This window comes from Dermacentor andersoni, chromosome 4 (assembly GCF_023375885.2).
Source record: "Dermacentor andersoni chromosome 4, qqDerAnde1_hic_scaffold, whole genome shotgun sequence".
NCBI lineage: Eukaryota > Metazoa > Arthropoda > Arachnida > Ixodida > Ixodidae > Dermacentor > Dermacentor andersoni.
The window spans coordinates 147,353,556-147,425,644 of NC_092817.1; the positions used below are offsets into that span (position 1 = coordinate 147,353,556).

General features: G+C 48.2%; 1 protein-coding gene and 4 non-coding genes across 5 annotated transcripts; 4 read left to right on the forward strand and 1 right to left on the reverse strand.

Moving 5' to 3' along the window:
* Nucleotides 1-7,055: 7,055 nt before the first annotated feature.
* Nucleotides 7,056-7,126, forward strand: TRNAG-GCC (transfer RNA glycine (anticodon GCC)). The gene has a single exon. It is a non-coding gene; the product is annotated as a tRNA-Gly (tRNA).
* Nucleotides 7,127-11,088: 3,962 nt separating this feature from the next.
* TRNAG-GCC (transfer RNA glycine (anticodon GCC)) lies at nucleotides 11,089-11,159 on the forward strand. Its single transcript has one exon. It is a non-coding gene; the product is annotated as a tRNA-Gly (tRNA).
* Nucleotides 11,160-24,630: 13,471 nt separating this feature from the next.
* Nucleotides 24,631-24,701, forward strand: TRNAG-GCC (transfer RNA glycine (anticodon GCC)). The gene has a single exon. It is a non-coding gene; the product is annotated as a tRNA-Gly (tRNA).
* Nucleotides 24,702-25,246: 545 nt separating this feature from the next.
* Nucleotides 25,247-25,317, reverse strand: TRNAG-GCC (transfer RNA glycine (anticodon GCC)). The gene has a single exon. It is a non-coding gene; the product is annotated as a tRNA-Gly (tRNA).
* A 14,654-nt stretch (nucleotides 25,318-39,971) lies between these two features.
* Nucleotides 39,972-41,482, forward strand: LOC126537745 (uncharacterized). The gene has a single exon (XM_072287540.1). The coding sequence runs from the start codon at nucleotides 39,992-39,994 to the stop codon at nucleotides 41,291-41,293; it is 1,302 nt and encodes a 433-aa protein (XP_072143641.1). The 5' UTR covers nucleotides 39,972-39,991; the 3' UTR covers nucleotides 41,294-41,482.
* Nucleotides 41,483-72,089: the final 30,607 nt, after the last annotated feature.

Here is a 72,089-nt window from a genome sequence, read left to right on the forward strand (position 1 = left end):
AGAACTGATATGGTCATGCAATGGAGGATTTGTGTGTTGTCCCATGTAATAGTGCAGGGCTTGAACAGCTGGACAACCTTAAAGCCTGAGATGACATAACGACCGCCGCTGATTGACTAATTCATCTAACGTGTTGAGGCCATGCTTCCTCCTGAAGAATACGCCCGAGTCTACCTCGTACAAGTGGGAGAAGACCCTACGAAGCCCGCTCCTACAGGACCAGCAATGGGATGTCCAGCAGGCTCGCGCAGCGGCCGCCAGGTATGCTCCCTGTCGGTCCCTGCGTGGGAGACGCCCACTGCGCGCTGACGTGTGTCCTGCAGGACCTTTATTAAAGTTTGTCCAATCAAATCCAATGGATGAGGCGTGGAAAACAGGTGATGGGTTCACATTGCCTCTCTATTTGAAGCCTCTAACCGGTCCCTGTCCTCGATCGTGATATGTTGAAACTGGATTTTAAAAAATCCCTGGCTGCCATATGCCACGGACAAACAAAACAGTTGGGCTACATCTAAGTTCTAGCCTCGGCGGCATTTGAAGAGATGGGCCTAACGAGACGCAGCAGCTGGGTTGAGCGACGGCGCGCTTCTCTCACCCAAGGCTCAGCCGGGCCAGAGGCCGCAATGTCGAAGCCTAAAACGCGAGCAGACTCCACGTGCGGAACCGGACGACCGTAAAGGGTAAGTGAAAGAGGAACGCTCTGCAGCCGTTGGCGGTCCCGATGATTCGTAACTGAGCTCAGGGTCGTCTTATCCAGCGAGAGCTCCAGGCTGATGGCTGTGAAGTTTGCAGCAATAATCAATCGCAACGCCCTCGAGCTTGTATGCGAAACTAATCGCGTGCAGGTCCCCCAGCTGAATTCAAAGACGACAACGACGATGGCATGATGGACTCAAAAAACTCACTTTCAAGTTCTGGACTAATAATAATAATAATAATAATAATAATAATAATAATAATAATAATAATAATAATAATAATAATAATAATAATAATATATTTTATTCACTTCAATTCCGCTTCAATTCATTGCAATGGCCGCAGTAAAGAAGGCAAAAAAAAGAATGCATCGTTTTCTTTGCTTGTCTTCTTTAGCTGAAAACTTACTGCACATTTTACCGAGTGTCTTGTTGCGCCCAATCGTTGCTCATCGATAAAGGCGCGTTGATGCTAAATGCAAATGTTAAATGCGAATGAGTGAGAGAAAGTAAGAGAGTGAGTGTGTGTGTGTGCGGTGTGTCATTTCTATTTATTTATATGTCAATCAAATGTTTTAGAAAAGTCGGTGATGAACTTTGGAAATATTTACGATATTATAAGTTAAGTAAATCAAGAATGGTGTACACAATGTGACGCTAAATATGGAAGTGGCAAAGCGAAATAGACGTCAAACGCGAACAAATATCTTGCATCTGCACTTACAAATCAGTTGAAACTCTATTTAACGAAGTGATGACCACGCTAGAATTATTTCGTTAAATCGGAAAGTTCGGGAAACCCAGTAACGAATTTTTCGGTCCTTCGATATCTAAAATTGTAACGCAGCGACATCCAAATAGTACCGCGGCATTGTATTTGCCGTTAACCCACGCCTGCGGGTGTAAATAGCCTGCGAGAGTCGCCAAATACCGCCGCCCCTAGCGCCATCTTGTACATATGAATGCTAGCGGCTGCTGAGTCCATTGTTCCGTGCATGGGCGCGGCGTGCCGCCTCGTCAAAATAAAGCTTGGGAAGTGACTATAGGGTGCCTAGATGTTTTAACACGATAGCGTTAGCGCGCACGCTCGAAGAAAAATCCGTTCGTGTTAGAACCAGAAAGAAATCACCGCTTTTTTCACTCATTTATTTCTGCGAAAACTTCGTTAAATCAGGTTTAAAGCAAGCTAGTTTCGTTAATTCGGTTCGATGACAACATTGAACCTTATGGCTACTTGCCGGGGAATGGAAATTTCTTCGCTAGATTGGGAACTTAGTAATGTCGGGTTTCGTTAGATCGAGTTTTAACTGTATAACGTAATCCACCGAAGAATTAGAAAACCGATGACATATGCGAGTGAGAAAGACAATACAAAGAAAAGGGAGACGCGGCTACGGTGTGTGCCTTTGTGTAACGGCCAGCAGCGTTGTAACTCGTAACCGGACATTTCAGGGAGAGGCCGTCATCGTGCAGTGAACTCAGTGATGACGATTTCACCGCAGCGCCTCGGTACAGACGACGTTGCCGTAATGCTGCCGTCCTGGATACGTAGTTGTCACCGTAGGGATTTCTAAAATCAGAATACTGAAACTAGCGTTTCGTGACTGCCTGAAGATTCCTCACCTCACTGCGTGAGTTAAAAGTAATGTTAGTTCTTTTCATTCGATGCGCGTGTTTGTTTTTACGCACAGTATTAATTTACCTCCGTCCTTCTACACTGTCCCCTATCGTGCTTCGATAATTGCGGCACCTAACTGCGGCGCATTCCGATATCACACATGTGTCAAGAGACGGACACGTGGCAAAAACCGCGTTTATACGTATAGCTGATTTCCCCGTTAAGCGATGCAAGGGACCGGATCCACTCGTTCCATCTGAATTCGAGGTAAGCGTACCGTTATTTCTTTCTGCTTACTTTTCCGCTACCCCACATTCATAGCAGCAGTTATTCGTTTTATGCTCCTATACACTGCAAATACAGGCTTTCCGAAGCTTTCGAGCATGGTAAAAAAATGTCACCGAGGACGACGGTGACTGTGTCATGCTGCGGCGCTAATCTTTCTGAGTGGTCGAGGTCGATTAGTTGTGCTGTCAACTTAGAGAGAGAGCGATAGAGAGAGAGAGATAAAAGGAAGGCAGAGATGTCAACCAGTCAAGAGTTCGTTTCACTACCCTGCGCTGGGGGAAGAGAGAGGGGAATAGAAAGAAGGGGGTGAAAGAGAGAGATGGGGGTAGAGAGACGGGGTCCACGAACTACACTACAGAGTCAAAGGCGCTCGCACATGTCACACGTTCTCAGAAAGCACAAAAGTGCCTTTAGTGCCTTCTTAGCCGATGATCGGTGGGGGCGGTGTTCTAGTACTGCCTATTCACTCAGATGACGATCATCTAGTTTCCTGAATGCGTTCGTCGTTAGAGTGTCCTTGTGCTTCAAACTGAGGACAGTGGCCCAATAGGTGGTCAGTTGTTCTCCTCGCAGTCGCAGAATGCGTTCGTCGTTAGAGTGTCCTTGTGCTTCAAACTGAGGACAGTGGCCCAATAGGTGGTCAGTTGTTCTCCTCGCAGTCGCAGAGATCACGTGCAGGACTGTCAGCCATTCCAATTACTGCTGCATAAGCTTTCGTGAAGGCAACTCCCAGCCACAACTGACACAGAAGGGGCGCTTTGCGTCGGTGCAGTCTGGTCGGAGGTCTGAGTTGCAGCCAAGGGTTGAGTCTGTGCAGACTGGTGCACCTTGTATGTGCGGTGTTCCACTCAGCTAATGAGGGTGACCGTGATAGAAGGAAAGGCTGTCTCGCAGCGTCTGTCCTTGAGAGAGGACAGTCAACCTAAACAACTGATGGCCGCATGTAGACTCGGTTAGCATGCCGAAAGTGAAAGTTATACGCATTTGTCGTGTACATGTGTCGCACCATAGGCGTCGACTAGGGGGGAGGGGTGCTAAGGGGTCCACCCCCCTCCGACTCTGCTCCCCCCCCCCCCCGGCAATGCCACCCCCGCCCCTAAAGAGTAATTACTAGAGTGCTGTTACCCACATCATTTGCTCTACCTTTTCACTTAACATTGTGTTATGGCTAAAAGCTTGCTACATCACTGATGGCGCGGATTTGTGCGGTTTTCAATTCATACATTCGCTTTATTTCTGCAAATCCTGACAATATGAGGACAAGCGCAGTAGAAGCACTAGTGGCGGCTACCTCATCCGTATTTTCTCGCTTCTACATTTTTTTTTATATTTCCACTATACAGACACAATATATTTAAATATATGCACAGGACAAATTGTAATAATTTTTTAAAGAGAAGGAAGTAGCCAACCAACAATTATTTCTAATGGTATGGATTGCCTATTGCTAGAGAATGTTGCTGTATTTTCACCTCGCTTGAATTTTTTTTTTTTTTTTTGCGCGCTTTTCTGACCCTGAAAAAAACCTGCGGACTTCAGTGACCCCTTCGGCAGAATCTTTTATCAACGGGGTGTGTATTGTTTCCTTTTGCAGTAGGCATTGCTAAGGACACAGGAAGAAAGAACACCCTTCTAATAATTTACAACATTTATTAGGGATGGAAGCATCGCCACTTGCATGCAAAGGTCAAAAATATATATAATTCGATCAGTAACCGAAATGAGGCCAGGCCGGATTCACTCGAAATCATAATCAATATCAGGCATGCGCTGCAGCGCTTATATGGGACTACTGTTTACAAAAAAGAAAGAAAGAGAGAGGGAGAGTGTGGGGGTGCAGTATCGCCGGAAACGCGAAGCGGTGTAATGATAGCGATGTATAAAACAACGACACAGAGGAAGAGTACACCACCGAGAGATGCCAGTCTCTTGGTGGCGCGAGGAGGCTCTGGCTGTGAAAGTGAACAGTCTCCTACTACGTGGTCTTGCAAAGTTTGAGGCCAACACCTCCTGATCGCCTATATAGACGAAGCACTCCATAATTCGATTCTGCAGCTCGTGCCCTTCATGCTTTTCCTTCTCCTTCTCGTCCACGCCTATCGGCATACATCTTCAACAATGCCTTGATAATCACAAAGTTGTGTGTGTAAAGCAAACAGCCCGGTCTGCCTAGGTCTGCCTAGCACGTGCTGCACCGCGAGAGCTTCGGTAGGCATCCGGAGGTTCGGACAGCTTTAGGCGTTGCTGTACAGTGTTCGGGTAGGACAAGCCCTCCGGGGCGGTTGCGGGAGAGGACTCATTGCTCACAAATGTCCTGGTTAACGGTCCTGCTGTCTATGAAACTGCGCAACAAAGCAACAAGCGCTACTGAACTGCCCTACCTGCAACAATTGCGCGGCAGACACTGACAATCAATCACTATGCGCTGGCAATCGTCGTCGGTTATGTTCGAACAATATTTCCTTTTTTTATATATAAATACTAAGTTGTCCTGTTGCCCGTGTTTATCTTCAGCAGCCCTTTCATTAGCACGTCGTGTTTGACGTTATCGAACGCACTTTTTCACGGGAAGGCCCACTATATATAGTGCTCTTAACTGCATGGCTTGTGCTGTCTTCTTTGTAGACTTCGTTGTATATCGTTTGTATTAATTACCGCAGCGTCTTGCGTGCTCGTGCGTGGTTTGATGACGTGAGTGGTGTGCGTACGCACGCTATTAGCCCACCAGGGTGCTTGCTGAGCTGCTGTGTGTATGCTCTGGTCTGAGCAGTAAAGAAGGTGGCGTTATCAGTATGTTTCTGGGCGCACCGACTAACGCAGATGGTTTTCCGTCGATTTCATCATAGGCGCCAGACAGAGAGAGAGAGAGAAAGAGAGAGAGAAGAAACAAGAAAAATACATCACTGCCCTCGGTCGGATGCGTGGCGCCGCTTGCTGCGTTGCTTCAGTGCTAGGCCAATAAAAGTTAGCAGGTAACCGTTCGTTGTTAAGGGAGGTTGTGGTGGTCGACCCCTCGGCAGAATAGATGGGTCGCAGGGATGAGGGTTTGGTTGAGAAGTACAACCCATGTCTAAATACATTTAAGCGTTCAATACATCTTGTCCCCTAGTAGCACGTAAACATTCTGGATGATTGGCCCAAGAAAGGAGAAGAATGGCCCAAGAATGCGGTAGCCCCAATGTAAGGAATTCAAAGAACATTAAGGGAGCCGTTGAATATCACGCGCCATTCCACTAAGATTTCTGTGCCTTGAGAGATACCTATGAGCCAACATCAGAAGTACAAGCGTTATGTTGTTAATCATGAGGTTTGTTACGCAGAACGGAGGTGAGCTTGTCGGCACTACATTGTCGGTAAACGTTCAGCGTTACAAGCCGGAGCATTTTACTTATACAGGGTGTTTCTCATTTTAGAAATTGAACGTTTCTTATAAAAATTAATGAGTGCAGCGAACGTGGTGTTTTTTACAGGCGAGTTTCGAGGCGATGCGGGCACACTTTGCCGCCTATAGCGCGAGCTTCGCAATAATAATTAACGAAACGTTATTGACAAATTTTTCCATTGGTGCCTAAGGGGCATGCGTTTAAATGGCGAATTTGGAGGCAGTCACATTTTCATGCTCCCTCATTTTTTTTTTTTAACGTCTTAAAGCCTCGTCCCATTCGAGATGCTTATCATCGACTTTCAACGGTAATTCCAGACAATCGCAAAACCGAGCGCCGCGGCAGCTAGCAAAAGGCCGCCCTGCTATCTTATCAGGCCGAAACGCCCCGTGACGACAAGCTCGAGGAAGTTTGAAACCGAGCGTCTCGGGGTCAGTCGCGTCAGCTATACTGATACGGCACGCTTTGCATGTCAAGCGTGCGCAACTGTGTGTCGGGCCGGGATTTGCCGCGGCATGTGCTATCATTCAAATCTCAGCGCGCACTTCTTTGACGTCACGCCGTCTGATGCGAAGCGGGACGCGCTCAGTCTAGATACCCCTTCGATTGAGCTTTGGAATTTGATGCACGAAAATGTCCCTCCCTCCAACTTTGCCATTTCGGCAACTGTTCCCGAGCCACTAATAAAAAGCTAATGAATGAAGATTTGTCAATTATTCTTCTGAACCTCGTGCTAGTAGCGGAACAGTGTGTCCGCCACGCCCAGGGACTTGTCTGCAAGAACGTCACCTTTGCTGCGCTCGCCACTTATAATGGAAACGTCGCAGACGCTCGTAGTAGGCAGGAATAGGTAATAGAAATTGTCCCTCTTTTTTTTTTTACCACTTTATCAAGCTGCGTTTTTTCGTGCGAGTATAGAAGCCTTTGTTTGTCCAGTGTAGCTCCCAGCCGACTGCGAGACATGTGTCCGCGTAGACGCGCTCGCCTGCACAATGACCTACATACTGAACTGTACAATGGGCTAGATCCACCCTACTCCAGGAAAGTATCTGCCTCCGGAGCGTGTCGGCGTCGGTGGTTCAGTGGTAGAATACTCGCCTGCCACGCGGGTGGCCCGGGTTCGATTCCCGGCCGACGCATTTGCTTTTTTTTTTTTTTTAATTTGAGACTACTTAAACAGCCTGTTTGTAATTGTGTACATTAGTTAGCGGCAAAATAAAAATAATCAAGACGGAAAATATAAAGTTATATGTATTTGAGAATATATATAAATATATATATATATATATATATATATATATATATATATATATATATTATCTTTCCTCCGTGTTTCTCATCTACTCCCCTCTTGATTGCCCGCAGTATGGCAAATCTAGTGTTGTCTTCTAGACACTTCCCATTATCCGCTGCTCCTTTTCCACGTCGCATGAGATAAAGTAGAAGGACATTTCCTGTTGTACTGTCCTCAGTTTTGCCCCTATTTCTTCGTACTATTGTGTCTGGAGAACGCCTTGTTTCACCGCCTTAATGGCTGCGGATATAAGTACCAATAATGGGTGATTTGGAGCCTTTGAGCCTCTCTAGTTCTGTAACTTGCCCTGGCTCAACATCGCAAACTTTGGCACGGTGTCTGGCATCAAAACTGCTCTTCATCGATCGCTTGTATTCGTGTCATTGCTGTTAAATATTCGGTGTTTTGTGAATCAATATTTCATCAGCTATGTCAAAATGATGACGCCGCCCGTAGCCACGGAGTGTTTCCGTGTGCAGCAAAGTGGGGAGCGCAGCCATGATCATTTGTGTACATGCGATCGTGGCGCTTTACAGCTGCCTCCAGGGCACATTTCCAGCTGCGCGGAAAGTTCGAGTACGTGCTTATCTACACCCGGCCACAAAAGTTTACGGGCCACGGGATCTCAGAAACCTTCAATTCCCGAGCAGCATGTAGCAGTAGCCAGTAAAACTGCATACGACAATGTTGTTAGCACATTCTAGTCGAGGCCGCGGAAATGCATATACCAGGCTTCGGAGATATTCTGCTTTTTCTCAGATTTGATGGCCCCTAATATTTTGTGGCTGGCTGTACATCCTTACATCGCGGATAACACGCTCAGCTAAGGCATTGTCTTTGGGAGGGTACAGCGTCATCCTTTCTCTTCAGCCCAATCTCTTAAATTCTCACTCCTAAAAGATTCCAGCGAACAATCGCAGTAGATTTTCGCTTAAAGGGCGTCTCGATCACCGATGCCGCAGGTGGGTAGTCTCCGATGCAAATTAAGTCCGTATAAGCGGTCGGGACACCTTCTGACGTCTTCACGACACGAATAGGCCTGTCCTTTGTATCAAGCGCTGCAATGGTCGCGGAATCGAGCGTGAGCTCGTTGTTCCCGCAGATGTTAACTTTCAGGCGTTTCACGTCCACTCTTGACAATTTGAAACTGAATTCAATGTACGTGATGACTGCAGCATCAATGTCAAGTTTAACGCCATCAAACCCTATTGCAACGGTTATCGAATCCTGGAGAAATATGTAGGCCTACCAACGTAGCTGGACACTTCGATGACTTTTGCTCTGTGAACCTTACGTTGAATTCCAATGGTAGATCCGGATCAAGCTTTTCTGCTCTGTATGGAGCAATCCTATTCCAATGGCAGAATGAGAGCGTGAGTTGTTTGTTCCAATGGCAGATTGGGACCAGTCATCAATTCCGGATTGCTCTGGGGAGCAAAAATATTTGGTCCGCCGAAATCGGTAGACTTGACCGGAAGTCTGCGTGACGCATTTACTTCACCCAAAAACTGGTACTGCGCAACACATAAAGGAAGAAACAAGCCGAGTCGGCCAAATAAAGAACAGAGCGCTGGCCGCCTCGGCTTGTTTCTTCCTTTCTATGTTGCGCTGTATACCTGTTTTAGAATGCAATACCAACTAGCCCAATCCTCAACCCTAGCGTACTACACCCGCCTCAGCTTCCTGTCACGGTTGCCTGATTCCGGTCGCGGGCAGCTACGGACGACATGGAAAACATGGACGCTACGTCACGCCGTGCGTTTTTGTTCCTGCTCCTGGATAGTGACAGCTCCGATTCAGGCGCTATAAGTTCACAAGTCCAGTGACGATCCTTGCGACACGAAAGAAAAACTAGCGCACGGAGTGCTGGGATGATCCAAATGGTGGTTGTGATGGTGATGAGGCCTACCCGATGCACCTCTTGTCTAGCGCCCTCTCACCTGACTTCCCCTGTACTAAGTGCCCCCGCGGGGAGCACACTCATTCCATTCGCAGATTTGACGAGAGCAATCTCAGTCGCACCAACGCCCTCCGTTCGTGATCCAGCCGAGCGCTCGAGATCTGCCATTGGAATTCAACATTACCTTCTCTTAGAAAACGCGACATTATGAGGCTTTATTCTGCCGTGTCAAGTAAGACATCCACATCATTTCCATTGACCACTTTTACGTGTAGAATGTTAGGTTTCACATGATGAACAACTGCAAATGGATTTTGCGGAGTCGAACGTTGGGTCCTTGAGCTAGTCCATGCTGCCGTATCATAAGGGCTGTAGAAGCACCTGGTCCAGATCTTACATCAAGTGGGCTTGAGGAGCGTTGCTATGACAGCCTTTGAAATGAAGCTTTCTCGCTGGCCCTCAGGTAGAGCCTGGTTTATGGCGATTTATTTCAAGCTGGAAAGAATTCCTTCAGCCTCTGACACTGTCTCTGACAATGCGTGCTCCAAGCATGCATTGTGCTTGGAGTACAATGGAACACAGGAGCACAGGCACAAGGGCCGTCTCCGGAAGTTTTGGGTCAGCCAAGTGAAGCAACCTCCGTTTCTCAAGAAAATAACCGAGAAGGTTGCTTCCGCGGTATTTATATGAGATTACTTTCTCTCAATGTTCAACGGGGTTTAAGTTGAAAGTCGAAATAACACTTTGTCTTCAATTGCTCCAACTCTCGGTGACTGGGTCATAAATGCGGAGATCATACTATTTCTTAGCGTTTCCGGAAATAAACAGGAGCAAGTTACGAACATTTTCTTTGTTATATTCTACTGATCACGTTCACAAGCGTACTCATCAAACCCATCAAAAATACTCCGCCTTGCAGTTTCTCATGGACTGCGTTCCTTGTTTTGCATTAATTGATAATGGGCGGTTATCAGCTGCGACTATTGTTCTTGTATCTTGTTCTGCACACCAAGGGGATGAGTGACTGTCGGCGTCAAGATTACTCGACCTTTCTTTTTTGGCCCGTCGCTTTGATGACCGGCACAGCACCCTTCCGAGCTGACGTCGATGCTCACAGTATCTTGCTCGAGCACCATTGATTATCGTATCTTTGCTTTCGAAGCGGCTCTGCCGAGCAGCTCCGTCGTACGGTAGTCAGCCTCCGACTTGACAAGCTGTCCATCGACGCGTTGGTAGGCTTGCACGTAACGACGTTGACATTCGCGTCATCTAGTGGTCACTTTAATACACGACTCTCTCGGGTTTGAAGCGGCTGCGACAAAGAACGGGAGATACAATTGCCCGGTTTCGTTTGGTGCTACGGTTCCACCATTCTGTTCTTCTCACTGGTCCCAAATGGCATCTTGCCGTGCGGCGATTCAGACTGTCTTCTCCTGCACACTTCGAAGGCGCTAGTTGCAAGCAGGAATACGCGCCGCGGTGGCTTATAGTGTCTATCTTCCAGCGTTCCTAGCGGCCGCATTTCGATGGAGGTGAAATACAAGAACGCCAGTGTCCCGTGCAATGGGAGCACGTTAACGAACCCCTGATGGTCAAGATTAATCCGGAGTCCCTCTCTACGGTGTGCCTCATTATCAAATCGTGCTTTAGGCGCGTAAAACCTCAGAATTCAAATTAAAGTAGTAATGCATAATATAAATTGTCTTGCAATGTGCGGACAAGCGATGTCATATGCATGAGCTCTATTCATTTTTTCAACAATTGCTCAAACTACGTTTCGCGCGACCAAACAAGCCTTTGTTTTTCTAGCGAACACGCGCTCGCCGGCTCAGTGACCTACAATGAGCCGAACGATGGGCAGCGCCCCCACGCTACGCCAGGAAAGCATCAGGGTGAGTAAATTGTGGGCGTCGGTGGTTCAGTGGTAGAATACTCGCCTGCCACGCGGGTGGCCCGGGTTCGATTCCCGGCCGACGCAATTTTTTTCTTTTTCCTTTTTTTTTAAATAGGGCTACAAAAATGAAGTCAGCTTGTCAAATAGGGCTACAAAAATGAAGTCAGCTTGTCCACTTTCTTTAGGGGCATCAAAAAACAACCAAGGAAATCTTAGATTTATATGCGTTTAACAATTAAGATATACACACACCCTAAAGATAAAAACAACAGCCTTGCTGTGAGCGTTAGGTTAGAGACGATGACACTGTAGCAACGTTTTATTCCTTTTCCTCCTCTTTTCTCATCTTCTACTCCCGCCTTGGTTGTCTGGACACTTCACATTATCCGCTGCTCCTCTTTCTCATCGCCTCGGGTAAAATCGAAGGACATTTCCTCAATTGTTTCCCTATTTCTTCGTAATATTATTGGTCGTGTACATTAAGATCAGTAAATGGGAATTTGGAGCCATTTAGCCGCTCTCGCGCTGGAACAACTTTCTCTGATTCAACCTTGGGAACTCTGGCACAATGTCGATTATCAAAACTTTTTTTCATCCATCCCTTGTATTTGTCTTGTTGCTGTTGAATATTCGGTGTCTCGTGAGTGAATATTTCATCAGCTATTGCAAAATGATGATATGCCGGTAGCAACGGACTGTTTCTGTATGAAACAAAGTCTGGAGTGTAACTAAGGCCGATCGGGGCATGCGCGATCGTGGCGCTTTACAGCTGCCTACGGGGCACATTTTCAGCTGCCCTGGAAGTTCGAGTACGTGCTTATCTACATGTTCACATCACAGATAAGTCGCTCTGGTAAGGCATTGCCTTCGGGATCGTACGGCGTGGCAAAACTCGGTGTGATCCTTTCTCTTCCACCCAAGCTCTTGTATTCTCACTCCTGAAAGCTGGTTCGTTATCTCAGACTATTACTTTTGAGTGCTTGAAGGTATATCGCTGCATCATTGAAATAACCGCATTGGCATCTTTTCCTGGCTTTGCGGTGGCCATTCTGATGCACTCGTCGATTGCAACTAGAAAACCTTAAGTTTTTCGTACTTTCTCCACTTTCTTTTATTCTTTCTCGAAGTCGAGATGCAGCACTTCAAAAGAAATGTTTGAGGAACAGTGATCTGTTTTCCTCTTACTCAATGTTTAGCTTTTGAGAAAAGTTGACACTGATGACATGTCTTAGCATAAATGTAGATAGACTTCTTCTTTTCTGGCAGAACACTGGATAGTATTTATGTCCACTTTCAGACACCCGTTCGTGTCCTGAAGATTCAGGGCTGGGATGGTAAATGTAGATATTCCGGTGGCTTGTTTCTGGTACTAGACGCTTTGCATCCTTCAATTTAATTTCTCCTGCACCTTACCATATGCTCGTCACTTGCATCCTCTCATTTATGTCGTTTCTTGGGATGTGTTCTTATATGGGCAAAGCACCAACGTCAGGTAGTTTGTCCCCTGGCCCATGTGCCACACCGATGGCGAACTGCCGTATTTCATCGGCCCATCTTCCAATCCTTCCTTTTGACTGAGCGAAATTAAGAAGGTGAGTAATTGCCTGGTGGCCGGTGAATAGTTTATGTCGACCGTCAAGGTAGCAGCGAAAGTATATACCTTAGTGCCACCACGACTCCCAGTGGTTCTTGCTCTGTCACGTTATAATTTTCCTCGGCTTTGCTGAACATATATGGGTAATATCCTATTACAATTAGTTTACGGCCGCGTGTTTTAGATTAATCTAGCTGGTAGAAAAGTGCACCTGCGCCACTGAGTGATACGTCACTGCAAAGCTCAAATGCGCTACTGAAGCCTGACAACACTAATATACGTTCACTAGAAATAGCTTTGACAAGTTCTTGGTACGGACGTTTGCAGTCAATTCACTCCATATAAATGGAACGTCTTAATTACTGCGTAAGCGAAGTCAAACACCTTGTTGTAGACGCGAAATGCTCAGTAAATGGCCTGAAATGTCTTGCAATGCCGAGAAACAATTTCAGAGTGTGCAAGTTGTGCGGCTTAGTCAGATATGAAGTTCTCTTGAGCGATTCCTTTTTAGCGCTCTCCGTGGTGACCGTCGAACGTTCTTCCTGAGAAAATGGCACTCTTCTGAAAGAACTCGCTCTTTGAGTTGACCTTCAGCTTCGCCTTACCTAATGCATCCAGTACTTGCAGATGAACTTCACGTTCTTCAGCGAGAGCGTGCACAATCATATTATCAATATACATCATCACGCACTAATCCAGTGTTTCATTATTCGATAGATAACGCCATGTTTTGTAATAGATAGCCCGTCGTACAAATATCTTGGCGTCCACATTACGCCTGATCTTTCCTGGGCTACGCCTGTAGCATGCATTTCTTCAAAAGCTTCCAAGTATCCTGGTTGTCTGCGTAGAAACTTGCAGAACACGCCTTCCTATGAGCGCAAATTGGCATTTCTAACCTATGTTGGTCTGAAACTATAATTCGCTTCATCCAGGTGGTCCCCATATCAAGAGTACCTTATCAGCACGTTGGAAGCTTTCCAGGATAGAGCAGCCAGATTCATCTCGAGTAAATAAGACCATCTTTCTACCACTACCCGAATAAAAAAGACATTTAACTTCAGTCATTAGAAACTCGCCGCGTGAACTCTCTTCTGTGTTTCTTTCACAGGTAAATTTACATGAATAAAGTTGTCAGTATCCTTACGTGATTTGCATGCGAAAGCATCCGAATTTGTTTAAGTTATCACGTTAAATTAAAGCTCCACTTTAATCCACCTTGCTCTAATCGTTATCAAACTTAAACCACCCTTATTAAAAAATTATGGGGTTTTACGTGCCAAAACCACTTTCTGATTATGAGGCACGCCGTAGTGGAGGACTCCGGGAATTTCGACCGCCTGGGGTTCTTTAACGTGCACCTAAATCTAAGTACACGGGTGTTTTCGCATTTCGCCCCCATCGAAATGCGGCCGCCGTGGCCGGGATTCGATCCCGCGACCTTGTGCTCAGCAGCTCAACACCATAGCCACTGAGCAACCACGGCGGGTAAACCACCCTTATCCACCTTCCTCTAATTTGTACCAACCTTAAACGACTTTAACCCGCCTTATACCAATTTTTGGGAGTGGGCCACGGTGCCGTCCGACGCCGTGGCTGTTCACCGTGGGGTTTCGCAGAGCGAGCCACAGCAAGACCAGCGCCGGGAATGGGACGTCATCACTTGGTAACATGGGTTTTCTTGTCATCCGATGTTAACGCCGGACGCTCGGCGGATTTCCCGCTCCATGGGTCATATAAGGTTTTCGCATTAAAATCTCACCCTCTGCCGATTCATGCACTTGTGCGCACACCACGACCCCTTCACAACACGCTCAGTTTCATGCGCATACACGGTGTTGGGGTCTCGGTGCTGGCGCCCGTTATTGCGAATGGGTCGCAAGCCCCAAGGGTAGCGTTGGCCTGGCGGCCTGGGGCACTGGAAGCATCCGAAGGTCCCGGCAAAGCATGAGAAGACTGGTAACAGAACAACTTGTTTATTCTAACGTAGCAAAAGAGCGGCCGGTCAGGTCGACCGAAGTGGAGAGACGGGAGAGCACGTAACTCAACAGTACAAATCGGAGCCTCTCTCCTGGCGTCCGGGGGCAGCTGCTCTTATACTCTCGGCGTCGCGGGCCAGAAGGAAGGTCACGGGATGAGCCCACGCGACGGCGGAGCATGAGCCCACGCGACGGCGCGCACGGTCGAGCCGAGAGACATGTTGAGCCGAGTGTAGTGACGCATCGCCAACCCGCCGACGGACAGACCTCCTGGCACCTCACTTGGGGAGCTCCGCTCCCCGGCTGCCGCGCTTTGACAAGCGTGGGCACACACACACACACACACGCACGAAGACACGTGGCACTGAAACACGCCTGGACACGCTTGGCGGGGAGGCGTTGCGGCGGCGTCGAACGGGCCAAAATGTCCGCCGCTTTGAACGAAGCCCCGGCGTCCGTTGCATCCTCGCCGGCATTACCGCGCGTTGTAGGCGAAACGTAACAGACCGCCCCGCCGGGGGAAGGAGATCCCGATGGTCAGGGGACTGCATCCGCTGTCCGGAGGGATGTCGCTCGATGATGCTCATAACCGAAGTCGGGCGTCCTTTGGCGTTTCTTGAGCGCAGCGCACAGAGAAGGCCTCGTTCTCACGTTCAGGTGCACACAGGACACTGCAAAGTGACTTCGGGAGAGTTGACATTTTTGTTCTCGTTTCCGGCAAGCGTTAGAACTACGCCGAAAGTCAACCGCTCAGTCAGCAAGCACGGCACAACCCTCACTAAGCCCTGCCAGGCTCTTTCCCCTTTTATACTGCTGCCTAGTTCCTTACAGTAGTTTAGCAGCACTCAGAACGCGTCCACAAATCGGAAAATTGCACTAGAAAGCACATCATCACTTTGAAACACTACACGAAAGCAATAGGTTAAAAATCCTGCCTCAGGAAGAAAAACATCAGTAACAAGCAATTTTGAGGCTGATTCCCACGTTAGGGGCTTCGACTTAAGCCATCGGCGTTACCGTTGAGACTCCCCTTTTTGTAACGCACCTCAAAGGAATATTGTTGCAAAGCGAGGCTCCAGCGCAGGAGGCGGCCATTTTTGGGAGAGATGGTCTGCAGCCATTGGAGAGGGCAGTGATCCGTCTCAATGATAAACCTCGAGCCAGCTAGGTAACATGACAATTTCTGAACGGCCCACACGATACACGCACACTCTTTCTCGGTGGCGCTATACGCCTGCTCACGACTCGTCAGCTTACGACTAGCATACAGGACGGGGTGTTCTACTTCTCCATTTTCCCGTTGGCACAGTACAACGCCCATGCCTCGCTCACTAGCATCACACTGAACAACGAACCCTTTTGAGTAGTCGGGCGATCGTAGCACAGGCTGGCTTGTTAGGGCGCTCTTTAGGGCGCTAAAAGCTCTTTCCTTTGTCTCATCCCAGACGACTGTTTGCGGCTCTGTCTTTCTTAGAGCATCCGTTAGGGGAGACGCGATATCAGAGTACCTGGGGATGTACCTATGATAGTAGCCGGCGACACCTAAGAACGACCGAATATCGGTCTTCGTGCGCGGTTGCGGGAAGTCTCGCACAGCGGCCACCTTTATTTCAGAGGGGCGGCGACGACCCCGACCAATCACGTGTCCGAGGTAGACAACCTCGGCCTGTGCTAACTGGCACTTGGGAGCCTTGACTGTCAAGCCCGCATCGCGCAGGCGGGTTAGCACTGCCCGCAAGTGCGCCATATGCTCAGGCCAGGATGCGGAGAATATCGCTACGTCGTCTAGATACGGTAAAGCGAATTCTTGCTGTCCCCGCAACACTTTATCCATGAGGCTTGAAAAGCAGTATGGCGCGTTCTTCAAACCAAAACTCAAAACTTTAGGACGGAATGTCCCCATTGGTGAAATGAACGCCGCATACCTACTAGCCTCTTCTGTAAGTGGAACCTGCCAATAACCCCTGACAAGATCTAGGGTGGAAATAAACTGAGCGCTACTCACTCTCTCAAGGCGCTCCTCGATGTTAGGGATCGGATAAATTTGATCCTTAGTGATGGAATTAAGCCTGCGGTAGTCGACGCAAGGACGAGGTTCCTTGCCCGGTACCTCAACTAAAATCAAAGGGGAGGTATAATCACTCTCACCCGCCTCAATAACACCGAGCTGTAGCATTTTCTTTACCTCAGCCTCCATAATATCGCTCTGGCGGGGTGACACCCGGTACGCCTTGGATCGTACTGGCTCTGGGGAGGTAAGTTCTATGTCATGAGTAAGGACAGAAGTCCTACCAGGCCTCTCAGAGAACAGACCTTGAAACTCTTGTAAGAGCTGGTGTAGTTCGGTTTTCTGCTCAGGCGACAGCGATGCTTTACTTATTAAGTCACTAATGACTTGATCGGTGTCTTTCCTGTTCGTCACTGAGCCTAGTCCCGGAAGCTCTTCTAACTTTCCCGCATCGGGAATTTCCTCTCCAGTATCTGGTGCCTTTAACGCTACAGGCTCAATTTTATCCCGTTCGGGCGTGCTCTGAATACCAGCTTGCTGCGCCTCTGACCCTTTTTCATCGTTCAACAACGTCGACCCCGCAACCACCGCCTTTGCGGCGAGCTCCCGAACCTTCGATCTGGTTAAGGCCTGAACGCTAGCCTCACCAAACAAAAGCCCCTTCTCGCGCAGGAGGTGATCGGACCTGTTCGAAAATAGGTACGGGTACTGGGGGGGCAGCATAGATGACACTGCGGCCTCCGTCTCAAGTGCTCCGAAAGGTCCTTCAATAAGCACTTTTGCTACCGGCAGACACACGCTATGAGCTTCCACTGCTTGCTTGATCCATGCGCACTCGCCCGTGAACATATCGGGTTCTACGTAAGAGGGGTGAACGACATCCATCGTAGCTGCGGTATCGCGAAGCACTCTTTCCCGTTCAAGAGGAGGTCTCGCATGTAAGGCTCGAGAAGCTTGATGTTCTCGTCAGTGCTGCATAATGACAAAAACACGACTTTTGGTTTTGTTTCTGGACACTGCGCCGAAAAGTGACCCGGCTTCTGGCACGTATAACAAACGCGCGCTTGCCTCGTCTCGAACCGCTTTCTGCGTTCGGCTTCGGTTGCCGCCGTCTCCTCACGTTCGGTCGGACACTGCGCCGAAAAGTGACCCGGCTTCTGGCACGTATAACACACGCGCGCTCGCCTCGTCTCGAACCGCTTTCTCATGGGCGTGAACTTCGGCCTCTCAAACTTGGAGCCAAATTCACCCTTTTGACCGTCCTTAGCTCCGCGAGCCCGACGCGTCACAAACTCCTCGGCTAACTCAGCGGCTCTAGCCACCGTACTAACGTCTGGCCTATCCAAGACCCAGTACCGCACGTTCTCAGGTAACCGACTATAAAACTGTTCTAGCCCGAAACACTGCAGAACTTTCTCGTGGTCACCAAACGCTTTCTCTTCTTTGAGCCACTCCTGCATGTTTGACATAAGCCTGTAGGCAAACTCTGTATATGACTCACTTTTGCCTTTCTCATTTTCCCGAAACTTCCGACGGAACGCCTCCGCTGACAGCCTGTACTTTTTTAGCAGACTCGATTTCACTTTGTCGAAATCCTCTGCCTCCTCTCTCTCCAAGCGAGCGACTACGTCGGCCGCCTCGCCGGGTAGCAAAGTGAGCAAGCGCTGTGGCCACGTTTCCCGAGAGAACCCCTGCTTCTCGCACGTTCGCTCAAAGTTAACCAGGAACAAACCCATGTCCTCTCCAAGCTTAAACGGCCGCATCAGGTCAGTCATTTTGAACAATACTCGTTCTCCTGCACCGTGTGCCTGACTTCCATTACGAGCGCGTTCCATCTCTAACTCGAGACGCTTCATTTCCAAAGCGTGTTGACGGTCGCGCTCTCTTTCTTTCTCTTGTTGCTCTCGTTCTATCTGTTCTTTACGTTCGCGTTCATCTTTCTCTTTCTGTTCTTTAAGTTCACGCTCCTGTCTTTTTGCCGTCTCCCTCTCCTCAATGGTCTCAAGGCATTCCGACAGCTCGTCATCCTCAGCTTCTAACTCAAGAATAGCCCTTAGCAGTTCTGGTTTTCTGAGTTTGTCTGAGACATCCAGACCCAACTCTCTCGCAAGCTCCAACAATTTCGGTTTGCGCAACGACTTCAAATCCATGGCTGCTCTGAATGCTGCTTTCTCTACTGCCTACTATTGTCTTGCCGCAAACTAACCCGGCAGCAACGACAACCACAATTACCAGCTCTGTTTCTAACACTAACAAAAGCCTGGCAAAACTCAGAAGAAGAAAGTCCCGCACTCACCAAACCTCGCAGCCAAGAATTCAGCGCAGTCGTTCCGCTGCAGGCAACCAGTCATCACACAGGGCTCGTTGCACTGCTCCCGGATGGTCGTTGTGCTGCTCAGCATACATTCAACCGCATCTCTTCGCTGCTGGCCTCCGTTGTCGCGATCTCACCGCTGGCAACCAGTTGTTGGGGTCTCGGTGCTGGCGCCCGTTATTGCGAATGGGTCGCAAGCCCCAAGGGTAGCGTTGGCCTGGCGGCCTGGGGCACTGGAAGCATCCGAAGGTCCCGGCAAAGCATGAGAAGACTGGTAACAGAACAACTTGTTTATTCTAACATAGCAAAAGAGCGGCCGGTCAGGTCGACCGAAGTGGAGAGACGGGAGAGCACGTAACTCAACAGTACAAATCGGAGCCTCTCTCCTGGCGTCCGGGGGCAGCTGCTCTTATACTCTCGGCGTCGCGGGCCAGAAGGAAGGTCACGGGATGAGCCCACGCGACGGCGGAGCATGAGCCCACGCGACGGCGCGCACGGTCGAGCCGAGAGACATGTTGAGCCGAGTGTAGTGACGCATCGCCAACCCGCCGACGGACAGACCTCCTGGCACCTCACTTGGGGAGCTCCGCTCCCCGGCTGCCGCGCTTTGACAAGCGTGGGCACACACACACACACGCACGCACGAAGACACGTGGCACTGAAACACGCCTGGACACGCTTGGCGGGGAGGCGTTGCGGCGGCGTCGAACGGGCCAAAATGTCCGCCGCTTTGAACGAAGCCCCGGCGTCCGTTGCATCCGCGCCGGCATTACCGCGCGTTGTAGGCGAAACGTAACAACGGGTCAAACGCAGACATTTAAATCATCCTCACTGCCTAGAGCTATTGCACATTGGAACAATCTTCCGAACCACATCGCATCCATGTCAAACCGCAAAACTTTTCCTCCTAACCTATACGCTCTTAGATAACACTGATAAGCATATTTTACTATACTCTCTGTAACCTCTTCTTTGTTACCTTTTTCCTCTTTTATGTTCTGCAGGAACTGTTACCTCGCTTACTAAGTGCACGCCAGTGGGCCTGTAAGGTATTATGAATAACTAAATAGATAAATAAATAAATAAAATATAGACATTGTAATCATCACGAGGCAAATGTTCGAAGACTTCATTCATTTTTTTCTGAAAACACGCTCCAGAATTCTTCCACAAAATGGTAGCCTCTTGTGTGCATACACGTCGAAGGGCGGGACATAAGCCGTGTATTGCTTGCATTCCTCTTGAATAGGTATCTGGCAGTATCCTTTGTACAGATAAATTCTCGAAAACCATTGCAGCCTTCCCCTTTGTTGATAATGTCATCAATTCACTACAGTGGAAAGGCAAAACGATCCTTTTAATAAGCCGATAGTCAGTGCAAAGTATAAACGTGCCTTCTTCCTTCCGGGCTGCTTTAATGGCAGAGGCGAATGCCTTCTTTGGCGACATTATTATTCCAGCGCTCAGCATTTGCTGAAGGTCATTTTCAGCCATATTTTATTTCCTGAGAAAGGCTATTGGGTGTGATAGAAAGGTCCGTGGGCCCAGGGGCTCGACACAATGAGGAGAGCGTGGAGCACAGACATTGTCTGTATCGCGTTCAGGTTATGATAACATATGACACTTAGACTCACAACAAAACGATGTATAGAACACTTAAGCATATAAAGAGAAGGCTCCGTTAGCCTATCCAAACCGTCCGTGCATACGCGGTATACTTGGCTATCCTACGTGTCCGTTTTCACTTGATAGCCGACTATCACATGCGCAGTCTCGTGGCGGCTCACTCACGGTACGTAGACTTTATACGGGTACGTCGGCCGTCCCCGCTCTGGCACCGAGTAGGCACGACTTCCCCTCTGATGGCTCGAGGAGCGTGTCAGGCGAAAAGCTCCCCTGCCTTCAGCCAGCGCAATTGCGCCGAAGGTTGTGCGGGCGGCCACTCAAGCTGCAGCGCTCTGAGGTTGCGGCTTCGGCCCTCAGGCGGGACCACAGGCACGGCCAACAGGGCGGACCGTCAGCCGCCGGCGCCCTTCTCTGGGCCCGATGGTACCCGGACGGCTGCCTGAACGGACCGTTAGCGGCTTGTGTCTGGGCTGCGACCCGGCTGTGTCCATGAACAGGCAGGCGCCAAGGCGGGCGCCGGCAGCCCTCTCAATCATCCTGGGACACATTCTATCAGGTTTTCGCCGATCCGAGCTCCTTCTCCCGAGCCGTCCACAATCGAATTTCGGCACGCGCTGTCCTCGCGTGCCACGCCACCGCGCACCACCACGCACACTTATCTTGCTTCATCACGCTGCTGCCACGGATTGTAAATTATTCGAGTCCATTCGTCACGTAGGTTTCCTGAGAACAACCGGGGTGCACGTCTTAGCTTAAAGGGCACCTCGATCCCCGATGTTGCAGATAGGTAGGCTCCGATGCAAATAAGGCTTGCATAGGCGGTTGGATAATCTTCTGACGTTTTGACTACACGGAGGGGTTTGTCGTTTGCAACAAGGGCTTGTTGTGCTGTCGAATCGAGCTCGTCCCTCCAAGAGATGTTGAACCTTCAGGCTCTTCGCGTGTGGTCTTGAGAGTTTTAAAGTGAATTCAACGTCCTTGATGACTACAGTATTGATGTCAAGTTTCAGGTCCCTAAAGTTGTAACCAATAAACCATTACAATGGTTTATTGAATCCTGCAGAAATCTAGTCTTGCAACCGTAGCTGTGCACTTCGATTACTGTCTCTGCGAACCTTACCTTCTGGTAGCAAATGTGACTTTATGCGGCTCTATGCTCCCGCGCCATCTAAGACGTCCACATCATTCCCATTGACCATCTTTGCGTGTGGAACGTTACATTTAACAATATAAACAACTGCATGTGGATATTGCAGGATGGAGCGTTGGGCCCTTGAGCTAGTCCATGCTGCCGTATCATAAGGACTAGAAGCACCTGGTCCAGATCGTACATCAAATGTGCGTGCGTAGCATTGCTATGACAGCCTTTGAAATGAAGCTTTTATGCTGGCCCTCATATACAGGCTGCTATATGACGATGCATTTGAAGCTGTGACGAATTTCTTTAGCGCAGCTTACCTGTCTAGCTCGGAACTGCCTCCGACAATGCGTGCTCATTCCCAGCATGAAGACAAGCCCATTTAACGACTCCGGAAGTTTTGGGTCAGCCAACTGAAACAACTTGCGTTCCTCAAGAAAAAAATTGACATTCCCTTTAGCGTACGCTAAAGAGGATGAAGGCGAATGCCTTCATCCTCTTTGAATGGGCATGAATGAATGTCACGAGACATTCATTCAATTACTTGACATTCTCATTCGAATGCGTTGTTACTTCCTAGTGTTTTCTGCCACCAGAGGTCCTGGGTTCGAGTGTCTTAATTATCTCTATGTTAACTAAATGTTCATTAAATGATTTGCCTTAATTAACACCAAAGGTCGCGGGTTTGACTCCCACCTATGATCGTGGTTTTGACCATCAATTCTGGCACCATCAATGTTCGTGCCATTGAATTTGGGTGCCACCGAAGGTTGAGGGTTTGAGTCCCGCAATAGGTGGTGGGTTCGAGTCCTTAATTAACTTTGACCTAATTAAAACCAGAGGTCGTTAAACCAGAGGTAATTAAAACCAGGTGCCGGACAACGCATTTTTCGACCCGTGAGGCACTTGAAGCTACGCCTTAATAATTGAGAAGGCTGCTTCCATGGTGCTTATAATATTTATTTATTTATTTTTACGAGTACTGCCAGCCTTGTTACCAGGCCTTAGGCAGGAATGGGCATTTGGAACAAAACACAAGTATTAAATAAGATAAAAAAAGATAGCAGACACTGAACAAGAATCTGCATAACAAACAGCGTAAGAGAAACGTTTTCACAATCATGATTTGACGGGTAGAGACGAGGGATGAACGCTATGGTTTATTCACAAAGTGCAAAAAGAAAGGATGTAACCGTTGGACAATCAGCAGTTGTGGCAGGCAGTGCGTTCTATTCAAAAATCGTGCGCGGGAAAAAAGGAACTTTTAAATGAGTAGGTCCTGCAGGAAAAATCTTTAACTTTTTTGTTGTGATAAGAGGGCGTGCAGCGGTGGCTAGCCGGTAGAATATATAATGTTCTATCTATTCCCGATTGACTGTTATAGAGTAAGTAGAAAAATTTCATTCTGTCTCGGTAACGCTTTATTGCAAGGTTTTCCAGCTCTGCAGCTTCTAGAAGAGATGATGGGGATGTGTGCGATCTGTACGAATTGAAAATAAACATTGCTGGTTTTCTTTGCACTTTCTCATTTTTAGTGACGTTGATTTGTGTGGGCGGATACCAAACAATCGCAGCGTATTCTAGAATATGTCGGGTGAATGTTTTATATGCTAAAAGTTTTATTTCAGGTGAAGCGTTTCCTATTGATCGCCTTAAAAAGCATAGTTTCTTCGTTGCTTTATTATAAATGTATGTTACATGTTCATTCCACCTAAGATCTGATGTTATCACTACTCCCAAATATTTGTACGTACACACGACTGATAGAGTCTGGTTGTTAATGTTATGAGTAGGGGTTAAGGTTATATGAGATCACTTTCTCCCTATGTTCAACGGGGTTTAAGTTGAACATCGACAAAAATCTTTGGCTCCACTTGTTCCAACACTCGGTGACGTACTCGATCTAAGTTGCGGGAGATCGTGCCATTCTTTAGCGTTTCTGGAAAGAAACAGGCGCAAGTTATGAACCTTTTTCGGTGTGACTATTCCAATAATTACGTTCGCAAGCCTGCTCATAATACAATCACGTCCTTTGAGCTCTTGTCGACCCGTTAAAAGTACTCCGCCTTGGAGTTTCACTTGGACGGCGTTCCTTGTTTTGCATTAGCTGTTAAATGGCGGCTATCAGCTGCGACTGTTGTTCTTGTTGCTTGTTTTGTACATGGAGGGAGATGAGTGACTGTCGGTGTCAAAGTTACTCGGCCCTCCTATTCCGCGTCGCTTTAGTGAACGGCACGAAAGTATTTAAAGCAGTCCACCGAGCTGACGTCAATGCTCACAGTACCTCCCTCGAGCACCATCGCTTCTCGTATCTTTGCTTTCGAAGCGGCCCTGCCGAGCAGCCACGCCGTATTGTAGTCAGCATCGAACTTTACAAGCTCTCCATCGTCGCGTTGGTAGTCTTGCACGTAACGGCGTTGGTCTTCGCGTCTTCCGATGGTCACTTTAAACCACGTCTCCCTCGGGTTGAAGCGGCTGCCTCAAAAAACGGGAGAAATACAATAGTTTTGTTTCGTTTGGTGCTACTGTTCCACCATTCTGTTCTTCTTCTCAACGGTCCCCAATTGGAATACCGCAGTGCGGCGATTCCAGCTTTCTCCTGTACACTTCGCAGGCGCTCGTCGTAAGCAGTAACACATAACATGAAATTGCCTTGAAATGTGCGGACGAGCGATACGGTGTGCGTGAGCTCTATTCTTGTTGAACAATTCCTCAAGCTGCGTTTTGGCGCGACCAGAGAAGCCTTTGTTCCTCCAGTGTCGCTCCCTGCCCCCCGGCGAGGCATGCGTTCGCGAACACGCACTCGCCGGCTCAGTGACCTACATATATATTGAGCCGGACGATGGGCAGCGCCCCCGTGCTACTCCGGGAAAGCATCTGCGTCTGTAAGCCGTCGGCGTCGGTGGTTCAGTGGTAGAATACTCGCCTGCCACGCGGGTGGCCCGGGTTCGATTCCCGGCCGACGCAAAGTTTTTTTTTTTTTTTTGTAAGAAAAATTAAATCTGAAGAAAATAAAAAGCTTCACTGTTGTGTATTTGACGACTAAAATTGACCAGAAAGTAAAACAAAATAAAAGTCCGACGATTACGATACGTCCTAATTCAAAACTTGAGCGCAACTGAATACGTGTTTTCATTTCGCGATATACCGCGGCAAATAATTTCAGACCGAGATCACCGCACCGACTGGCAGTGGGCCAGTGCCGTCAGCGCCTTCGTATAGGGAGGGTGCAGTGTGAGAACGCTGGCATGATGAGCGGCATCGGAGCCAGCTGTGGAAGGAGATGAAGACGAAGGCGCGAGCAGTTTCGGTCTCAAATTATTTGCCTCGGTATATCGTGAAATGAAAACACGCGCTCAGCTGCGCTCATGTTTTGAATTAGAACGTATCGTAATCGTGCGACTTTTATTTTGTTTTACTTTCTGGTCAATCTTAATCGTCAAATACACAACAGCGAAGCTTTTTATTTCCTTTGTTATTTTAATTTTCATTTAGCAAAACAGAAAAAAACCTGCGTCGGCCGGGAATCGAACCCGGGCCACCCGCGTGGCAGGCGAGTATTCTACCACTGAACCACCGACGCCGACGCGTTACTAACGCAGATGCTTTCCCGGAGTAGTACGGGGGCGCTGCCCATCGTCCGGGTCAATACATATAAAGGCACGCGTCGGCGAGCTTCGGCATGCGCCAATGCGTCGGTCGGGAACAGGGCGAAGCGTGACGACGCGCACAGATTTTGTCGACTGCCGATGCTAGAAGTTCGCCGACGCATGGCGGCGCTGCGCCGGCGTGCACCAATCAGAAACTGCGATGCGTCGCCGGCATCAACCAATCGGAGTCTGCAAGGCCTCCGGCTGCTATGCCTATGATGGCCGCCCATGCGAAGTCGCCGACACCAACGATCGTCGGAGTTCTTTGGACGCACGACGCGCGTGACACTGTTCCTGAAAGACAGTGTTGTGGTAGTAGGCCGACAACGACACGACCGACGACCGTGGATTGCGGCAGTGCGACGCGGATCCGAACCGACTTCCAACGCCGCCGACAAGTCCAACCTGCCCACTGAGTTCCAGCGGTCTCAATGCGATCGTCTTCTAAAACATCCAACCGAATCCCGATTGCCGCAACGTCTGTGCTTGGTGTATGTGTATTTTGTCGCGCTCGAAACGAATAGAATCATGCTTCCGAACTCTGCAGTCTGGATAATAAGCACTCGCCTACTGCCAATGTTAACTGGCGAGTGAACGAGCCCAGCTGAAAAACTCTGTCGAAGGAAATGAATTTTCAGTTCCGTTTGGCGCAGCAGCGATTTAAAATATGGCACTCCTGACTTCGTGTGTTGTGTGCTTTGGTGAATGAACCGTGTGGAACTTCGGGTGCTGAACCGCGGCGCGTTTCGTGCGGTCTCAGGTGACTCAAGTTCAACGTGCGAGCTCTGTGCTGTTTCCAGTGGCAAACATAACTTTCGAAAGCGAAAGACACTAGTAGCCGAACCATGGGAAGTACGTGCTTCATCAGCCACGCCGTCCGTTTCAGCTGGCAGTGTGCTATTCTATTCAGCATGTGAATCCAGTTCAGTACAAATTCACAGTATTCATAAGTGCAGGCATCTTATGGGCTAGTTGGGGATAAATCGCTCGTGCAGCACTCAAGAACGCTGACGCACTGAAGGAAACATGACACAGCTCAGTCATTTTTGAGTCAGTGTGTCCTTATACTTGAGCACTGCAAAAAAAATGTTTGCAATATGTGCACCCCAATAATGCATAGGACATGTATCATGCAAGACCAATGCATGCAGCCGCGTATACCAGGATTGTTTCGATGCCTGCTTGAGAAACAGCACGTACTGCGTCGGTGAAAGGGTAATGGGCTTTTGATCTTTTGTGCTTGGTGTTGTTTATGGAAAAGGCAGATGATCTGAGTGCATTGCGGTGAATGTGAAAAGGTGTCATCAGTGCTTTGTGCAGTCGATATGCTCAAACTGCCCAAATCTCTTCAGCTTCCACTAAAACATTTCTCGCTGCGATACTATAAACTGTAGTCAGGAAATGGATCAACTCCAAACCAAGTTCCTACTGCATCCTTGCAGAATGTGTTTGATTAACAAGTTAACACTTCCACTGCAACATTATGCCCATGGACAGCATATGCGCGTGAAATAAATACATAACGTAAAGGTGAACGACTGGGCCTACAATGAAAAACCTTGTAGTACAATTGCAAAAAATGCTGCCATAATATCAGCCACAACAAAACAGCTGCTTGTCCAGCCTACTTCCTCGGAGGCACCCCTATGAAGTCTGTTCGGGCCCTTCCCATTCTGGCTGCAACATTCAGACCTTCTCTCGCTTTTTCCGCATATGTCACCAGCCCTGCAGCTAAGGATCGTCGCATTCTTGGGTTTGTGTCCCGTGTCTCCCTCTCCTGTGGGCCGCCTCCTGACCTATAAAGAAAAGGGTCAGACAAGGAAACACAATCTCTCCAATGCTATTCACCACATGCTTGGAAGAAGTATTCAAGCTATTAAGTTGGGAAGGCAAGGAAGCAAGGAAAGAAGGCAAGGAAGCAAGGATCAAAGGCGAAGATCTCAGCAACCTTAGATTTGCAGGTGACATTGTCATGTTCAGCAAAGATCAACGGCGAAGATCTCAGCAACCTTAGATTTGCAGGTGATATTGTCATGTTCAGCAACACTGGGGACGAGTTACAACAAATTATTGAGGACCTGAACAGAGAGAGTATGAGTGGGGTTGAAGATTAATATGCAGAACAGAAAGATAAGGGTCAATAGTCGGGCAAGGGTACAAGAGTTCAGGATCGCCAGTAAGCCCCAAGAGTCTGTGAAGGAGTGCGTTTACCTAGGTCAATTACTCACAGGGGACCCTGATCATGAGAAGGAAATGCACAGAAGAATAAAAATGGGTTGGAGCCCATTCAGCAGACATTGTCATATCCTGACTGGAAGCTTACCATCATCATTTAAAAGAAAGGTGTACAATCAATGCATTCTGCCGGTGCTGACATATAGAGCAGAAACTTGGAGACTGATAAAGAAGCTCCAAAACAAGTTAGGAGCCGCGCAAAGAGCGATGGAACGAATAATTTTAGGTGTAACGTTAAGAGACAGGAAGATAGCGGTGTGGATCAGAGAGCAAACAGGGATAACCGATATTCTGATTGACATTAAGAGAAAGAAATGGAGCTGGGCAGGTCACGTAAAGTGTGGGTTAGATAACCGGTGGACGATTAGGGTTACAAAATGGGTGTTAAGAGAAGGGAAACGCAGTCGAGGACGGCAGAAGACTAGGTGGGGTGATAAAATTAAGAAATTCGCAGGCGCTAGACGGAATCGGTTGGCGCAGGATAGGGGTAATTTGAGATCGCAGGGAGAGGCATTCGTCCCTGCAGTGAACATAAAATAGGCTGATGATTATGATGAAAACTGAAGGGTTTCAGATACATTTTATTAAAAGCGTCACGTGAGTTGCAGAGTTACTCTGCCTCTTACCCATGTTCGTTTATGCATCAGTGCATGCGGCAGCTCGCCAGACGTGCACATGAAAGAATGCCATGTTGCGAAACAGCACCTTGCTATGTTGCTGCATTTTTCACCCTTCCAGACTTAGTAAACAGAAGATTTCGCTGCCCATCACATATGCTGGTACAAATTTTCAACACGAATAACATTGTGCATTGGGTTGTCATTCCCTGTCTGACGCTTTCCTCGTTACAAAGACAGTTTTCCCTGAATGAAGCCCAGTAAAGCAGTGCACTGAGAGCTTTTGCAACTTTCACCATTTATTACTTCATTAATGACATTGTCTGAATCTCGCCGTCGCTATGCCAACGGCCTGAAAATTTTAAAAATGCCTCAATAAAACATTCAACTTTACTAAGCATTTTTAATACAAACAATGCTAGCAGAGCTATTCAAGGTGAATAATTGTGCTTGCATTCGTGTTACTTGCCCAGTCAGATAAACAAATTAAACAATGGCTACGGCATGACTGTGATTTGAAGTGAAGACTGCTAACAGTACCTTTCAAGCATGCCCTCGACTACTGCTATTAATATCTACCCAAATGAGTATTTTGGGCCTCACTAAGCTAATGATGTTTGATAATTGTTCTCTTATTCGCATTACTTGCCTGAACCAGATTACCAAAATGAACAATGCAACCACATAATTATGCTTTGGCATACAAGCTGCTAACAGTGGCTGCCAATTTCGCGTTGACTACTGATGTTTCACTTACAATGGCTAGGCATGGCTGTGCTTTGAAATGCAGACTGCTAAAGGTGTCTTCAAGCGTGCCCCTGACTGCTGCTATTTCACCAAGGGGCCCATCAACCTCGACGGTGGTTGTCCAAATGAGTTTCCTGGGCCTCACTAAGCTAATGATGTTTGATAATTGTTATCTTATTCGCATTACGTGCCTGAGCCAGATAACCAAAATAAACAATGCAACCACATAATTCTGCTTTCGCATGCAAGCTGCCAACAGTGGTTGTCAATTTCGCGTTGATTACCTCTGTTTCACCAACAATGGCTGTGACATGACTGCGCATTGAAGTGCAGACTGCTAATGGTGCCTTTCAAGCGTGCCCTCGACTTCGGGTAGCTATTAATAGCTACCCGAATGAGTATTTTGGGCCTCACTAAGCTAATGATGTTTGATAATTGTTCTTTTATTCGCATTACTTGCCTGAGCCAAATATTCAGTATAAGCTATGCAACCATATGAATATGCATTGGCATGCAACCTGCCAACAGTGGCTGTCAATTTCGCGTTGACTACCGCTGTTTCACCAACAATGGCTACGACATGACTTCGTTTTGAAGTGCGCACTACTAACTGTGCCTTTCAAGCGTTCCCCGACTACTGTTATTTCATCATAGGGCCCGTCATGCTCGATGGTGGCTGTTCAATAGAGTATTTTGGGCGTTCTTACATTGGCATTATTCATCTCAACAGGTTGGAAAGAACAGTAGGGGCAGCACAACTACCTGGAAAACGGCCGCCTAACAGGGGCATGTCACTCTGTTTGCATTGCTCTTATTTGTTCAAGTGGCTTAATGAAATTAACAGTGACTGTGCGGTGGATTAAACCGAGCCGACGGTGTGTTTTTGTTATTGCTTGGCTGCCTGTATTGGCCTCTATAGGCCCACGTAAACTTTGACGATGGCTCCAACACGACAGCTATTGTTTTCCTTTCGACATGCAGGCTGCGGACGTTGGCGGTCAATTTCGCCACCGCTGCTGCTGCTTCACCATAGGGCCCGTCAACTCGAGAATGGCTGCCCTAGCAAGCATTTTGGGCCTCACTAAGATTACGGTGTTTTATAATTGTTCTCATATTCGCATTATTTGCCTGAGCCAGATAACCAAAATAAACAATGCAACCACGTGAATGTGCTTTGGCGTGCAGGCTGCTAAGAGTGGCTGTCAATTTCACGTTGACTACTGCTTTTTCGTGTCATGCTGGACAGCGGCTGCCTGCATGAGCATTTTGGGCCCCACATAGTTATTCAGGGTTAATAACTGTGTTTGCGTTCACATGTTTCAGCATTTAAGCATGTTTCCATGTCAGTACTTAAAATGAGCCCGATCTGTGCAGGAAATTGCTTTTTCAGAATTGAGCTTCCATTAAAAGGCATATGCCACCAAATGAAGTGCTTATTTATTTGAGAGGCCACGGGAGGATGGTTGGCTGCTGCGAACCTACCAGCAAAATTTTGGTAGGCCTAATAAGGGATGTCCTTTCAGTAAAAGAAGCTGTTATGCTTCGTCGAGTGGTTCATAGCCGGACAACTAGCAGTCGGAGTCGCTTTCTTCAGTGTCATCTTCACGCATTTGGATGATGATGGGTTGGATGTGGTCACTTCGAGACGTGTCAAGCCAGAACTTTGGCCCCAGGTCCATCCCGTGGTGAATGTTCTTCCTCCAGTCTTCCGCCGTTACGTGCTTGATATTTGCTCTCAAAACGTCTCCGACCGGGGACAGTTTGAAGTCTCTATTATCCGCAGCGGTGCCATTTTTCACCTTTGCCCACACGAGCTCGACAGGATTAAATTCGCAGGGGTGCGGTAGGAGCCTGAGTACGATGCAATGGGCCCCTTCAGCTGCATTGTCTGCGATGTAGATCAGGAAGCGTTACTTTACAGATGCAACCAACTCAAGCAGCTGCTTTTTCACCATCCTTTCGTTGTGTTCATGTTCTTGCTTTTGAGCCACTCCTGTATTTTTTTCCTTCTTCCAAGCGGTCGTCGGCAATTTCTCTTCTCGCCGGGTATGGTAAGGTGCATTGTCCAAAACAATGACACTACCAGCTGGCAACTTCTGCAGAACGTCATTAGATCATCCCTCCAAGCGATTGCCGTCCATTTCTTCGTGGTAGTCGCCTGGTTATTGGTCTCGGAATACATCCAAGCAGCCGTCGACGAAGCCATCTTCGCTGCCAATGTGCGTCACAATTAGGCGCTGGCCTTTTCCAGAAGGTTGTTTCAGACCCATCAACAGGCCATTTGCTCGAGCGTACAGGCGTCCGCGCTTCTGCACCACGGTGTCTGTCCACACAATTGACCGAGTGTACACCGCAGTCACCCATGTCTCGTCCAGCAAAAATATCTGGCGGCCTTCAGCCCGGTAGCGCTGCACGTCACGAAAGTAGCGATTCCGCCATTCAGCGATGTCATCCCGGTCGATAAGCAGCGAATTGTTCCGCGTATAATGTACCCTCTCCTGCTATAGCCCTATATTGGTCTGCAGTATAAGTAAATAAATAAATAAATAAATAGACAAATAAATAAATAAATTGCTGCTTCTCTTCTCGTGCTTGCATCCGATCTCGACAAGCAGGCGACGCACAGTACACCGCTTCAGTGATCGGAGATCCATTCGCTTCGAGAACTCGTTAGTTATCTTCTCGACCGTCGGCGTCTCGTTGCGGCGAAAGAAATCGTGCGCACGTGACCTAAGCGGTCAACGTGAAGCTGTCATACTTCGTGCTGCGTCTTCTTTTCTCCGCATTTCGTGGGCGCTTTCGCGAGGGCGTCGACAGTTTGCCACCTGAAATATGCAACACTTTGACCTCCCTCCTTACCTTCAACACTGTGCTTTGGATGACACCGTGCAGCTCGGCGACAAACTTTGTCGTGTCCTCGACGCTGCGTACAGGCTCCTTGTTACGCCAATACGTGTAGCAGTGGAAGATCATGTTGCGTGAATTGTTATTCGGGATGTGGCCACTCTTGTTCTTCTTATCGAGGCTCCTTGGTGGTGTGGACGTAGAGGCGACACGAGGCTCGTTCGGCAACAAAGGATCGCATTCTGATGTCACCGCGCTGGGCTCCATGGCGGAAAACTCGCACGGAACGCCTTGCGCGAACTGGCGAGACTGCAGGCTTGCAAAAGAAAAGTCAAAAGGGAAAAAAAGGCCTATTAGATTCTTGAAAATAAGTTTGTAAAAACACAAAAACAAAAAATAGAAATTTTATGCTATTTAATAGCAAGAGTATTTATTGAAAACAATGAATGAATTATTTTTGTACCTTTCCTGTTTCGACAGTGTTCTCGCCCCAGGTTTGTAATGGTTGCGATAAATGCATTTTTTATAAGTATACTTGTTCAATAACAGCTGATTCATTTTAAGGTCGGAAAACGAGTAGTAAATGTGCCGTGTACATGTAAACCAGCGCAAAAGCCGTGTAGAGCTGCTCCTTATACTCTTGTCACTTGCAATAAAACTAAAGAGCAGACGACGGCCAACGTTCTAGAAGGCACGTGTGATATCCTGTTTCGGTATCCAGTTTCGGTTTCGAATGTTTATGACCGCTAGCCCTCCTCCGTGTTTAACGCTGTAAGTGTACCCTGCTGTATTTCCTTTCCCCTCAACGGAATAAACGCATTCTTTGTCTGGTCCCTGACTTGAGCCATCCGGCTTTTCTTTTGCGGCGCATCGCGCCGGTTGTTAGGCCTCACGCCCGGCCGTTAGGCCTCACGCCGTAGGCCTCCCGTCCGGCCGCCCCGTCGAAGCTACCACAAACTGGCGACGAAGTAAGCCGTTTGTTCTGCTTGGTATTTGCCTTCGCCTTTCTACTACTGCTCCTATACGGCTTCCGGCATGCAAGACGCTACAACTGCGTCTACTTCTGCTCCACCAACCTCAACTCCCCCGCGTTTGTTCTCGGTGCCCAGCATGGCGTCCGCACCTCCCATGCCGCCTTTACTTGCATTACGCGGTACTCCTTGGTACCGTGGGTGACTTGGAACCGTTCTTTTTGCACATTTCTCCAGGTGACCGGAGGTGAGGCACTACAAGACGAGCGGAAGAAAGCCATTTTACTGAGTAATTTAGGCTTTGAGGGGCAGCGTCCCTACTATGACCTGGCGTCGCAAACGGACCTGAGAACTGTAACATTCGAAGACATTCTTCGCATCTTCGACCGACATTATCAATAAGGCACAAATCCCCTCGTACATCGTATTATCTTCAGGGACAGGAAACAGCGACCCGGGGAAACCTCCCAGGACTTCGTCACCGCATTACAAAGGCTAGCGCCTGCTTGTGCGTTCGGCGCTTGGCACGACGAGTCCCTTCGTGACCAACTCTTGCACGGCTTCGCATCAGCATGAATATGAGAGAAGTTACTCTACAAAGGACCATCCCTCATGCTCAAGAAGGCCGAGGAAATCGGACGAAGCGTGGAGCAAGTTCACAAGGAGCTTGAAGTTTTCAGCGGCGCGCACGTCCATCGCGTCTCGACGCAACACCAAGATGGCGCCGACAACCGTCACTTTCCTCGCCCGGGTACGCAAGATGGTGGTCCCGACTAGCCTTATCCCTCGACCCAGCGGGTTCAAGATGGCACCCGATGGCATGGCGGAAGGTTGCGACCTGGGGAGGCCGGCAAACATGGCGCCCGGTCCGAACTCCGCGAAACCACTTGAGACATCGCACTCCATTGCTACCGATACGTGCTTCACCTCGCCACATCGCATCCGATTCAGGCTGTCTGGCCAAGCACGTTACCTGCTGCGCGTGCGGAAAAATGGGACATTGCGCTACAGTTTGCCGTTCGAGGAACCGAACGCATCGACAGTCCCACTCGAGCTCACTTTGTTTCATCTACACCTGAGACAGAATCAGCCTCTTCAGTCTCGTATGTGCTTACAATTCAAGCACTGAATTCCGGTTCGGCAATAATTTACGTTGTAGTCCTCATTGCGAATACTCCAATCAAACGCCCGCAGGTGTATTTGCAGCAGCAGGCATTTGGTGTGTTGCGACACCACGTACCCGAGCACATGAGGGTTGGACCCTCCTGCGTCTAACCGTGCGCGGCTTAGCCGTGTCCGGGGAAAAGGGGACCCTGGGGATTGAGCCGATAGTGAGTGTTTGGACCTTTAAGGCCCCTCGGCGAAGGCAACACACCCCTTTGGCCTCAGCTTCACGTAGACGGCACCTCCGGACTGACCCATCCAGGGGAAATCAGTAGTTGCCTTTTCCTATCCTCCTCTGCAATCCTCGTTTTTCTCTCTCACTTTTAACCTTTCCTGTCTTCTCCTCTCTTCTGCATCGCTTCCCATTTTCTAGGCAGCGATGGTTAACCCTGTGTGAGTAGCCTACCTATAGGTAATGTCTTATTCGGTTAGAGTGGTAACGTACAGCTGGCGTTTGCAGGACCTATTTCATGGCCCTTGTAGTACTCCATGGTGGGTGGCTGGCGTTGCTGCCGAAATTTCAACATATCTTTATGGCTAGTTCCTTCCCCCAACTCCCTGATCGCCCTCAGTGGTCACTCCACTTGCAGAGAACATACATCCGCCTCATATATTTTCTCAGAATACACCATAATCATGAACATCTATATATGTTTTAATACCGTTGCCTATATGATGTGTGCTACACTTTTCCGCAATCGTCCCTCTGGAAGACAGCCTTTCTCGCTGCGTGTGAGGGAGCTTAGTGATGAAATGCATGCCCCACTCCTCGAGCATCGCTTAATGCATCCAACCAAGCTGTTACCTCCTTGGGAGTGGCAGCTGGTAGGATGTGACATATCATTTCTAGTAGTTACAAAGCACGCACCAGAGGTCGAAATCCGAATGCGTTTCCTAGAACTTCAGTACAAACACTCGTGCACAGTTCTACACAGACGCTTCCGAGTCACATGCCGGGGTGTCCTATCCAGCCATCGCTCCCTCCTTCTCGGAATCCGATGTACTGCATACGGAAACAAGTATCTTTACGGCCGAGGCCTACGCACTATTGTCGGCTGTGAAGCATGTAATGAAATCAAAACTCCAAAAAGCAGTTATATATACAGACTCCCTAAGCGTCGTGAAGGCCTTGATGTCACTCTGTAGGTACAAGAATCCAGTGCTTACTGAACTCTATTCCTACCTGTGTAAAGCGTATCTATTTAATCAGCATATCATTATATGTTGGGTAACTGGCCATAGGGGCATCGAGGGTAACGTTCTGGTGGACGAGATGGACAAGTCAATCGCATCCTACGCTGTTAATCATATCGCTGCGGCCCCTGTTACAGATCTGAGGCCTCTCTTACGAAAGAAACTGCGAAACCACTGGCAATGCATGCGGGACGCAGAAACAAATAACCTGCACGTGATAAAGCCACAGTTAGGTTTCTGGCCTTCCACAACAAAGTCACGCCGAACAGATGTCCTATTCTGTCGTCTCAGCATAGGACACACATTTGGTACTCACAATTTTCTACTTACTGGAAATGAGCCTCCAACCTGGGATAGATGTGATGAAAGGCTGACCGTCCTTCACGTCCTTTTGGAGTGTCGGGAGGCCGAAGCTGAGAGAAAGAAACATTTTCCTTTTTCATACCGCTGTTGTATCCCTTATCACCCGGCTGTTTCTTGGTCAAGAACCACTCTTTAACACCAAAACAGTGCTCGGTTTCTTGAATGATGTTATGCTACATGTTATAAGTCCATTATATTCGTAGCGCATCCTCTTTCCAGAGGATGCTGCTGGGATAGTTGTTTTGTTTAGCACATGCCTCTAGGCCCTCATGTTTCAAGGGCTCTAAGGAGACAGTGGTGATGTAGCCAAATTTAGCATCTGACATATTTTGTATATGATATCATCTATTCGCAATGCATATTAATACTCGTAGTACATGTCATTTGTCATTGCGATAATCTTATTACACATAGATTTTACGTTCTTTAGAGCGACTATTTCTAGGCCCTTTTACAGCCACGTCACACCAATTTCATAGAACACATAACTACACTGCGAACTCATTCCCACGGGCATGGCGCTCTTTGGCCATACCTGGCCCTTGCGCCAATAAACACCACACATTCATTCATTCATACTCCACTCAGACTGCTCGTGGATACAGGAGCTACAGTGTCGCTGATAAACCACCCCATGTACGAAGAAAATTCCAAAGGTTTTCCCTTGTCTCCTTCGAGCCGATTGAAGAATTATTCGCAGCAAGAAATATTCCATTCAGGACATTTCTCTGTGCTCGTCCAGTACCGCAACAAGGCTGCAGTAGCGACATTCCACGTCACAAACCAAGGCACTTCTCTTCTGGGCCTAGACGCCATTCAAGGTTTCGGTATTGACATTCAAGGGTCTTCGCCCACATGTCAACAAGTATCAGAAGTTCCAGCCGACCCAAACGTTCAGCTTTCGTCTCTACCACACAACGCTCCAGCAGAGTTCGCCCATCTGTTCTCAGGACCATTGGGACTTGTAAAGAGCTTCATCCACGACGTTCGTCTCAGACCTTCAGTGCAACCAGTCTCAGCGAAACTGCGTCCTCTACCTCTGGTTCTCCGGGAGCAAGTCTCCGCCGAGCTGCAACGCCTGGAATCAGCTGATGTCATCGAACGAGTCACTGCGTCCGAGTGGATTTCTCCGCTCGTCGTCGTTCGGAAGAAGGACAATTCCATTCGACTTTGCGTCGATCTTCAACACCCCAACAAGGCTATCATCATCGACGCCTTTCCACTACCGAGAGCTGACGAACTGTTGCATCGACTCGCTGGTGCTACAATCTTTAGTAAGTTGGACTTGCAGTCCGCTTATCATCAGGTTTTATTATCCGAGAAAAGCTGTGAGCTTACTACTTTTATAACTCATGACGGTCTTTTCCGCTTCAAGCGTGTGTGTTTCGGTTTGGCATCTGCGTCAACCGCTTTCCAGCAGATCATGTCATCTGTTCTGAAAGACTCTCCAGGCACCTTGTGCTACCTTGACGATGTGCTTGTGTGGGGTCACACTCAACGTGACCACGACAGAAATTTGGAAACAGTCCTGTCTAGGATAAATAATGCAGGCATGCAGCTTAACCACAAGTGCGTATTCAGTGTCCCAGAATTAACTTTCCTATGACATAAAATTTCCGCAAATGGCATTTCCCCGATGCATAGCAAAATCTAGGCAATTGTGGAGGCACCACAGCTTAATGACAAAAAAGGCTCTACATTCATTTCTGGGCCTCACGGCACATTATGCAATATTTATATCGCAGTATGACGTCTTAGTGGAACCGCTAAGGAAACTTCTAAGGCAAGGATAAGCCTTTGTCTGGGATCGGGATACTGAACACAGCTTTCATGCGATTAATGACGTACTTGCATCACGTCCGGTGGCACGCATGTTTCAACCGCATCTTCGTGTTGTTGTAACGGTTGGTGTTTCTGACGCTGACTTAGGAACCGTCCTTCAGCAAAAATGCGAAAATGAGCCCTTTGTAGCAGTTTCTACGAATGGGTGGATGTTTGGTTTTTCCCTTTATTAATGAGCCCTTTACAGTGGCTTTTGCACCTCGAACGTTATCTTCCGCAGGTCGACGGTACTTCGTGGGCGAATGGAAAGCATTGGCATGCCTTTTTGCGTGTGAACATTGGCATGTTTACTCGTGGGGTAGACAGTTCACACTATGAACTGATCACCAAGCTCTTGTTCATTACTGCCTTCAAAAAGTTCTGGACAGCGTCCATTAAGGATTTCAAGGTGGAGTGCAAAAGTACTGTACTAGAGTTTTGTTCTTGAGTACCGCAAAGATGACCAAAATGTCATTGCGGATGCATTGTGACGCCTAGCTGTTGCTTCCGAATCTGAACCAGCATTAGATGAGGAAATAGTGTCTTTGGTTTCAGCATGTATTACAAAGGAAAAGTTCCAAGCTGCGACGCAGGCAGATCCAGTTTCCCAAGCGTTAAAGAAAATATAGTTAAAGGGTAGAGAAATGTTAGGGTTCTTCCGCCAGAATTACAGGCATATCCTCCCTTACAGTCTGAATTATCCTACGTTGATAATGTGCTCCTCCGAGGGGAAGGTATCGTACCTCCGGTTTCTTTGCGTCAGAATCTCCTGTCTATTGCTGATGGTCATTTAGGCATCACTAAAACAAAGCTCACACTGAGAGGCATCTACTGGTGGACTCATGGATAGACAAGTTGAGGAACTTGTCTGAAACCGCTTTGTGTGTCAACAAGCAGACAAATCTGCCAAATCTTCTTTTGCTCCATTACAACCAGTCGAATAGCCGTTAAGACCACGGGAAAAAGTAGCCATAGACATAATAGGTCATCTTGATCATGCTTCACAGTATGCACGTTTTGCTTTAGTCATTGTTGACTATCGTTGTGGTCCGAAGTTGCTTTTATGCCTTCAGTCACATCCGAAACCATCATACGCAGTCTTATTTCCATATTCAGTAGACAAGGACCTTATGATGGTATAGTGTCCGAGAATAGACCATTGTTGACTTCTGCAGAATTTCAGAACTTCCAGAAGGAGAGAGGCATTGAACATTTCTTGTCTTCTCTTTATACCCACACAGGCCAATCAATGGTCCGGTAGAAAGATTTAATCGTGTCCTCAAAGAATCCCTACAAATTGCTATTTTGGAACAGCGAGACCTCAGGTTTGCAGTCGTAGAATACTTAGCAATTTACAGGTTTACTCCACATATCACTAGCAGTGTGTCTCCAGCGATGCTGCTCCATAGTCGTTAACTGAAAACTTGACATCGCAAACATGCCTCCAATTCATCCTGAATTCGCTTCTCCGAAGTTGCGCCAGGAAGTGCAGAGTCGAGTACATCAAAAACAGGGAAATACCAACGAGTATGTAGATTGTCGTCGCGCATCCAAACTCCCTCAGTTTCAACCAGGAGATCCTGTCCGAGCACGTACCTCACGTAAATCTGGTCCGAAATATGCCGGTCCGTTCAAGATTTATCGTAAAATAGGTCGAAGTACTTTCTAGCTTGAAAATGACAAGCGTTGGAATGCTTCTAAAATTGGTGAAATACCCGGTACGACAGGATGAAACAACAGATGAAAGGAGTCATTTCAATGACACCACATCCTTTGATGATAGTTTTACATTTTTTCTTCCAGTTCCTACTGGTACCGGTTTTCCTCCTGCATCCACTTCATTACAACCTCCTGTTTCACCCCTGCAACCGGGTTCACCCCATACGGAAGGATCTCCTGAGCTTACGTACGACACTCCATCCCAAGACACGGCTCCTCAAGGCACTCATGACACCGACACGCATTCCAGTTCCTGTACGAGCAATAACTTCTCTAGTCCTACTCTGCAACCAGAATCATTTTCTCCGCAGGTCTACACGTCACAGACAAACTCTGGCATGGTGTAAGGATTACGTTCCAGGTAACTTTACTGCCTTGGGTTTTTACAGAGGTTTCAGCCCTCCCATGCGAATTCGGCTCTTACGCCAGAAACGTCCTTCCTTACATGTTTGTTAGGTAAATATTACACATGTAGAATCCTTCAAAATGGGGGATTTCTGGCAGAAAAGAGGTGCAATGCAGACATCTCCAAGTTACTCTGTGTCTACTGCTGTACTGCATGTTACTTGCAGAATAAATAATGGATCCTAATGGTAGGAACATCCTTCAAGCCCTTTAGTATCCTCGCAGAGGGTATACCTTATAAATACATTTCTTGTATCTTACACTTCTTGTAGAGTAAACGTGCAGTACGCACATCTTCACAACGGTAGTGACCATCATACGAATTCGTCTTTTTATGCCAAAAGTCTTTTCATGTTACTTAGGTCCCACAGTATCCTCACAAGGGGGAGGGGGGGATTCCCTGCATTCATACAGTGTAAACTTGCATTATACACATTCTTCAATCCATGACGGCCACAGAGCTGTCTCGACTGAGGCTCAGAGCGAATGAGCCACTCATTTGGCACGGAAGCAGCATTTGGAGCACCATGGCTCATACAACGCACCTTTCCACTTCGCAGGCGATCTTCGCGTTCTTGTTGCTGCTGTGTCCGTGCACAGCGTATTCGGAGTATGACCCTTCGCAACCACTGGTACTATCAAGCAAGGCCACAATCTACCAGCAGACCGGCAACTATCTCCACATCGACCCACTACAACTACTGCGCCCAGCCTTCTGCGCACCATCATCGTCAACCGTGTCGTCACATCGCAGTGGCAACTTAAGCGGCTGTCCGAGCGTCAGTCCGTTTAGTTGGCACGGAAGCAGCATTTGGAGCACCATGGCTCATACAACGCACCTTTCCACTTCGCAGGTCTGTAAAAACTTTCCGCTTTATGCTAAGAAAAGTGACGACCCATTCTTGCTATTGCTTCCGTGCCAACAAGTGCTCTGTGAAATTGTCGCAGATTGTTTCTCTATGGCGTTGCTGTTATTGTGCTCAGGTGACGTGGAAACTAATCCAGGTCCTACTACGCGTACTGAGGCATTACTCGAGCTGCAGAATTTGCCATCAAATCCTTCTGAGCAGACGGAAGTTCTTTTCCGGCTGTTAAAAGACCTTCAGGCTCGTTCTGTACAATCTGCTAAGGGTCAGGCCGAGTTGGTTAACGACGTCAAGGCTATTAAGGTTGGTCAAAAGAACATCGAGACCAAAATGGAATGTATCCAGAAAAGATTAGACAACCTTGAAGAAAAAACAAATGTTCTAGACCATCTCCATGATGAAATGACTGGCATTCAGGCGTCGGCTCAAGCCCAAACAACTCGGCTTGACTCTTTACTAATGCGCGTTGACGAACTTGAGGACAGATCGCGACGCAACAACCTCATATTTCATGGCATCCGTGACTTTCGGGAATCGTGGGAACAGTCCGAATCACGCATAAGAGAAGCACTAACCGGTGTAATCGACAGCCTGCCTGACACGGCAATCGAACGTGCTCATCGCATTAGTCACTACACGCCTAATAAGTGTCGCCCAATTGTAGTTAAATTTACCAACACGAAAATAAAAGACAAAGTATTTTCTATGCGCGCACAGCTGAAAGAAAAGGGTATTTCTATCTCCGAAGATTTTTCGCCCGCCACCCGTCACGTCCGTAAAAAACTAATTGAGTACGCTAAAAGCCAGCCCCAACCATGCCCTTTCCAGTTAAGGTACACCAAACTAATAATGAATAAAAAACAGTTCGTCTATGACCCGGCAACAGACACCGTCAACGAGCATGCGCCATATGAACCACGAGATAACGGCGGGCATGCAAATTCCCAGCACGTGCCCAGTTAGGAAAACGTGAGGGGATGTGGACGAGAATCACGAGAATCATGCATCGTATCTGTGTTCTTTACAAATATTCGAAGCGTCATGAATAAGCGCACTTCCTTAGAATCTGCCTTGGAGACTTGCAACGCCGACATCTTTGTGCTTACCGAAACGTGGCTACATTCACAGATTCAAGATAACGAAATTCTTCAAACCGCGCACTATTTTTCACTGTATCGTTGTGACCGTACAATGCGTCAGGGAGGCGGCGTGCTCTTAGCGATTTCTAAAGATTTCCCATCTCAGTGTATTCATGTCAATACTGACCTCGAAACGGTTTGGGCCATCATTGAAATCAATCACCAGAAGATAATCATTGGTGTTTGTTACCGCCCCCCAACTTATTCATCTAACTTCGTAAACGAGATGCATGATATCATTAATATTGTTACATCTCGTCATCCTACATTACCCTTATATTTGCTTGGCGATTTTAATCTACCGAACATAATATGGAATACTGAACCTCCAACTTTACACCCTTTTTCTTCATTAGCCAATGAGTTCTTAGACATGTGCTCTGTCTTCTCACTTTCACAACTTGTTACTCAACCCACACGCACTACCGAATCCGTTGGGAACACACTTGACCTTCTATTAACATCGCGGCCCGACCTAGTTTCCGACATCACCTATTTACCCGGCTTGAGCGACCATTCAGCACTTTCGTTTGACTTAAATATTTTGCGGCCAAAAACCGGTAAAAAATTCAAATCTTTTCGGGACTACGCAAAAGGAAATTTTGAAGCAATCAACGCCGAATTATCTGCTTTTCTAGACGTATTTATAAACAACTTCGACAGCCGTACCGTTCAGACCAACTGGAATATGTTTGCTGCAAAAATTGCGGAACTAACAAACAAATACATCCCACTGCGCACCATTGCATGTAATCTAAACGCCCCATGGTACAACATCCGTCTCAAGCGCCTGTCTAATAAAAAGAAACGCCTGCACAAATTAGCCAAACGTTCACCTAGCGTAAACCACTGGACCAAATACAAACTGGCGGCAGATGAGCATGTAGCCGCACTTAAACAAGCCAAAGATCACTTCCTTGGCAATACCTTGCCTTTAATGCTTAAAACCGACACCAAGAAATTCTGGCGCGTCATTAACCCCAAGGCGGACGACATGATAACCTTAATCGATAGCTCTGGAAATGTTATTCCAACTAATCAATGTGCGTCCGCGCTTAATGATGTTTTCATGAACAACTTTTCATCAACTACACACATTACTCTTCCATCCACGCACGACTACGATTACCAAGCAATGTTTCCCATAATCATTGAACCAGCAGGCATCATACCAATTATCTCATCTTTAAAACTATCTTCGGCTCCAGGACACGATTTAATAAACGCGAAATTTTTGAAAAGCACTAGCTGTTACTCTTCAATTTTCCTAGGAATGATCTTCCAACAGTCGCTAGATAAGGGTTCTTTGCCCGATGAATGGAAGATTGGGAAGGTGATCCCACTCCATAAGTCGGGTGACAAACATTCTCCATATAACTACCGCCCTATCTCGCTCACTTCCATTCCATGTAAGATGTTAGAACATATACTTGCCTCTAATCTTGCTAGCTTTCTTGAAACTAACTCATTTTTTTCACCATCGCAACATGGCTTCCGCAAGACATATTCATGTGAAACACAACTAGTTTTATTTACGCATAAGCTAAACGTCATTCTTGACCGCTCTTCAACTGCCGACTGTATATTTTTAGACTTTTCGAAAGCGTTTGACAAAGTGTGCCATAACCTTCTAATGTTTAAGCTGCATCGAATTAACATTGATCCCAGACTGCTAGCATGGCTTGAGTGCTTTCTTTCTAACCGTTCACAGTTTGTCTTTGCTAATGACTCAACATCTCAACCGAGCAGAGTACAGTCCGGCGTACCTCAAGGGTCGGTACTTGGTCCCCTCCTTTTTTTAATTTACATAAATGATCTACCCTCTTGTGTTTCCTCTAACATTCACTTATTCGCCGATGATTGCGTAATCTTCAGGGAAATAATATGTGACACTGACATATCTTCTCTTCAATCCGACCTTAACGCTATTTCTACTTGGTGCCAATCATGGTCAATGGAATTAAATATTAAAAAATGTAAATTTATGCGCGTGTCCAGAACTTCTAACCAGCTTCCTTCTTACTGCGTTAATAATCTCCCCTTAGACCCTGTTTCCTCCTACAAATATCTTGGTGTCCATATTACTAGAAACCTCTCGTGGTCCATGCACGCTTCTTACGTAATTAAAAATGCTAACCGCATGCTGGGATACCTAAAACGCAATTTCACTAAGGCACCGTCTTCCCTAAAATTAATGTTATACAAGTCACTAGTCCGCTCAAAACTTGAGTACGCCGGAGCAGTTTGGGATCCCTTTCAGAAAAACCTGATTCACTCTTTAGAAATGGTACAAAATAACTCTGCTCGTTTCGTTTTTTCTAATTATAACCGAACTGCCAGCACTTCTGTAATGAAATTAAACCTTGATTTGCCATCTTTAGCCTCTCGCCGTAAAGGCCTTAGACTTTCACTTTTTCATAAGATATTTCATCATCCTTCACTTCGCGACGAACTTATCTCCCCTCCTCAATACATTTCATCAAGGTTAGATCACAATAACAAAGTTGGAATTTCATTATGCCAAACCAATGTCATGTCTCAATCATTCCTTCCGCGTACATCTGCCGAGTGGAATCGCCTACCAGCCTCAACCGCTACTATTGTTGACCATCAGCACTTCACGGCAGTATTAGATAACATTGTATAAACAGGAGAATTTCATTTGTGTTTTTGTACTACCAATTGTATCACTGTTTTTGTTTTGTATTACCGGAACACTGTATTACTGCACTGCATGCACCGTATTTAATTTTATTGACCAGCACTCCAGGAACACTCAAATAACATTGTATAACCGTGAACCATCTATTTCTGTACTATTAACTATTTTGCTGCACTGTACTTTTTTCTTTTTTTCGTATTTGATGTAACCACTCCCCTCTTTAATGCCTCTGGCCCTGAGGGTACACGAAATAAATAAATAAATTCGTGTTGTCCAAGGGGCACATGAATGTTTGCATTGTCTGTCTCTTGTACTCAGTGAATTCTTATTATCATGTATGACGTGTATGTGCAAGTACGCACCTTTTAGTTGTCCTGCCAACACGGGTACTTACCAAATGTCAATGCAATTGTGTTCAGGAACTTGTGTTCATTTTCAGTGTCTTCATATTGTATGCTTCTTTCTTTAAAAAAATTGGGAACCAATAGATGTCTACTTAGAAAAAAAGTCTGTAATATGTGCATTGACCTGAACTTTCTACTGCATAAGGATGTCGTCCACCAAGCACTTGTGTTATGGTGCTTACATGTGATATATATGCACAACTCATTTCATGTTAGACAACACATGGCAGGTAGTGAGTCACATTTCCACTGCATTTATTTTGCATTGGCCAACGCCAACTGAAATGCGTAAATGATACATGTCCATAATTCATACTATTTGAAAACCTTATTCATTATATAACTGCTTACACTTCTGTATTCTTCTGTAAATCATAGCTCTTGCTTTTCTCGAGCGAGGAGAGCGAGTTGCGCATTTTCTTTCAAGGGAGAGGTGACGTGATATCCTGTTTCGGTATCCAGTTTCGGTTTCGAATGGTTATGACCGCTAGCGCCGCTCTGCGCCTAATGCTGTAAGTGTACCCTGCTGCATTCTCTTCAGCCTCAACGGAATAAACGCATTCTTTGTCTGGTCCCCGAATTGAGCAGTCCGGCTCGTCTTGTGCGGCGCATCGTGCCCGGTCGTTAGGCCTCACGCCGTGGGTCTCCCGTCCGGCCGCCCCGTCGAAGATATACCACACCACGGGGTTATTTTTCTCTCGCGATCCGGCATGTGCTGCAGCACATGAGAGCTTTACTAAACCAGTCATCAAAATACAAACGTATTTGTTTATACCTAGAATTACGCGTTTCAGAAGCACGTTTTTTTGAACGGGACTGTATTAGCCGTGGGGGCAATCGGCTGTCGCGCTTCGGTCATCTGGGCTAGGCCTCCCCTTTTTTCTAAAGTTGTGCACATGAGCCGCGTTGTTCCACCTTGAGACTAGTCAATATGAGCGGCCGAGCCACTTAATCAACGGCAACATGTGATCGAGACTCGTATATTACGGCCTGTTATTTGTGATTCTCGCTTTTCTGTAACTTCTTCATTCTTACCGTTTTCGCGTGCCATAAAGTAATATTAGAGAAAACTGTGCTCGGCATAAGCGCTTAATTATAGGCCATGTATAGTTCTCTCCCAAAACGCGGGTGCCATCGCTGACACCATTGGTAAATAAGCGAGGCGATTGTTTATTCTGCTGTACCGAATGTACTGTCTCTCGTTTCGCGTTTGACGCAGAGGTAAACAGTGCTTCTCTGGAATGCAGAAATATGTCAGCATGACAACACGTGCAGACCTACCCATCTACTAGCGGAGGCGACCGGCAGCGTTCGGGAATGGTGACGTGCAGATGTTGGCACAGCGCTGTACGTGTCGCACGCGGCTTGCCGCTTATTGCGTCTGCGCCGTGTGAAGTGAGGAGTGGTTGATATCAAATCGCTATGGGGGCACAACTGAACTACAAGAGTAGTTTCCTCCGACGTAACTGCTTATTCTAAGGTTAAGGACCATCGGTAGCGGGTGTACGAACTCGACGGGGCCAGGCCTATAACCCAACCTTATAGCTAAACACGATCAACATTGACTCAAACTTCATGTCCACGGCGTTTTAGGACTGAAGCTTTTGCATTTCAAGTTCGAAGGCATGCCTCGACTCATGTTGAGCGCGACTAATTAAATATGCACGCGAAGGCGCTTCGCCTATCGCGTTATCGGTTTAACGGCCTCTCGCGTGGGATTCGGTTGAACGATCACGGTCAGCACGCTGATCTTGTCGGTGCCGTCGACAAGAAGTCCCTTCGCCCTACAATTCGCGCCCGTCGGTTGCGTAATGTCGGCATGTAATGATAAAATGGTCTCAGCGGCACACTGTGCTGTGTAGTCGGCCAAATCGTTGGCATCAGCGTCTTGTCGATCTCGCATCGACCCAATGTTACCGCGCCTTAGACGATTCCGTGAAGTCAGGCACGCGCTGCCACCACCAGCAAGTCAGGGCCGACGCTGCAAGAAGACTTCGTCAGCAACGTGACGTTTTTAAATGGCGCCCAAGTGTAACTCAGGGGTTTATCGATAAATTTGCTGGCCATCAATGAAAGGCGGCAACTAAGTGGTTGACAATGCAGTCCGGACGAAACACTGGCCGCTTTCCGTTTCAAAGTGGAGTTGCAGTTTGTGCTACGCACGTTTTCGGCAACGCACCGACGTATAGCTATATACCAGTAGAGTTGCAACATGGTACTCGGCACTACTGTTTGCTGTAGTGCGCGCTTCCTTTTCTTTTGCGGGGACTTTGCCCCGATATAGATCAGAGGAGGTATTCTGTAAGAATTCACCTAGTGGACATGCCCATTCCGTGTGCTATTGAAGTTCTATTTGGCTGGGCTGGGCTGCGCGACCGCAGCAGCGAGGCGCCACAGTAAATGAGAACTTCAGCAGCAGACGAAATGGACACATCCACTAGGTGGACTCTTTCAGAATACCTCCACAGGCCTCGCGGCCACGCACGTGCCCCTTCCAAAACGTTTCGCGACTAACCCGCTGGGGCAGGACGGATGCGCTGTAGCGCCGAGAAAGAAAGGCGGTATAGTCGCGCTATGGTGTACTAGATTACTATAGTCGCGCAACGCGCGTTCGTCGCGCAGCTTGCAAATTCGTCGGGCCGCTTTGCTTGAGTGCACGTGACCCGGGCTCGATTCCGCGCAGCAGCGAATAAATTTCAATTGACCTTTTTTTTTTTTTTTTTGAAGAGTGTGGCACATACCCATTCTGGGGGTTGACCAAGAACGAGCACATATGCAGCTGCACATATGTATAACCAATGAGCCACGTTAATTTGTCTATCCGGCCACTGACCCAGTATCAGTGGTGCGTACGCGGCGGCCCAAGTGTGCGCGAAAAAATGTTACGCACGGACGTCACACCGATTAAGATCGGACCGTAAATGCGTGGGTGTCACCGCTGGTATACCGTTTTGCCAGACTCGGGCGCGTACCACTAATTGCACTAATCGTAATGCTAATGTGTGGAGTCTGGCGTTTCTGTGCATGAAGTGACCTGCCTGCCCGGCTCTTCCAGTGAGCGCTGCAGGTGCCACTCATCCAAATATTTCGTAAGAGCGGTAATTTTTTTTTAGAATAATAACTGGAACAGCGCAACACAGGACGAGCGAGTAAAGAGCACTGGACGGAGCGCTGGACAGCGCTCTGTCCTGTGCTCTTTACTCGCTCGTCCTGTGTGGCGCTGTTCCTGTTTTTATTCTAAAGATGAACCAACCAGCCCCATTGAACACACGGCAATTTTTTTTTTTTATATTCGGCAGTTCTACCAACTAACAAACACCATGACCATCACGGGCCCGATTAAAGCCGGAGCCCATCTCGAGCCGGGGCCCGTGTCAGGAAAGTGCTTACCAGGCTCCAAGCCCCTGCGATGCTGTGGTCTGTGCTATGTGACGTCGCGAATGAACACGAATTCGGGGCCTTGTATACGCAGCGCTACAGTGCATGAATGTCAACTCCTTGAAACAATGCTTATATTGATGTAATGTGTTCCGTCGATACGCGAAGTTCGCTTGTTTAGTGCGCGCAAACACGCATGGCGGGAATCTCACTTCTTTCGAAAGCGTCGGTCTTTGGCGTGCTTCCCAGTGCAACCGAGCTGTCTTGACCGTGCGAAATACGCTGACGCGCTCCATTGCGATTTCATCGGAGGTGCAGATAAGCTCGTTTACCGCACGTTTTAATAACGAATGTCGTATGTGCGTAAGTAGCTACGGCTACTTAACACGTGCTGACTTTTTCACACTCATCGCTCAGTGAAAGACGAAAAAAAAATATGCGGTTCCCACGCACTGTGGGAATCGATGCAAGCGAAGCTTGCTCAGCTGTCTGCATTGATTGACGATAATTAGCGGGGATGATGACGGCGGATGTTTTATTTCTTCAATGCTGAGTACAGCAGGAGAGTCGTGAGTTGATAACTTTAGCACCTTGCATGCACCACTGCTGTTTGCTTGCGTAGTACACGGAACACACGGGTAGGAGGTGTTTGCTTGAGGCGTTGTTGTGCGCCATACTTCATGACCTATGAGAGAGTTGAGGATATTCATTGGCTCGTATGGCACATCGCATCGTCGCAGAAGTATTAAACCTTAATTCAATCATGGGACTGCACGTGCCAAAACCACAATCTGATTATGATGCACACTGTAGTGGTGGACTCCGGGTTAATTTTGACACGGTGGTGTTTGTTTAACGTGCCCATAAATCTAAGTGCGCGCGCATTTTCTTGTTTTGTTTTTTTCGCCCCCGTTGACATGCAGCTGCGTCGGTCGGAATCAAACCCTCAACGTCGAGCAATGCCATAGCCACAAAATGCTACCGTGGCGGGCACAGAAGTGTCGACTTGACGTGTGACCGCTTCCATAGTGTCGCATAGACCCCACGGTGTGTTTTAATGCGGTTCTGCTTCCACACGCCCTGCGTAAGTTGTCCACTTGACAAAGTTGCATGGCGTTTCTTTTTCAGATATAGCCGAAACGTACCGCACCATATCTAGAATTTAAATTTATCCCGTTTGCCCGCAACCGCTGTCGTGTCTATAGCAGCAGCGTTTCCTTCGCCTCTCACGTCATCTTCTCCCTATTACCCCCCCCCCCCCCCGCCCTGAATGGTAACTGCGAGCGAAGAGTGGCGAGGCTGTTATTTACACGTTTCGTGACTGCGTTGGTTCTACCCATTCTCTGCCTCCTCTCATCCCTCCTCTCTTACATTCTCTCTAGCTTCCCTCTGGACTTTTACATTAGTACAAAGGTAAGCGCTTTTGCTGGGGGTCACGGATAATTACAGCTGTGAAGAGGTTAATGTGACGACGCCCAGGGACCTCCAGATGGCTCTGTGCACATTCGACGTGGTGCGCTTCCAAACGAGTTTCTCGCCTCTCTTCTCTGGCATGCTCCTTCCATGCATATGCCGCTGTGAACCACTCCCCGACGCGCTGCTTCAGACGGCAACAGCAGCAGCAGTGGGACAGCGGAAGGAAGCAGCAAAGAAATTGCTTCGCTTTAAAAAAAAAGGTAAATGTTGCCTCGGCTAAATTGGTGGTACGCCATGAGCTCTATAGCGCCAAGTGAAAATAGCCATTCACCGTCGAATAGTTACCTTAGCGCATTTGATGAGCATCGTTTTTTACAGCGAAGCTGTCTATTTCTAGGATCTGGAAAAAAAGATGTCCGAGTTGTTGACAAAAATTGGGAGGACGCTTGAGCTTCGCCTTTAAGAGTGGGGCGTGATAGCATTCAAACATCCATGACTGCTTCTCACGCTTCCCGACAACTGCAACTTATGTAACCGCAATTTTACCGGAAAACGCTGGCGGCGAACGCTATGCACGAAGGCGGGCTTGCTGGTAGAAACGCGTCCCCTTGAGTGGGCCGCGACGTGGCGGAGGCGAGCGTCATCTGGAGCTGCGCGCGCTGGCACGCGCATATCTTGGACGCCGTTGCCAGTCTATGAATGGTAGAAACGCTAGAAAATGGGTTTGGGTTTGAGTTTCCGCGTAACAGAATTATGTTTTCTCGTATATTCAAATTACAATCCTACGCTTCATGTCTGTAGGTTGTGTGTAAATCGTACTTCACGGTTTTGCTGATGTATTTTAGTTTGAGAAATTCAATTGGTTCAGTAACTTCTTTGCTCTACATGGAGGGCCTGCGTGGTTCGGAATTATTTTGGCCGTCGCTGGACGCAGACGCCGGATTTTCTGCAACACCGGGCCTTTAACGCTGTCGCATTAAACAATGCGCCGGAGCGATGAACGCTGTTGCTCAAACGCTAGTATATGACGATGCGTGTAGAAACGTCAGTGTATATGATTAGAACTTGTTGCTCGGCGAGTTGGTTGAGATCTAATGAATACATTGTTGCGCTAACAGGAAAATGAAGGCTTAGGAAGAAAAGTAGGAAACGATAGGTCGAGCACTCAACGTCAACTGTGTTCGCGAAAAAAAAAAAAACAGTTGACGTTCAGGACTCGACCCACCTATCGTTTCCTAGGTTTCTTCCTAAGTCTTTATATTCCTGTTAACACAACAATGTATTCATTAGGTCAGTGTATATGTATAAAGTTAGAAAAAAAATGAGGTAGAAATAAAAAAATGAAAAACCATGTAGCCGTCTTACACACACACACACACAGACACATATATATATATATATATATATATATATATATATATATATATATATATATATATATATATATATATATATATATATATATTATAAGGAACCGTTTAATCCAGTCGACCTCGAGCTACGACGAAGAAGAACAAGCTATGCGGCTAATAAGGACAGTTACAGATGAGGAATTTGTAGAAGTGATGACGGTCTGTAGAGAGGAAGAAGAGTCAGTCATGTGTTGCGCTCACACTAATCCCTCCCGCGGTGGAAGCAGCCGCCTGGTCGCGCGGCATTATGATGAAACGCTGCGAGTGTACGGTTTTAAGCGCGATACATGCCCAATTTCTGTACCAAGGCAACGGTGTTCGGAATAAATTGTAAGGGGTGAGACACGGTAATTAACCGGAGATGTCTGCTCAATGACCATGTATAGGGTCCAATGAAAGGACGGGCGAATTTTTCGCAAAAACCGGAAACGCGCACAGTCCATAGAATAACTTCGTCACCAGGGGGAAAAGTGACAACACGGTGAGTCGAGTCGTAAGCGAAGCTTCCGCACATCCTGAGCGATGTCGGTGTTAATGCGGGCTCGATGACGGCAGTCTTCGAGGTGGGACAAACATTGTTCTGAGAAGGTCGTTGCTGAGGACACGGGAGCGGTAAGGAACGAGACGTCAAGGATGAAACTAGGTGAGCGACCATAGACGAGGAAAAATGGGGTAAAGCCGGTGGTGTGTTGTAGAGCCGTGTTGATAAGCAAATGTCACAAACGGCACGATTGCATCCCATTTGTTGTGGTCGGGGTCGATGTATGTTGCAATCATATCCGAGTACGATGAAAACGCTCTGTCAAGCCGTTGGTCTGCGGGTGGTAATTCGAAGTGGTCTTGTGAACGGTGTTTGAGGCGCGCGGAACTTCGGTAAGAAGAGACGAGAGGAGGGCTTTACCGCGGTCGCTGAGGATAACGCGCGGAGCTCTGCGACGTAAGCGAATGTTGCGTAGAATGAAAGCGGCGACTTCTGCGGCACTCCCAGATTGTATACAGCCTATCTAAAGGCTGTTTAACGCGGTGAGGAATACAGAGCCATATGAGAAGCAAACAAGGCCAGGAGTAATAAGAATTCCTCTAGATAGCGTATAACCGTAGGGAAGAATGAGAACGTCGCCATCCCGAATGTCACTGGAATTGACAGTTATAATTTCGTCTCTTGATGGCCAAAGAACATAATCGGAGGAGGTGAAGAAAGTAACCGGTGGCATTCAGGTGTACGAGTTGCTCACTACAAGAGATAGCAGCGGACGCCGAAGACAAGAAATCCCATCCTAAGATAACTTCGTGGGAACACTCGAGAAACACAGCAAAAACATTACGATGACGTATTTCGTCAATGAATACTCGAATTGTACATTGTGCGATGGGACCAAGAATGTTGTTGGTCGCTGCACGAAGAGACGAGCCGCAATAAGGCGTCATCACTTTCCGGAAAGTGTGCCCGAATAATCGAAATGGCGGTGCCTGTGTCAATGAGAGCTTCGACGGGCACACCTTCCGCAGCCACTGACAACAAGTTCTACGGTCGCTCTTGAGCAATTGCAGGCAGTACGGTGGATGCAGGTTCCCCTCCTAAAACTGCGTCGGAGGGTTTTCCGAATGAGCGTTGGAGACATGAGAAGCAGGTCGGAGAGGTGATACGGAACGACGAAGTGGAGAAGGCGACCTGCGGCGAGATTCTCGAGGATTCAGGGGCGTGTTGCTAGGGTACGGAGGAGAGGGGGATCGGTAAAAGGAAGAGCGGTGGGAGGTTCTCTGGTAGCCCGTTGCTCGACGGACGTCTGTTCGCTGTTCGGATGTATAACCACGTTGCTCATCCTGTTGACGCCGTCGACAGAACCGGGTGATATGCCTACGGTAGCCACAGTAGTAGCAAATGAGTCGAGCAGGAAGCTGAGCGAAGCAGTAAGGCTGGACACGCACTGGTGGCGACCATGAAGCCACAGGGACAAAGTGGTCCGTTTGTAGAGGGGCCGCGGTGACCTGAGGAAGCACCGCGACGTCGGCGTATGTCGGCACTTGTGGAATGCAGGGGCCATCGGAGCACGGTAGACGCGACGCAGAGGCGATCTCTTGCTTGATTATCTCGCGTAAGCCGGTCGGAGAAGGGGCGACGCCAGGTCCTGGCGCACACTAAAAGCACCGCCCGTGAAGTTCCTCCGGAACGATATCGTGTACGGTCGTGCGCAATTCTACTGCTGAAGGCAAAAGAAAGTCTGTGTTATCCATGCATAACCGTAGAGATTGATGTTCCCCTATAGGCGCTGGCAAGTGGCTATTACATCTTGGATGGTTGTAGGATTTTGTGGGGCGAGTGCGCTAACGACGACGGTGTTTATGCCTTTAATAATATGCCGTATGCGTTCGGTCTGGGACATGGTGACGTTGACACGCTTGCACAAAGCTAGCACATCCTCAATGTAGGATGTGTACTATTCCCTGAGCAACTGGACGCGCTCACCGAGCTTCTTCCCGACCTCAGTGCGGACAGCGGAAGCGCCGAAGATTTGACGAAGTTGCTGCGTGAACGCTTCCCAGTCGGGGAGATCAGGCTGATGGTTCCAAAACCAGGTTTTCGCGACATCGGTGATGTAGAAGGGGACATTGCACAACTTCTGTGAGTTATGCCACTTATTGAAGTCGCTTGCAGGTTGTAGTTTTGGAGCCATTCTTCGACGTCATCTCCCCGCACATCAGCGAAGACTGGTGGGTCACGGTGGCGGTGGTGGATCGCCGCGACGGATGGCGAAGGCTGTGTTGGGCTGGTAGTAATGGAGGTGCTCGGATTGTCTTGAGCAAACGTGGCAATAGGTGGTATGCGGCGACCCGAGCGGAGCTCCAGTGAGAAGGGCGAGAGGTCGCGCGGAACGAAAAGCCCCTCCCCCACTCATAGAGAACCGTTTAATCCAGCCGAGCTCGAGCTCCGACGAAGAAGAACAAGCTGTGCGGCTGATGATGATAATTACAGATGAGGAATCTGTACAAGTGATTATGATGTGTATAGATGAAGAAGAGTCAGTCATGGGTCGCGCTCACTATATATATATATATATATATATATATATATATATATATAGTTAAGTGGTTTGGATCTGATGAAAGCAAACAGGTCAGCCGATATTCTATAGGCGATATTAAGAGGGAAAGAAAAGCCGGGCAGGCCATGTACTGCGTATGGCAATACATGGCCTGTAAGAGTGGTCCATGAGAGTTATAGAATGAGTGCCAAGAAAAAGGGAAGCTCGAGCGTTAGCTGCCGGAGTCGTTCTCGTCAACATAACTGCTCGCAAATTTTCCCACGAGCTGCTGGTGTTTCTTTAACCAACATTATGGCCCCGAACGCGTGCAAAATTATTATTAAGTCCCTCAAGCTCTGAAAATAACATGCAATAATATCATGCAAGACATCATACACTCACTTAGGCCACTTGCCCTGCGGTAATGGCGGCGCCGCTCTGAATGCCGCTCCGACTGAAGGTACGCGCATGCAATTAGATGAATTGGAAAAAAGTAATCCGCTAGCGCAAGGAGGAGGAGGAGGAGGAGCAGAAACATTTATTTAAAGAAAAGGAATGACAAGCAGGTGTCTTTCTGCTTGTGCGGGAAGCGCCCTTAGTCCAGGGCTTCTGTGGCTCTTGCTGTTTCCCGGGCCCGCCGCACAAGTTGCTGCTGGTTACGAGGGTCCGAACTAGTCAGCGCGGCCTCCCACTGCTCGGGTGTGGGGCTGGGTATTTGCGGGGCCGCTTTCACGTTGGGGCACGCCCATGTGGTGTGATATAGGGAGGCGTAGTCGTTATAAAGCGGACATTTGTATGAATATAGTGTAGGGTGTGTTGCATGTATAGTCTGCTTAAATGAGGGTATATATTCGTTTGTAGTTGTCGCCATGTTACGGCGTCTTCACGTGAGAGGGTCTTGTGTGGAGGTGGGTATTGCCGTCTGTTCAATCTGTGGTGTTGTAGTATGACGTTGTATTGTAAAGGTATGGGCTCCATAGATAAGGCCGTATCCCTCTCTTGTGGCGCCCGGGAGGCATGAGCTCGGGCTACAACGTACGCACGCTGATTTCCACGGAGGGACTCGTGTCCTGGAGTCCACAATATTTCAACGTCCGGGCATTGGGAGGCTTGTTTGAGGAGTCGGTGGGCGATTGAATATATTCTGCCTCTCGCGTAGCTGAGGCAAGATGCCTGGAAGTCAGTAATAATTGTGACGTACTCGACGATTCTTCCTGTTGGTGTGATAGCTAGGCGTTCTCGTTGGTTTGTGAGGTGGGCGACTATAATTTCTCTTATTGTATTGACACGTGTACTTATATTTATCGGGCGACCACGTTTCGCCGTCTAACAAATCTTATCGCACAGCGCGGGACGCGCTTGCATGTATCCGAAGTTTCTGGAAAGTTATCGATGCTTCTATCCGCAGTCTGTTGTCGCCGAACCTTGTGTTATCTGATTTATTCGCCTGACGCGAATGGTGTAGAACTTTGTGGAAGGCACGCGGGTCCCAACGATTAGTCTGGAACATTCGACGATTCTGTATAAAAGCCGACGCGCTTGACCCGCTGATCAGATTTTCGACGATCGCCGACTGTGTTCGCCGCTATCGTTGTGCTTTAAGTGTAGCCTGTTTTGTGGGCACAGGTTCGCCCAATAAAAGCTAGTTTTGTCTTTCACAGTACTGCTACTGTGTTCTTTGGCGTCACTACCACGTGACAGTATTATGGACTCCTAGGGCTTCAAGCTTGAGTGTCGCTGTTCCCGGTGGTAGGCCGAGCGCTTGCTTGCAGGCTTTCCCAAGAAGTACGTCTAATTGATCTATCTCCTTGGGAGTGAGGGGCAAGTACGGGGCAGCGTAGGCAATGCGGCTGATTATCAGGGCCTGGACGAGCTGTATTATATCGTCTTCTTTCAGTCCGTATTGTTTGGTAGTGATACGACTGACCATTCGTATGATTTGGAAGGTGGTCTGCTTGAGACGTTGGATGGTGTATGCGCCTCCGCCGTCCTGTTGTATGTGGAGTCCGAGAATGCGGACGCGGTTTACTGTGGGTATTTCTTTGTCGTCGAGGGTTAGTGTGATGTGGGGTAGTTCATTGAGTTTTCTTTGTGACTTCTGTCGAACGACTAATAGTTCCTCAGGGGAGCACCGGAGACCACTTCTTTTTGCATATTGCTGGACGATGTCGGTCGCTTGTTGAAGGGCGTCTTGTTTCTCTCCTTCGGAACCAGTGGGGCTCCAGATAGTCATGTCATCGGCCTATATTGCATGCCTGATTCTTGGTATTGCGTTGAGTTTGTCAGGCAATTTCATTATAGCAATATTGAAAAGGATGGGGGATAGAACAGCGCCTTGTGGGGTTCCTTTGTTGCGGGTAGGTAACGTCGCAGTTCCGAGTGGGCCAATGCCTACTGCGTGTCGCTTAGAAAGGCGCGTATATAATTACGACTACAGTTCGTGAGACTTACGTTTGTAAGGATGGTATGGTGAGCCACATTGTCGAAAGCGTCTTTGAGATCGAGTGCTAGAATCGCTCCGGTTGGTGTGGTGAGATGTGTTCAATGGCTTGTTCCTTCAGCTGAAGAAGGATCTCGTGGGTAGAAAGGTGGGGTTGGAATCCGAACATTGTTTCGGGAAAGAGGTCGCTGGATTCTAGGTAAGGTTGAAGCCGGCCGGTTCAGAATGACATGTTCCAGAAGCTTGCCTAGGCATGAAGTCAATGAGATTGGTCTCATATTTTCTAAGCTGAAGAGTTCACCTGGCTTAAAATTGAGTATGATGTCCGCGTGCTTCCAGTCTGCTGGTAGCGTCCCTGCTTCCCAGTGATGATTAAAGAGGTCAGTAAGAGATTCAATGGTGCCATCATCCAGATTGCGCAGGCGCTTGTTATTTATTTTGTCCTTGCCTGGGGTGCTGTTTCGTGTGAGTGCATGGAGTGCTTTTTGCCCCTCAGTGATAGTGATCGGGTTGTCGAGGTCGTCATTATCGCTCCCGCTGTAGGTTGCAGGTTGTCCTTGTGCGGGTTCGAAATCGTCTATGTACCACGCCCGCAACTCCTCCAGGATTTCGTCATCAGAACCCGGATGGTTATGGAGGATACGTTGGATTGTTTGCTGGCTAATTGCGTTGCTTTGTGGGGTCAAGAAGATGGCGCAGCAGCGACCATGTTTTGGCCGTGCTAAGATTGCCCTGCAACTTGTTGCATAGTCGTCGCCAATTGTGACGGGTGAGCTCCCCAGCATAAAATTCCGCGGTTGCCATGAGTTTCGCTATACGTAGTTTCAGTTTACAATTATATTTTTGGCGCTTCCATCTCCTAACAAGACATCGATGTGCTTCCCAGAGGTGAAGAAGGTGCTGGTGTACGGCCGGTATGTCTGTGGTGAGTGTGATTTTTTTTAATGTCTGTCTACGTCTTGTTGGGGCTCTCGTACCCACTACCCGAGATCCGTAATAACCGTTGAGGACTCATCTGCTCGCTCTAAAAGCTGTCCAATCTGTGAGTGTTGTCTTTTTATTGGGTGGCGTGCATGCGTAAGGTTCAATGTGGTGGCATGTATGCAGTGGTCACTGCCCAGAGTTTCCTCCGTGTTGTGCCATGTAGCTTGTTGTATCCCTTTAGTGAGGGTGAGGTCAGGGCATGTATCTCGGGAGGCGCTGTTTCCTAGACGTGTGGAGTATGCGGGGTCTGTGAGGATAGTGAGACGGTGCTGGCTGTATCGTCTACTGGAGTGCAGTGCCTTTTGATGTGGCTGTCGTGTAGCCCTATGCTTGGTGAGCCGTGTTGAAGTCGCCTACAATCAGCGGACTAATATTTTTGGCTCTGCCAATCGCTTTAGTGATCAAGTAGTCGAACTTGGCCTGCTTTTGCTTGGGTTGGCTGTATATATTCAGTATGAGAAGGCTCTTTCGGCCTCGTTGGAACGGCAGGATCTCAGTTAGGTTATGATCGACGTCACTGCCGTCTGTTGTGTGCTGTGTGGTTGTGAGCGCTTTAGCTGTAAGTGTGGCCACGCGGCTTTCAGGAGCGGTGGTTTGTATGTTGTAGCTAGCGCAAGGCCTGTGTAATTGGTTGTCGCTGCGAGAGGCCTTCGTCCTGCACTAGACATATAGACGTGTTGATCATGATGGTGAGGGCCTCACCAATGACGATCCTAGAGATAGCTTTTTTTGTAATATTCTAATGGCACTCCACGCACTTTCCGGAGGCCAGCTTTCTATGTATCTATGTCTGCAACTGTTTTCCCGCCCAGCTGGGTCACTGGGTAGTCTATAGTCGACTGGGTAGCGCAACCGGCTGCTGTGCTGATGGAAAAGGGTTTGAAAATAACCGTCGTAAAAACTTGGGTCATTGAGTATGCGGCGCTCCTCAACGAACCTGCTTCTCGCCGACGTGAATCATGGGCATGAAAAACACTTCAATGAACCTTTTTGATGCCAACTTGGATCCCTGGATCCCACTACTCCATTGTGTTACTGGTATTTGGCCTATGAGGGTGCTTAGTGCACTCCCAGGTTATATGTATTAGGGTAGTTATGCCACCGCACCAAGGACAGTTGGCCTTATAACGAGTTGGATACATGGCGTTTAGCAATATTAAATAGGGGAATACCCGGTCTGTATTTTACGCCAATCGGCGGCCTCTTCCCCGTTAAGTTGTGGGTGAGGCGGTGGTTATTTTTTGCGGACTCCGCGCTGATGAGCAAGGATGTCTTTGGCATTTAAATTAGTGGAATTTTGTGAGGGATAGTGTGGATGGTTGGGATTAGAAGAGGACGCCGTCGCTCGGTTAGTGAACCCTCGAGCTAACGCGTTAGCCTTTTCTTTCCCCTGTACCCCCGCGTGGCCCGGGCACCAGAGTAGGCGATGATGGTGGTTGAAGGATTTGGGGATTATCGCGAGGTTAGCCGCAGTCACGTGCCCCTTGAGAAACATGCGACATGTCTCCTGGGAGTCCGTGACCACGACCGAGTCCCTTTGCGAACGCTCCGCGTGAGCGAGTGCGATCGCCACTGCTAATATTTCAGCCGAGGTGGGAGATCCTGCCGTGGCCGACGCGGTAATTTGCTGTTGGCTGATCGCGTTCACGACTGCCAGGGCGTACCTCGTTTGGTAGCGCTGACCGGTCGCCTCTGTATACAAAGCTGCGTCCGTGTAGTACGTGTTGTACCTATGGTTATTAGAGTAGGCTGATTGAATGTGTTGTGCGCGTGCTTTGCGCCTTTCTTTGTTGTACTCGGGATGCATATTCTTTGGAATTGGGGCTACTGTAATTTTGGATCTCATCGAAGGAGGGAGAGGTACGGCCTGCTCTGTGAGATAAATGGTGTATGCTGGGATATTGAGTCTGGCCAATATTGCCCTACCAGTTTTTGTGAACCTGAGGCGCTCCCTCTGTCGCATCAGGGTGGCCTGCGTCAGTTCGTCGAAAGTATTGTGCACTCCCAAAGCTAACATGCGCTCCGTTGAAGTACACTTAGGCACGCCCAGTGCAGCCTTGAAAGCAGTTCGGATTATTGTGTTAGCCTGCTTTTCCTCCTCCCTGTTCAGGATTTGGTACAGTAAGCCATACGTGATTCGATTAACCACTAAGGCCTGTACGAGCCTTAGGGTATCGTCTTCTCGCATTCCCACATTTCGATACGTCACGCGACGTATCATTTGGGCTATGTTGTGGGCTGTGGATTTGAGGGTCTTGAGTGTCTGTACTGCTCTCCCGTCGCTCTGAAGCCACAAACCCAGGGCTCGCATCGTGGGTACCTCTCGGACTGATTGGCCCTCAACCACGATGTTAATCGATTCTCTGGATTTGTACCCTTTCGCGTGTATCCGGATGACCTCAGATTTTTCGGGTGCGCACTTCAGGCCACTCCATTTAGAAAATTTCTCCACCGCTAATACTGCGCTTTGGAGCGTATATTCCTTATCCCCTAGTGAACCACTGCTCGTCCACAGCGTGATGACGTCCGCGTAGAGCGTGTAACGTAGGTCGGGTATCCGATCCAGATCGCGCTCGAGGCGACACATCGCCATGTTGAAGAGAAGAGGAGAAAATATAACTCCTTGAGGTGTTCCTTTGTCAGACATTTTAAATAAATCCGAAGTGATTTGGCCAATACTGATGCTCGCCTCGCGGTTGGAAAGAAACGCTCTTAAGTAATTGTATGTGCGCTCACCACAACCCGCGAGTTCGATTTCCCCCAATATTTGTCGTGAGAGACTTTGTCGAAGGCTCCTTTGAGGTCTAGTGCTAGGACTAGTCTCTCGTCGCCGTACGGTATATTAGTTAGAATTTAATCTCTAAGTAGGAGGAACGCGTCCTGGCAAGATAAACCCGTGCGTAATCCTATCATGGAGTCCGGGAACCAGCTCCGCTCTTCCAGGTATCGCTGCAATCTGCTATAGATAACCCTTTCATAGAGCTTACCCAGACAGGACGTGAGCGACACCGGTCGCAGTGAATCAATCGAGGGATTCTTTTTAGGTTTGGGGATCATGATTATTTTAGCCAATTTCCACACTTGGGGCAAGTCTCCCTTGGCCCAGCACTCGCTATTGAAAATCTTTGTTATTTTCGCTAGGGCTACCGAATCCATGTTTCGAATCATTGCATTTGTGATCGAGTCTGGGCCCGGTGCTGAGTTTTTAACTGCGGATTGTGCCGCCTCATACACTTCCGCGTACGTTATTTCTTCGTCTAATTTAGGGTACGCCTGCCCCGCGTATTGTCTCCTCGCGTACGACGATCCCGTGGCAGGTGAGGGTCCTATGTACTTTTTTTGAAGAGCATGGACTAGATCTTGGTCTGTACCCTCGAAGTTGTCTGCTATAATTTGGAGCTTCTTGTTATTCTCAGTACGGGTGCTCATCGGGTCTAGCATGCTTCGTAGTATTCGCCACGTACTGGTCGTTCCCAGAGTTTCTGATAGGGTTCCACAGAACGTCACCCACTCGTTTTTAGCGAGCTCGTTGGCGTGGCCTTGGGCTTGCGCTGCCAAGAGAGCGATGCGTTGTCTCAGGTTTGTTTAGACGTTGTCTTTTCCACCTCTTGGCCAGTTTCCGCCCCTCTTCCCATAGGCTGACCAGGTGAGAGTCTATCACCAGCACCTCCGCTGTACGCCCAATGGCTTTAGTGGTGTCTCCGTGTGCTCGTCGAAGGAATTCAGTCCATTCTCGCATGTTGGTCGAGGCTGTATCCGACTCCTCCAGCGCTCTCTGGAGTTCTCCATAACGAGGCCAGTCAGTTAATTTAGTCATTCCTATTGTTCTCCGTATGTTGGGCGTGGAGAGCGCTACTCGGATTATGTCGGGATCGCATCCCAGGTTTTCGTCAAACGAAACCCATTGTGCGTCTCTGATGTTAATTGTAAAGGCACGGTCGGGCGCCGTGTCTCTGCTGACGCTGTTGCCCGTGCGCGTCGGTTTGCCGATCTGATTGATTGCCCGTAAGCCCAACGCCATTGCGGTGCGCTCGAGTAGGAACCCTTTGGGCGACGCTTTCGCGTATCCCCATAGTATGTGGGGTGCGTTAGAGTCACCCGCTATCACCGCCTTAACCCTGGTGCCCGCTAAATCTTTTGTTGCTGAGAGAATGTGGGGTAGGTCGTCCCCTTTGCTTTTGGGAAGACTGTACAGATTTGTGATTAGTGTGTGAGCCTTACTTCGTTTCTTTGGCGTCACACTGATAACTGGTGGAATTAGTCTCTCCCTCAGTTTGCGGAAGTGTTAACAATTGAGCGTTTATAGACTTGCTCACCAGCGTGGCGACCTTCAAATTTTGATGATCGCTCAGAGTGTAGTATCCCTGCAGTTTGGCTGGCTTGAACCCGACCTCCTGCAGACATAACGTCCGGAGCGATTCCGGAGTTTTTGATAAACTGATGGAACACTGCCGCTTTCCTGGAGAAGGAGCGGCAGTTCCATTGCCATATCTCTAATTGGTCTGAATTTTGTATTCGTTGTGATTTCTTGGCGTGATTAGCCATGTTGCCCACTCTTATTTTAAGCCCGTGACGTTTCCGTGTCCAAGCCGTCGGATTCTGTTACACAGTGGCTTCTTTTATTTTTTGCCGAACCCATTCCTAACGCAACGGCGCGTTTCTTGGTGGGAACAGCCTTCAAGACTGCCTTAATCTGTTCCGCCACGAATACCTTGTGTTTCGCGGAAAACTTGAAAATATTTATGCAAGAAATGATGACGTTAGTTACCCAAAGGTTAACGGAATTTCAATAACTATGCACGAACGACTTCGAGAGACACCGGGTATGTTCCAGACCTCAACACAGCTTCAATTAGTGGTATTTATTAAGCCGCCATATCGCATGTCACAGCCGCCGCGTCACCCTGAGGCCCCTTCGACCACGAACAAGGGTGTTGCAAGTCATATTGCACGCGACTGTACGTTGTGCGTCCCACGGCATCAAGAAAGCCGCGAGCCGGGCCGGTGTTAAGGGAGTGTTTACCGCTCCTAACAAGTGGGAAGGTTGTGCAAAAAATAAAAAAAAGTCAGCGATAGCCGGCAAACGCCCGGACTGTGTAGTAAGCGACATACCGCCAAGCCCGCACATTGCAATACCAATGTAGCTTATGCCATTCCCACCTCTTGCGGCTGCACTTATATAGGGCAAAATGGACGCTGCCTTACCCGCCGTGGTTGCTTAGTGGTTATGGTGTTGGGCTGCCAAACACGAGGTCGCGGGATCGAATCCCGGCCATGGCGGCCGCATTTCGATGGGGGCGAAATGCGAAACAACCGTGTACTTAGACTTAGGTGCACTTTAAGGAACCCCAGGCGGTCGAAATTTCCGGAGTCCCCGTGAACTACGGCGTGCCTCATAATCAGAAAGTGGTTTTGGCACATAAAACCCCATAATTTAAAAAAGGACGCTGCCTTAATGTACGTTCACTTGAGCACGCACACCGGGCCAAGACTAAGACTGGCAGTAATCTAGCTGTGCAATGTGTAGCCGCTCACCTCTATTAATAGACATACGTGTGCTGAGAAGGCACAGCGATCAGATGGCCAGGGAATTATTTGAGTCCTTTTCAATTTGTGAGTTAGGAGCCACTTGCGTAAGCGCCCCTTCCATAGCTCTTTGCGATAAGGAACTTAAGTTCCTTAGAAGTTAATCAGTTTCGGCTGTATCCATATTGTGTATTTTATAGTTTTACGGTTAGGACGCATACGCAGAAAAAGTTGATTGACGATGACTCGCCTTCCCTTTCTTCCTTCCTCTCTTTCAGCCAGTTGCGAATAATATATATTTGTGCGGGCTTCAATAAAGATGTCGGTAGTCAGCGCATATTCTTGTGCTTTTCCATGTCTATGTTTTTTTTTTCTATTGGCGCTGTTTAAAATGAATGGCCTTTATTTGAGTATGCCGTCTAATGAAATAACTCGTCCTGTGCGCAAGCTCACGACAAAAAAAAATAAAGGAACGTGAGTGTGAGAAAAAAAGAAAGAAAAAAACGATGCACAAGAAGAGGGCAAGGGGAAGCCAAGACCAAATACAGTGGGCTGCTCAGTGCATGAGTTACGTGCTGGCACTCAAAGTCACACTCCATCCCACTGCACCACAGCGGAAGCTGTGGGTTGGCTCGGCCAAACAGAAAAAGAAGAAAAGAACCGGAAAAGGTGTTTGTCCACTGTGTCGCCGCTCACCGCCTTTGTCCCCCAGGTATTACTAGCGCACAACAGGCGATTATAACTAGCTTCCATGTCTCTCTCTCCCCTCCCCCCCTCCCCCCATTGCTAGGCTGGCACGTGCGTGTAACCTTGTCTGCACAGCATGAACCTGTGACAGCAACAAGTAGCCGAAACGACAACATACAATGGAATGCAGTGGGATAGCAACGTCTTCTTTCTTTTTTTTTTTTTGCCTTTGCTTTATCACTTCCACGTTTTCTGCGCGTGTGGGCGAAAACCGTTTTCCAACCAAAATGCTGTCAAAAACCAGAAAACTAAGCCCCTTTCAGCCGTTTCCCATATACCCTTCCAGGGCTACTGAATGGCGACAATACACTCCGGTCGTATGTCGTGCATTTGTTCCTTTATCCCTCGTGTTTTCACTTAGCTTGCACTGAGTGGCCAGGTAGCACGTGTGTGTGTGGGGAGGGGGGGGGGACATTTTCTTGACATGCTCTTCTGGTCCTGCTTCACCACTGGTGCCTGTGGACGAGCGTAGACAATCGTGTTCGCGCGACAGACGACCCCTTCAAACAACGCTAAGCTCCTGGTGCTACAAGTAGGGACGACGGCTAGATGGGGAGCGATTAAAGCCGCAAGCACGTTTCCTCGGTGGACACGCTTTTCACCCACATAAGTTTGTCTTTGCTCCGCCAGGGGAAATACGAGCGCTGGCTTCGTCGACGGAGAGGCAAAAGTGAACGCGCACGACGCCACCTTGGGCCATTCCGGGGAGTGACTGGTGCACTGTGACCCATGTTGCGTGAACCACTGTGGGTCGTGTTCTCTGCAGGGAAGCTAGAAATAGTGTGCTTTCGGGGGGTAAAAAAAACTTATCTCTCTTTTCCGTGGGCACTCATTTGGGACCAAGAGTCAGCGATGTTGTCAAATAGACAGAACATCGGCGCCGAAATGAGGGGGACCAGCCAGTTGCCTCTAGATCTATCCCGGAAAGTGAGATCCAGCAAAGTGAGAGCCCGCAAGGGATTATCGCCATCGCCAGGTACCTCGGGATTCGATCCATGGACCTCCACGCGAGCGCCGCATCAAACGAGTAAGTGTTCGAGAGTCTCCGCCGCACCACAGACTCTGACCATATCTCAAGAGCATGCCACTGATATATCAGGTTTCACGTCGCGGCGCGTTGGCTGTTATCGGGAATACTGATAATGAGGAATCGGGAATACCGCTGTCTCGCCGTGCCATCGATGCGCTCGAGAGCAGCTTGTTCGCAGTACATTAGGCCACGTGGAATTTCGCCTTTATAGAGTGGTGAACTAACACCACGAATCAAAGTATTCGTACTTGGAAAGGAAATGTTCGGTATTTCGAGCATTCAGAACTTCATCGCATAATTCGCAACAACCGACCTTCAAAGTTTGGTTAGTGTTCTACGTCTGCTAAACAAAGTATCGGGAATTCTCAGAAGTGGGACACAAACAGAAGTTTTCGAAGCGATGCAGCAACAAATGTGTAATACAAGTTTTCTTTCTTTTTTTTTTTTTTGAGGCGGACGTTTGCTCGACAACCTGTGATTTCCACTTAATTGTGTCTGTCAATGGTTTTGGTAGTAGACTCATTAAGCGGTTTCATCTTTCATGCTACAACCAATGTTTTCCACGCAACCGGCCCTAGCTTCCACCTGTGTCTACGGCACACATGTGGAAGTGTGCACACATCATGTAATACCTTTAGAGCAACCTTTTATAGCGTTTTTTTAAAGCTGTCGTGCAGGGAATTTTAAAAAAGCATGCTTTAATTTCTGTGACCAAACTAGCATACTTGCTACCATATGACCACAAATTCCGGTGACGAAAAGGAGCGGTTTTCCTTACGCAAGAAGGTCAATGATATCTATTGGCTAAATTAAGTGGCATGTGGGGCGGAAAATTACGTTTACTATATATGTATCTGGCGGTTTTCTATGCGACATCGAAATTAAGATATATTTCTTGAAGCTTTTCCTGTCGGCTTTTAATCAAGCTATGCTCCAGACGTGTTGCTAACGTCGGAAACGTTACACATTTTGGCAATGTTTCCAGGTTTGCAGTCCCTATAGCTACTTCCGCAGGAAGCATTGCAGGACTCTTTAGTAGACCTATGTTTCATGTAACCACTGCCGCTGGATAAAACGGCACAAGATCTTGTGTGTCTATGGAGTTGTGAGAACGTAGATTTTGCGTTAATTCAATATGTCGCCGACTTCTGCCAATGTAGTAAGGCCGATGGCCTGGTCACGCTGCTTATGCAGCATTTTACCTTCATCCTCCCCATGCATTCATTGGGTAATTTTCGACCCTTAGTGCTAATGTGACTAGGTTTTAATTACGAAACGTGGCATTCCAGTGGCGCATAAGACAACGTCTAGGAATTAAAAAAATGCAGCATATCCAACTAGTTGTAACCTATACAGCGATGCTTTTTGTGAGTGCATAAAGAGTCGAAACGCAAGTACACGCTCACACGCACAAGCGCAGGCGCATGCTCATTAAACCGAGCCTTTTGTAAAGCGGAGTGGTAAAGCGGAGTGACTAGTAGCGAGTGTGATGGACGGTGGTAACCGCTTAATTCTAAACATAAACCTATGATGGTGAGTACACTATTCATTCGCTAGCAGCCTATGAGAAAAACATTACTGAAGAAGTGCATTGTACCATTTCGGGATACACCTGGCTTGGTAAAAGCTTGTCTAACGATCGCAATAGATTACTTAAAATATAGCATGGTAAAACCAGTGCACATATCTGATGAGTATATAGCGCGGTAACGCGACAGAAGACGGCGATCGCGCCGTCTTCTGTCGCGCACAAGCCTCTGGAATGGCACTCCAGCGTTTTTCGACAGCGATTTTCCGCGGTCATCGAGTGAGATGTGTTCATGTTTGCTTGTGCGGGGGTGACACCCTGTTTGTCAATTTAGTTAGTAAGCAAATGTTTACAAGTTTATAGTGCGTATAAAATTACTATCCTTATTTCGTATAGCAGTCAACTAATTTGCTATCGTAATGGATGCTTCGACTTGCGGGCGAAACTGCGACTTCTTTTTGAAAGAAAAATCAGATTTAAGACAAGATGCTGCGCCAAAGACGAAGACGAGAGGGTATGAACACAGAGATGCCCAGTCCGTGTCCAATACGCTCCACTATACAAATCTAGTTTCTCTCTACTTCTAACCATACGGAAAACCGCCTGCTTCTTGGTCAATCCCCCATAGTGGGTACGCGCCACTGTCTGGGACACAAGACAAGGCCCTCCGACACTGCCTGCGAGCCACGACTTGGTGGGCTGCTGCTACTTTATTAAAGTGGATTGTGAAAATTAACTTTCACAGTCTATTGTAAGTTTCTTTTCGGATCTGTCCGAAAATTGCATGGCTTCCAACAGATTCTAGCGAAGTACCCATGCATTTCGCTGAGAAACCTGCCCAGTGACCGCAGCTCCTTCCGAGCGCATTGTCGCAAACAGAGCCGGTGACTGCTGACCCAAACCAGTCAGGGTGACAACGAACGTGGACAAAGCGGGGCCGCGGAGAAGAACATTCAGGCGCCCAAAGTAATCTCCTAAGTCTCCCTTGTGCTACCTTTAATCTTCTTTTTTTTTTTTCAAGAAAACTCGGAAGCAACTACTGAAACTATTTATCCAGGATATATGAAGTCTGATTCACATGAAAATGTAGGGCAGAATTTAAGCAGACCATGGTCTGCTCAAATTCTTTTCGTCCGCTTTCAAGAAAATGTACACTAAATTGATCTACACCGCCGTCTTGTCACAGACGGCGGAAAGCCATCATGAAGCGCGTTTCTAGTTCCTCGAAATCGCGTGAAAGTTCAGCATGGAGCAGCAACATGGCAATTCGGGGAGGTGGAAGCACAGAAGTGGCGTCATTTTCTTCTTAGCTGCAATTTCTTTCGGCCAAGCAGCTGCTAAGTTAGACACGCGCTTCAAGCACTTCAGGTGGCTTTTCAAAGTTGATAACGCAGCAATATTTCAAAAAAAGAGTATCTCCGCATGCATCAGTTCTCATACCTCCAAGTTTTGTGGATGTGTGTGCCCAGTGTTCTATACGCCCCGCCCTTCCTGCAGTGACAAGAACAAAAAACAAAAACAACGGAAGACTCCCTAATTGTCCGAGCTGGCATTTTTCGATCCCGCATTTTAAATGACGCGCGCACCTAGCGCATTAGTCGCGAAAAGTGTTGGAAGGGTCGCGCGCGTGGCCCGATATCGAGAGCAAATGCCCCGAAAAATGAAGAGAAGGCCCACGGACGCGCACTACTGAAAGACCGTGTACTACGTTGCATCGTGCCGTGTACTACGTTGCAACTTCAGCGGTGTAACACTACGTCGGTGCGGTGGCGAAAACGTACGTAGCATAAGACTGCAACTCACGTTTAAAACAGAAAGCTTCGCGCGCAATGCACCCTGAACCACGTATACATTTACCGCCTTTATTGGTGGCTAGAAAATTTATCACGATAAATTTGGAGGACGCTTAAGCGTCACCTTTAAGAGTGGAACGCGATAGCATTCAAACTGCATCCCTTACTGCTTCTAACGCTTCCTGGCAACTTGAGCGTATGTAACCGTAATGTTTACCGGGAAACGCTTGCCGCGAACGTTATGCACGAAGGCGAGCTTTGTGGTGGAACCACGGCCGTTTGCGGTAGCCCGCGATGCGGCGGAGGCGAGCGCCAACTGGAGTTGATGCAAGGAACCGGGCGCGCCGGTTTGTGGCCCCCGAGACACCCATCGCTCCAGCGCGCAATATGACGGGCCGGTGGCCGGTTTGTGTACGTGAATCGGTTTACTTTTTTTTTATTTGAGTTTTCGCGTAACAGAATTATTTTTCTCTAGTCAAATTACAAACCGAGAGCTATCATTTCTGTAGATTTTGTGCAAGCTGTAGTTTTCGATTTTTCTACGTATTTTAGCTTGAGAAATTCAATTAGTTCAGTCAATTCCTTGCATCATATGGAAGGCCTGGTATATGTGGTCCGAAAATCTTTTTGTTGAAGCGACGCCCGACACGGGACGCTCCTTAGAAGACACGTCACAAATTCCAGCGTATAAACCAAATTTGCTATGGGGCCTGGTGAGGGGCGCTTTAACGCTGAGCACCCGGCACTTCCAGGCAACGAACGACGCGCGCCATCCGCGTGACATATAGCATTGTCTGCAGGAAAGTAGCCGGAACGGAGTTTTCAAGAAAGGAAACGCTAGCAAAGTAAAGGACGATCATTGTAGGACAACCAAGCACCCCAAAGGGTGCAATGGTCTTAAAGTGTTGTGGGGATGCGTGACTCTCACGCGTCCCTTGATATCTTTTTTTCCCGCATAGCTTCCGACTCCTGCAATGCGGCTTCGTCGCGTGGCCTGGGGCCCGCGGCGGTCGGTGTGGTTGAAGCGCAGTACGAGAGCTGGCGCGAGTGTTGCGCTGCTAACGCCGCCTACCGGCGGGGTTACTTGTGCGCGACAAGGAGAAAGCTCTTCCTCTTTGGTTCGAGGTCGTCAAGCGGCGTGGACGTTCCGCGCGTGCGCCGATCCATGGTCTGCGAGACCGTCTCGTGAGGCCTCGTTCGAACGCGCCACCGTTCGCGGGACCGTACACGCGAACGACCAGGCGTTGGGATCCAGCATGGGACGAACATATTCGCTCGCTATCCGGTCGCGGTGAGTCGGACTTCCGCGATTTGTCGCGCGCCCATCGGCATGTTTTGGGGATAGCAACTCGGCTAGCCGGCATTGATCTATGAAAGGTTCAATAAATGCCCTTGTGATTGTTTGCACTGCTGTGTTGTCGTTCCTTTGTCCCAAGAGCACGGGTGTGAGAACCCCACAGTGTTGACATTATTTCATATCAGCGATGCGCCACGTCCACAATATTTAACGCTAACAGCGATCCGTGGCTGTAGATATCGATGTAAACAAATGCCCCGCTTTGCCAAATCCGACGTGGAAGGCTGTGCTCGAAGCCTTCTTGAATATGCGAAATCTTTAATGAATCCGCAAAAGGAATGCAAGAAGCGATGTGCAGGTGCAGAAATCAGCGACAACAAATTCCCAAGGCAACCGCGTTGGCAGACGGAAGTCAGCACGCCTATCGGCCGCACTGTTCGCACAGCAGTGAACTGAGTAGCCGGTAGTCGGTGAGCGCCACATGGCTTCCAGCAACGACATGCTGCCCCGGAATGCTAATTAATCACTATCCACTAAACACACAGCCGACGAACACTCAATATGAGCTCAAAGCACACATATCAAACGGCGAAAGTCCCGACTCTCTTCCAAAACGTTTCGAGTGGCGTGCGGAAGAGGGCAGCGCAGTAAAATGGAAAAAAAAAAAGGCAGGTTCCCCTCTCCACTTATCGCTTTCGTTCGCAAGGGCCGCGGTGAAACGGAATGTAAGTGACGAAAAGGCACCGTCCCCGCGAATTTATATCTCGAGGTGGCATCGAACCACATGGCCGTTGTGACCAGTTTCCTTGTGGCGCGTTTTCCGATGACGAGTAGGATTGCGAGGTGTTGGTACCGTTCAGGCTGGTAAGTAGTGTCCGATGCCGGCCAAAGATACTCGTCGTGGCGAAGCCAAATGGCTGAAACTCACTTTTCACAAGGCATTTCTCAAGACTAGGGCTCGAAAATTGAGCCACGATAGCGGTGGTGCGAACCAACTAGCACACCACAATGGTGGCGTTGTTTGGTCATGTGATCTGGCTTTGTCTAGCTCTGCGACGGCGACAGTGATTTAAACAAGCCTGTCGTTGGTGGCTCTGGGCAAGCTACAATGAAACATTGAGCTGTACTCTAATATATATATATATATATATATATATATATATATATATATATATATATATATATATATATATATATATATATATAGTAAGAAAGCGGGTTAACCGAGAGGCCCGATTTTTATTAGTCATATCGTAAGCAGCCAATAAACAATGACACCAAGGAAAACATAGGGAAAATTCAATTCAGTCTTTACTTTTCTTTTGGACAGAGAAGGAGACAGGACTAAAAGCTCGTAAGCTTGACAGAGGTCCTGCCTCCTTTATCAACTTCGCAGTACAGTACACAGGCAGGGATCTTCAATTTTCCAAATAAACACTGAAACAAAATAACAAAACACTTTGTAAAAAGCAGCGCTATGCATTGCAGCACAAACATAGGTATTGGAAAAACAAATAGCAGGTCATGGGTAAACGAAAAAAAAACGTGTGGTTACTACGTGTAGTTACTAATGAAAGTGGATGAAAAAACAAGCGAATGAACGTGGACGAAAAAACAACTTTCCACAGGTGGGGAGGTGGGTGAAGAAGAAGAAGCAAACGGGAGCGGACGTGCGTTGCATGGGCTCCGTGGATTCTCGAAGTTTTCAGAGTGTCAAACCCATCGGGCCACCAAAACTTTTGGCGTAATCGACTCAGCAAGTGACCTGGACCACGAGGACACCACTCTCAACCCGGTAGGCCCACTTTTTGGAGTTTTATCGGAGATTGAAGTTTCCCCCTGGTCGGCGAGCTGGGCCTGCCATCAGGCCTAGCCGCACCCGGGATCCAACGGGCAACTAGGACGCGGGCGCAGCAGCGTAGCGACTAGAATGGACCCCCGGCAGGCGACCGTAACAACTTATAACCACCCGGCAAACGGACCAGCCCAAAATCCGTCAGAAACACAAGCGATGGAGGAAGCCTATCCCGCCGCATGTTCGGGACAGAGCGGCCTAGGGAGCGGAGTATCAGAAGATTTAGCGATGCAGCAAGATATGCCGAGTTCGGCAGACACGGCAGATCAGCAGGAAGAAGACAAAAACTGGCAAATTTACTATTCCCGACGCCAGAAGAAAGGGCTTAAGCGCGCTACGCAGAGCGCCGCAATCTTGAAACCGGGTGAGCCTCACGCCGCCGAAAACAATATCAAGATGGCGCCGGCGACAGCAGCTGGCCTGACGTCAACGACACAAGGACATAAGAGCGGCGCGGCGAGGCAGTCGAGGCACAGACTCCCGCCGCTCCCGTTGAACGACGCGAAGATCATTATTCGGCCTAAGGGCGGGCTGAAGGTTAAGGAGCTGAAGACGTACCAAGCGGCACGCGCTATCGTGGAAGCGTGTGGCCGAAAATTCGGAGAGGACAAGTTCCTGGTGAGACTCCGGCCAGGTTCCAACATCATCATCGCAAGCGCCTCGGACGAGGAAGCAGCCGGGATGATCAGGAAGATCAACTGCCTCAACTTTGACGGGCAAAATTACGACGTGAACGCCTACGTGGCGCTACCTGAAGACATCAAAAGAGCCGTTATTCACGGGCTACCCCCGGGAATCGCGGCGGACCTACTCGAATCCAAGTTGCGCCTACGCACCCAAGGAGTGGAGATCTTGAGCGCCAGAATGCTGGGCAAGTCGGAGACTGCACTCGTCACTTTCGACGGCCCTTTCATCCCCAAATACGTCATTTTTGGGGCATGCGAGTACAAGACCCACCCCTACAGACCAACTAGACAAGTATGCTTTGTATGCGGCGAGCAAGGACACCGCTCGGACGTGTGCCCAAAGCCGGGAACGAGAATCTGCCGCCAGTGCGGAGCAACTAGCCCCCCAGAGGGGCACCACTGCCAACCGAAGTGCCTGGTATGCGGAGGAGCCCACCTA

Excerpts from the sequence above, each read along its gene's own strand:
- LOC126537745 (XM_072287540.1), top strand. The coding sequence starts at position 39,992 with ATGGCTCATACAACGCACCTTTCCACTTCGCAGGCGATCTTCGCGTTC.